Raw genomic sequence first — 72089 nt, forward strand, 5'->3', positions numbered from 1 at the left:
CTTGTAGGAAGTCTCAGCCAGACTGTGAACATTCTTCTTTCCTTCCTATAAGAAGGAAATTTGAGAAGGCTAGAATTACACTCTGTCCATTGGTAAAAACGTAAACAATGGCAACAAGAACGGAATAGAACCAAGATATAATAAAAGATATAAATTCAAGGTAAGAGGTATTTATCTCCCAACTAAGTCATCATATCAACCAATTTTTTAATATTCATTATCTTACCTGAATCCTTAGAACATGAGTTTTCTTAGGCAGAGACTAAATTTCTGTCACTGCTTTTTAATTTACTGAACATAATATCAGCACGAATGGACAGAATGATAATGTTCCTTTTGACTGTCTTAGTAAAAGGAAGGGTTATTTTTTAAAAATTTATTTCAAGTACCTATTTATAAAGATAGATTAAAAACAAAGGCTTCTTACTGTTGCCTGGCTCCTCTCCTCTACCCCCAAAATAGGGTTCAAGTGCTTATTTGAGCCAAGGACACATGTCCTATTCTGATTTTGTTTTGTTTTAGTCTTGTTGTATTTTTACCTCTACAAGAACTTAGAGCAGTGCCTGGAATGTAGTGGTTGCTCAATAAAAATCTGTTGAATGAATGAATGAATGAATGAATGAATGAATGAATGAATTTCAGAGCTGGAAAGGACACTAGAGATAATATAGTCCTCATTTCAGAATAATGTTCACAGAGACTGAGGCATATGCAGTTGGTTGCAGAGCTGTATGAGCCAGATCAAGGACCAAGTCTCAGAATTCCCCAGCGAGGCTGTTTCCACTACAACAACATACTTTTCGTACAATAAGGACCCAAGTAAATCTGCTCACAGCATTGCCTGTCAGTCATTCCTACCCTAGGCATTCATTTTCTTAGAGATCCTGGCTTCTCCAAACATAGAAGGAAAAACAGACCATGCTTTCTTCATTTAGAGCCCATAAAATAACGTTAACACATCCGAGTTACCTTCACACTTTTTGTCTTTCATATCTTTGTGAAACTTCCTTTTATTTGTAGGACGTGTCAGATGCCTTCTTTAATCATTCCTCATAGTTCTGAGGTTACTCTTAATTATCTAATTAATTCCACACATTTGGAATAGGTCTAGATCATACATCAGATAGAGAAATGAGAATAAGTTTGAAAGATGTAAGTCTTTCTTTAAATTTTATTATAAAAAAACTACACATTCATCATCAAAAAAGAAAATATTTTTTGAAAATCATCTATGATCTCATCACCCTAACATAGCAACGATAATAGAGTTGTGGTGAACTTCTTTACAGTCTTTTTTCTTAGACATATTTTCCCATGGTTATAATCAGAGTGCACTGATATCTGCAAATCCTACTTTTTCACTCAATTCTATGTAATAAGGATTTTCATGTTTCAACATAGTCTTCATAACGATGATAGTCATTGGTTGTACAATGTTCCTCCAAATGCATACATCACAGTTGACTTAACTGTTTCCCTAAAAATGGACCTGAATGCTTTTCAAATCATTTGATATAAATTAAGGAGGGATTAGTATTCTATGTTTTGACTTGTTTCCTTAGGACAAATTCCCAAAGTAGAATTACTGAGTCAAAATGAATCAACATTTTTCTGGCTTTCAAGCACATAGCACCAAATTCCTGAGTGAGGGAAAGAATTCTGAGTTAAATAAAGTGAGGGCAGCAATGGAGATTTCCTGTGATCAGTATTACCAGGCAAGCAATTGAGTCCAATAGTGTGAACAGAGAGAGTTGTTCTGAGCAAGGGTCCACCTTTCACCCTAGCCTATAGAGACTTATTAGAATGCTACACGATCAGAAAGTTATTTTTTAGAAATCTGCATTAAAAACTCTAGCTAAACTGCATTGTTGACTTTTCTTAGTCCTGTTTTTGATCTGTGACTGTTATCTAATAAGCAAGGAGGAAAAATGATGAACACATTTCCATGTCATTCCTTCTAATGAGGTTAAACTGGTAGGTTCTGAAGCTGAGACTTAAAGAGCTTTGAACATTTCTTTAACATTAAATCACACTGTCAGAAGCCACTGAAGCTTAGGAAGAGGTCCCTAATCAAATGGGGTCCTCAGGGGCCCGGGTTTACCACTCAGTGCACATAGAGGTGGGATTGAGTCTTCCTTCTCTGCAGCAAAGTGGTCATGCTGAGGTGGGACAATTGGGAAAACCTCTGAATCAGTCAGGCAAACACATCTGGATGATTCCATAGCTTCTTCATTATACACCTAATTATTGGCTAAACAGGTACTTTCTCCCCTGCATGTTTACTCCTCAAAGCACAGAAGACGTTATTATGTTCCAGAGAGCAACTGCAACTGGATGAATAATTAACTATACCTTCTCGCATTTGCACAGGGCTCACAGTTTTACAAGTGTTTTCACATGCATTACCTACACAAAAGGCTTGAGAGTTAAGTACTGTTTCTCTCCCCATTTTACAGATAAAAGAGTAAAGGCTCAGAAGTATCAAATGGTTTTTCTTCAGTCAAGAAGTTGAATCATGACTAAAATTCCTGTCTGTGATCCCAACTCCTCTGTGCGTGTTCCCTCCATGATCACAAAGCACCAATCACAGAAATATGTTAGGTGGGTGACCGTTAAAAATCCCAGAGCCATTTCAATGAAAACCTCTCACCATGCAAATTAAAGTTGATGGCAGATGCAAGTAAATGAGAAAAACTTGGGTCAGAGCTGTCACAGAACCCAAGGCAACAGAGAAAACTCAGGGACGTTCCAAACCACAGGTGCAGTTACAACTGAGCCCTGGGAAGACACTGTGCCCGGGAGAGCTGAGACTCATGGCCTGAAATACCCGTTCCTGTTTCTTTCAAACAGCCTTTCCCCATGCCCCACTCACATTCAGAAGACTGACCTCACCTCTGAGATTTCGTAAGTGCATACATTTTGTGCTGTCTTTAAATCATCAGCATATCCTTTAGAATGTTCTTAAAATTTTAAGAGATCTCTACAGATTATCTGAGCCAGCCCTCAGCCTTCCAGCAATTCTGGATTATTATCCACAAGAGGGAACTGAGGTCTGGAAGGTTGAGACTCATACATTCAATAAAGGTAGAAGACACAGGAAAAACAGTGGGCCTCCTAAAGGTGAGGTGCTTTTTCCATCACGACTGACGGAGAACCAATCTTTTCCTCTTTCCATAGTCTTTCCAGCCGATAAAATAGAAATTCCACTCTTTTGGAAAAATTGGAACTACCACCTCTTTAACATTTCTCACAGAAAGAGAAAAGAATTATCTGACTGATGAAATGACAAAAACTCTGACATCCACGGTCTGTACTTGTCTGCTAGGAGACATTGATGAGTTAAACATTGCTCTTCCTGTGGCTTCACTCTCGCCACTTCCCTGGATTCCTCTTGTGCTGGGCAGACATAATTCTCTCTACCCTCAGGTTTGAGGAGAAGCATTCAGAATTCCCCTTGGGCTGTTTGTCCATGTTATGTTCTCCAAACAGGCTTGGCCAGATATATAGCTGGTACACTGATTCCTGTCTACTTTCTGTGCCAAATTCTCAGCTGGTTTAGGATCCAGAGGGGCTGAAGGCATAAATTAATTGGCTTCCTTAGGCACTTCAACAATTTCCAAGACTTGACTTCCTTTAAAGTTTGACCTAACATACTTCATATATATATATATATATATATATATATATATATATATATATATATATATATATATATGAAGATATATATATATATGATAGAAGCTCTCTTAAACCTCCTCTTAGCAACTTGCCAGATTAACTAATGCTTTCTAATCTGGGGTTTCTCAATCTCAGCTCTACTGACATTGGGGGCTGGAGCATTTCCTGTTGTGGGGCTGTGCTGAGTGTGGCAGGGCGTTTAGCAGCATACTTGGCTTCCACCTCCTAGAGGTCAGTAGCACTCCCTGGGTTGTAAAAACCAAACATGTTTCCAGACATTGCCAAATTTCCCCTGAAAGGCAAAATTGCCCTCAGAGGGGAACCACTGATCTAATCCATCAGGAATACAGAATACCTGATAACCACGGCCTGCTGAGCCTTCCAGGTTAGAAGATTCCCCTCCAAGATACACGTCCTCTCTTGATCCCATTACTTGAGCTGTGAACTTATCAAGTGCCAGTTGTATATTTCAAAGATACTTCTATCAGTTGCCTTTGTTGTAATTATGTGGTTTACATAAATACTACATAACCCAATAAAATATGAGAGCAAAATAAGAGCATTTTTATTTCTATTCTAAGTTGAATGAATAGAAAAGACTCCATATAGCAGAAGCAAAAGACATTTCTTCCCCATCTCTCTTTTCTGGAATACACAACGAAATAATTCCCAGCCTCCACTGCAGTTAGAGGGAATCTACGTGATTGAGTTTTGGCCAAAAAATGTGGGCAAAAAAGGTGAATACCATTTCTAGGTCTAGCACTTAAAACTCCCCTTGTTCTCTCTTGTTGCACCTGCAAAGAATCCAAAGAGGTTTCTAATGGCCGAAGGCAGAGCCTGTCACACATTTTTCTGCAAATGGACAAGCCCGGTAGAAAACATTTTCAGCTTTGCATATTCTTCTTCTTTTTTTTAATCCTTTAAAAATGTAGGAAGTGTGCTTTGCTTGCAGATTGTACAAAACACCCATAGGCTGGATTTGCCCCAGGGCTAGTAGTCTGCCAGCTCCTGCCTGGGGCCTGAAGGGGCAACACTGTCTTTCATAAAGACACTTAAGCAAATCTTGTCAAGTGAGGGACAGGCAAGACAACCGTGAGTATTACAGGTGACATGAAAGACTAGAATGATGGTTCTGCATGTAGATGGTTTCAGATCTCTTTAAATTCTCATTCTACTTTAAAGAAATTTAAAGTGGAAATCATAGACTCTTTATTCCCGACACTGTGTTTAAAAAAAAATGTACAGATTTTAATTGGCAGACTGGTGAAAATCAACGTTTCTGTTTTGAATTAAAATTAAAAATTTAAACTCTGCGATGCTTGTATGATTCTCTATTTTAATAGACTTTTACTCAAGTATGAGGGCTCCTATTTTACCTCGCTTTCTGTGAAAACAGACTGAAAGGAGATGGCAAGTAAGCCTAAAAAGACATGGGACACGAGACTGACTCCTCCGTGCTGGGTCTTTGCTTGGATATCGACTCTCCTAGAAATTGATAGTAATACCATTGTGGCAACGTTCGAGATGCAGAAAGGTTAGACTCTCTTAATGCTTGCCATACAAAGGTATAGAGAAACAGCTGTTAATACAATTTATTTAATATAAATGCAAGTGAGCATAAGCTAAGGAACGTCAAAATATGACGTCGGTCGTCAGTTCACATTTGCGTGTCTACCTATTGTATACATCTTTTTAAATTGAAATAGCAGTGTGCACCACATGGAAACTCTACACGGACTAGCTTTAGTATTTACAAAGAATTAACTCCATGGCTCACAGCATCCTCTCTCTCTCCTGCACTTCCTATCAGCTCTCACAAGTTTGCAATTGTCTTCATCAGCTCTGGATTCCATAATATACCAAGGACTGGGGGGATAAAACAACAAAAGTGTATTTTCTCACAGTTCTGGAGGCTGTAAGTCCAAGATCAAGGTGCTAGCATGTTTGGTCTCTGGTGGGAGTTGTCTTCCTGTCTTACAGGTAAAGAAACTATCCAAGATGGGCTAGCAGGATTATAAGAAGGAAAAAGCAGCAAAGAATATGATAAATATATCTAAATATAAATAAACCTTGACTGTATAAAGCAATAATGATATTGTGGGGCTTAAATTATGTCAAATAAAATTCCTACAATCATGAAATCTATATCAGTAAGGAGACAAGTGGATTTGAATGTTTTTAAGGACCTTACATTTTTCTGGAGGAAGAAAGATTAAGATTAGCAGTATACCTTTATAAGTCAACAATGTATCTTGCATGTGTTATAATGACTAAGATTACTACTAAAAGAAAAGTGCTTATAACTTCCAAACAATAAGGAAACAAAATCAAACAATAAAAAAAAGAATATTTTATCAATTAAAAAGAATAGAACATATAGGTTGAGAAAATATAATGCACATAGTGATACTATATTTATATTAAATACTCAGTAATTACATCAGATCTAGAATTAATTATTCCAATTAAAGGTAAAGTTTTTCAGACTTACTTTAAAAATTTGTGCTATTTATGTTAAAATACATGCCAACTTAAATGTAAGAATACAGTAAGGTTGAAAGTAAAAGGGGAAAAAGTTAAACCATGTAAATATTAATTTAAAAAAATGTCAACTGTGTAGCCATATTACTAATAGACAAAACAGACTTTAAGATAAAAACATTACTAAAATAAGACATGTCACTTTGTAATGATAAAGGTTGAATTTTTCTAGAAAGATAAAATAATTTTCAATTAGTATATACCCAAATATATGGCCAAAAGACATATCAATCAAATTTATTTAAAATGTGCTTATTATAAATCTATTCAGCTTTCATAATATATATATATATATATGTATATATATAATCGATGTGTATATTTCACTTGGGCAAAACTTGGGGATTGTTGGGTGATTAAGTATGCCAAAGTAGAAGAGAAGATTTCGATTTGGTGTTTAATCTCCTTGCTTTAATCCATGCCTTAGCCCACTGAATCCATTTGTTTAGTTTGTGTGGCAAGTGAAACTGCAACAAAAGTTTTATATCTTACTTTATTTCTTAATCTACTCATCCATTTTCGACCATTATTCAATAGGTAAATGCAGGACCAACCTCAATGGCAGCTTCAGAGATGAAGGGAAGGTTGAAATTGGGTTGAAAGAGATAATGATAAGTTGCATTGTTTAGTGTGGTAAAAACATAAGGAAAACATTTCAATCATAAATTGAAAATCTTTTAGTAATTGAGATAATTTTCTTAAGAAATCATGTAGGTTTTCCTCAGTTATTTTTTAGAGATATTTATTGCTCTTTCCTTTAATTCTCTTTTTCCCCCCTAGGACAAGAAATAGACACACACTTGCCAATTCTTAAAATATGGAGATACCGAGTCTTGTAAAATTTGCCGTGTAATGTTATTGCTTCTATGTAGTCAAACTGTGTTGTTTTTCTAAAATAAAACTGTTAAAATATACTGTGGTTTGACTTTAGTTTATATGGTAATTTTACTTATAACCAGTCTTCTCAGTAATATGGCAAGAGATTCAAAAGATAAAACTGTTTCTATGTTTCTGTACAAATTTACATACATATGTATACATGTGTAATATTTTATGCAATTCCCCACTCCCCCAGTTAATATCATAGGTTTAACTTTCTGAAGTCTGTAGAACATTATTTCACATTAGCAACATATTATATTTTAAATAATTATAATTTTATGTTGTCATTTATACATTCTTTCACATTTATTTGCGTTCTCACCATGTCCTCACATGGTGGAGAGAGAGAACTACCTGTCTGGTGTCTCTTCTAATAAGGTCACCGATCTCATCAAGAGGGGCCCACCCTGCTGACCTCATCTAAACCTAACTATGTTGCAAAAGGCCCCATTTCCAATACCATCACATCGGGGTGACAGTGTTCACATGAATTTTGAGGAGATGCACTTCAGTCCATAGCATCAACCAACAAGGAGGTCTCCGAGGTATAATCCACTACAAGGAATTGTCAGCTCTCATAAGCACCAAGTGCTAATTAAGCACTTTTTCTCTCAACACCGTCTGTGGCTATCTAGTGAAGCAGCTTACAACCCAGTGCTGACGAATCAAAGCCAACTGAAAATCATCACAAAAAAGCATACCTTTATTTTCACTCCTGTGAATATGCCCTTTTTTTTTTGGTAAGGAGAGAAACAAGTTGACATCCGATGGCTCAATCTAGAATCATCCATCATCACTGTTGGAAAAATACTCTGGGGAGAGAAGCATCATCAACTTCATTTAATAAAGACTTGAACAGTGAGTTCTGTCATATCCAAATATTCTTTTATTTCTGCCACATTTCCTTTTAAGAAAAAAACTAAAATGGTTTTCATTGCCATCTCATTTCAAGATTTCAAGATTAGATAGAACTTCCTTCTTTCTACTACTTCACAGATCCGGGTGGTTTGTCTGTTTATATGTTTTTACATTTTATTCAAAAAAGTTTAAATCTGTAGGAGTAGTAGAATGAATTCTATAAACTCTTCATTTCAGTTTACCAAAAGGTTACTTTTTTTTTTTTTGGCTACTTTTGCTTTATTTCTGTATGTGTTTATACTTTTACACTTATTATTTGTGCCGAACCATTTGACAATAAGTTTCAGGACATGACCCTTCATTCCTAAAGACTTGAGCCTGTATTCGCTTAGAACAAAGATATTTACTTAATAAACAGAACCGAGAAAATGAAAGGAAGAAAGGGCTAGTATTCACCAAGGACAGGTGTGAAAGAGGCCAATTGTGTGTGCATGTGAATAATTTGCATAGCAATTAAATTTAGCCTGTGACTGCGGGAACTTAGTAAATGAAAGCATTGCAAACTGGGTATAAGCTTGCTCCTTTGACCTATTGTAGCCTGAGTAATTAACAAAATGTTTGGATTGTATTTGCACTACAAACTTCGACCCCGAGGAATCAGTAGGCTAACACAGGTGGGAAAAGCAGCAATATATAGATTTGGTACATTCCAAACATAATTGAAGCTTCCTTAAACAGTGTCTGAGACTCTGAGCTGAGTGCATTCTTGGGAATGATTGTTATTGACTCGCTCACAGACAACAGGATCAACAGAGTGCCTTCTCAGTGACAGGCTGTCAACCTTTTGCCAGGCGCCACATCTTCCCTCCTGGAGCCAGTCGTTCTGCCAGCCTCAGGTTTGAGGCTCAGACTAGGAAGCCAAACTTGCCATCAGGTAACTAACTTTAAACTCAAATTCAAACCCAAATGGACGCTGCAGGTCAAAATGTCCTCACTATAGCTCACTTATAGCTCCTAACCTTTAAGTATAAAAAATTGCTTCCACATGCCTTTCTTGCCGCTGCATTCATTTGTGTTTGACAAAGCTCTTTTCGAAAACTCAATTAGCACCGCTGAGCTTTACCACATCCACTTTCCCTGGCCACTGACACACCATATAGCCTAGACTGTTCTTAGCGAGGGGTGCTCCTGTCCAGAAGGGCTCACAACAGCCCTCATACAAAATTTATCCAGGGTCAGCGTCTAATTATGTCGTGCCACATTTTTTTTTCCATTGGGACTAAACCTTGATTATCAAGCTGGCAGATAGATTGGTAGTACTGTCTGTTTGAAGAACAATGTTTAAAATTTGAATTTCAAAGTCTTTTTGAAAAAATTGAAAATACAGTCAACTCACTCTTGTGGATCTCCAAGTGGATGTCGCAGACCTACACTTTTGAGTAAAAGTACCATATATCTGAACACGGAATGTGCGATGGTACAGCACACTTGCACTTTCTGTCATGGACATTGTATATATAATCTCAACTGTGGACATTTCAAAGGTATAAACTTCGGAGTGTGTGTGGGAAAAGTATAAAAATTACCATAGAACAGTTCTCAACCTCAGCGCTACTGTCACTTGGAGTCAGTTCTTTTTATATGGGGAGCTGTCCTGTGACTTGTGGGATATATAGCGACATCCCTGGCCTCTATCCACTCACTGGGTGCCAGGAGTAACACCCACACCCTAAAATGTAAAACCCAAAATACGTCTACACATTCCCAAATATCCCCTGGGGGACAAAATCATCATCCCTGTGCAGAAGCCCTGCAATAGATAGCTTTCATTTACTTTTCCCATGTGATTGGAGTAAACTAGTCTTAGCAACCGCTGGTTTGTTTTAAAGCCATGTATGTATTTGCCACCAATTATCTTCTTAACTGCCAGATCACTAAGAGTAGGTACTAGGTTTTGTTTATTCCTGCATCACTAAGAATGTCTAGCTCAGTCCCTGTATAGTACTGTATGTTTGCCATTGATGCTGATTCCCTAATATTTCTGGCTTTCCTCCTGAGAACGGTAGAATTGAACTTCCCATCTGTCACGCAGGGTGTCATGCACATTGGATCTCTGGTCCCGCTCCCCACATAAGAACGCAGGACATGGTGAGGGCAAAAAGGAACATCCACGGAGCCATAGATAGGGGAGTCACACCACTATATTCTCGCTGGCGGCTGGGTTGGAGAAACAGGAAACAGGAGCCACACGATCCGCAACCCTCACTGCGCCGCTTGCAGGCTCAGCCACCACCTTCTTGCTAGCCCCCATTTTCTGTTAGCGTAGTCACGGCAGTTATATTAGTGGCCAATAGCTCACTGGTTACAGCTGACGGCCAACTAGCCACAGCTGATGACCATCCAGTGACAGTTGATGGCCATTTACTACCTGAGCCAGCACCTTTCCACGTGAGGCCGAGAGCCTGGAAACTGCACTCCTGGCTCTGTCCCCACACCATCCTATTTGCAGTTAGGATTGGCTATAGGACTTTTTTTTTGGACAATACAATGTGAATGGAAGCCATTTATATCTCTCCAGCCAGTGTACAATTTAGCACACGCTTGCTCTCCTGATATGGTAACCAAGAACATTCAAGATGGTGATAGCTCCATCAGAGTTTCTGAGCGACTGTGATAAGCAGAGCCGCCTGCTGGCCCGGGTTAGACATTAAGCACTAGTAAAAAAATATTGGTGATTTAAGTTACCGGAATTATGGAGTTGTTTGTTATCACAACATATTTTTGTCTAACCTAACACATACATGCTAATTTTTAGTGTCATAGATATTTGGCTCAGAGCACCTATGAAGGTGAATGGGTTCCTCTTAACCTTAGCAAAGCTAGAGATCACTGATGATGAGCCTATGCCACCATATTGAGCTGAGAAGACAGTTGCATCTCAGGTTCCTGCTCAGGTTCAGCGTTGATTAATGCAAACTGGTTAATATGCCATGAAGAATAAAAGATTAATTGTAGTAATTATCTGGAAAACTGAACTGAATTTCACTTTAATATCAGAGTATAATACTACCAATAACTAATATTCACTGAGTATTCTTCCTGTGCTAGTCACTGGACTAAGTACTTTGTATAAATCTGCATAAATTATCTCCTTTATTCCTTATAAAAGCTCTCTGAGGTAAATGCTTTTATTAGCCCAATTTTTGAGCTGAGGAGTCAAGGGCAGGAAGAAGTTATCCACTTGCTCTAGACCATAGCTACAAAGTGCTACAACAGAATTTAAACTGAGGTAGTCTGATTTCAGAGCTTATGCCTCTTGACAACTATGATAATCTACCTCCAGAGTGATTCTTACTCTGACTCCCCAGAAAATCAGGTCTGTATGCACATGCAGACATAGAACAAGTTAGGGCTATGTGTTCCCTAAATAGGTGACTTTGAGAAATGTCGGGAAAGATAGCCATATATTTGCAATGATGCAGAATCAGCTAAAAGCTGGTGCTTGTCCATGGATTACGATAAACTGAGTTGATCAAACTGACTGTATTTAAGTGAATACATTTCTCAGGGATTGAACTGGGTATGCAAGAAGACCCATGTAAGATATATGTGTCTTACATTTAATGTGCTGAGTTTTATCATTTTGGTTCCAGACCCACAGAAAGCATTCTGCCACAATTATGAGGCTTAAGTCTATCATATTAATGTGCTTATCTTTAAGAACTTAAACCTAGCAAAGTACCCAATCTCCAACGATAGCCCCTGAGGACCTGTACCTGCGGGTATTCATGCCCTCGTGCTGGTCCCTCCCACATCAAATCTCACTTTCCTCACAAAATGACCCGGTGAGCCCCCACTGCGATCAAATTAACTATACAGTTAATGGATAGACTTGGGGTGACTGTTTACCTCACAATTTTCTGTTTACAAGTCTTCCCTTTAAAGTATTACACATTTGAGTTCTTTTATATTTTGATATGCTCTCAATTTTTATTAATATTAAACACTTGATGGAGAGACAAGAAGAGAAGAGGAGAGAAAAGTTCAACTGTCGGAAAGCTTTGCAAACTCATTCATGTATTCATCTGCTGTGTTACTTTCCTGTTGCTGCTGTAACAAATTACCACAAGCTGAGTGGTTTAAAACAACTCAAATTATCTTAGAGTACTGGATGTCGGAAATCCCAAGACCAAAAGTGTAGGCAGGATCTGTTGCCTCACCTTTTCTAACTCCTGGAGGCCGTCTGCATTCCTTGCCTCATGCCCCTTTACTCCATCTTCAAAGCATATCACTCACCCTCTGCTTCTGTCATCACATCTCCTTTTTCTGACTTTGATGTTTTTCTCTCCTTTTATAAGAAGAACCCTTGTGATTACATTGGGTCCACCTAGACAATCCAGGATAACCTTCCCATCTCAAAATTCCTAATTTAATTATATCTGCAGTCTCTTTTGCTTTGTAAGGCAACACATTCATAGGTTCTGGGGATTTGGACATGGACATCTTTGGGGAGCCGCTATTCTGTCTACTACATCCATTCACAATTTGATATATTCATTTATGTAATCAATATGTAAACATTAATTCAGCACCTAACATATATCAGACAGTAAGCTACGTGAAGGGAAAGAGGAAGAACTAACCAAACGTACAAAAAGCAACATGCACAGAACTTAAAAATATTACTTAGTGAAAAAAGTAAACACCAGAATGAAATCCGTAGCGCAATACCGTTATATAAATTACAAGGGCACATAATACATTAAACCGAATGTCAACTGTAATTGAAAACAAATTTAAAAAGTAACAATACATGTTATGTATTTTTTGGATCCATATCAAACCCATTATAATAGCTGTGTATGAAGTGGAAGAGGACGGGAGTAGAGATGGGACTTATGGACCAAAGGTAACATTCTGTTATGAGCACAATAAATGATTAACTCAACTTTGTGCAATGGATAGTTAAAAGGAAGATAAACAAAACAATTTTAAATAATAAACGTAATATACTGATGTAAACTGTAACGGAGGCATTAACAAAGTGGGAGAAACCACAGCACAGAAGAGCACGTAACACACAGGAATATGCTGTACAACAGTCGTTCTCAACTGGGGGTGATTTTCCTCTAAGGGACGTTTGACAATCTCTGGGGACATTTTTGCTTGTCACATCTCAGTGAGGCATGCCGTTGGCATCTAGTGGATTGAGACCAGGCATGCTAAGTATCTGATAATGCAGAGGCAGCCCCCAGCATGACACAGAGTTACCTGGCTGCAAATGGGAAATGAACAATGTTGAGATTAAGAAAATTTGTGGGAGAACAACCAGAAATAAAATTAAATATCCCTGAAATTATTGTGGTAGGTCAACAGATTTGCTTTACAAACATATGATTATTTGGGGGATTAAAGTATGATCACCTCCTTATCCTTATATTCTCTCTGTTTTGGTTAATGTACTCCTTACCTAATACCTGACGCCTGTTCTCCGTGAATTTCAGTTCCTGTGTCTACACGCTGAAGATTACTGTCCACTGATATTCCTTCCCTTTAGCATTTTTCATGTTCCATGAGCTTAAACAAATTTAAATCATGATTGAGATTAGAAAAAAATCAACAATCATTTAATTCCATTCCATTTGGATATAAACTAATTTACAAACAGGGAAGGGCACTGATGTCTCTCTCACATTTTGATGGTGGTTTTGGCTCTGCCAGTCATTCTAAGCTTGAATATGATTGAATAACTTAAGAGTCCAGTAATTCTATTTAGGGTCTCCAGTCTTATACAATAATTCAATCTTGTAGTAGAATAGTGAAGCATAGTCAACCTCATGAATATTAATAATATATGTATATAATATACGAGGTCAGACAACTAAGTTCACGAACTCATCCTAGAAACGTGCTACATACCTCATTGCTGAATATCACTACAGTCACCTTCGAAGTCCTCCCCTTGGGAAGCTATGCACCAATGCCAGCGCCTAGTCCACCCTTCAAAGCAATTTTGGAACTCTTTTCCTGGAATGGCCATCAGAGCTGTCAGCGTATTACCCTTGATGTCCTGAATGTCATCAAAATGTCTTCCTTTCAATATTTCCTTTATCTTCGGGTAAAGAAAGAAGTCATTGGGGGCCAGATCAGGTGCGTAGGGAGGGTGTTCCAATACAGTTATTTGTTTACTGGCTAAAAACTCCCTCACAGACAGTGCCATGTGAGCTGGTGCATTATCGTGATGCAAGAGCCATGAATTGTTGGCAAAAATTTCAGTTTGTCTAACTTTCTCACACAGCCTTTTCTGTACTTCGACAATTAAGTTCGTGAACTTATTGCAACAAGTTCAGAGGGATTATACATATATATATATATATATATATATATATATATATATATATATATATCAGAGGGATTATTCATTATGAATTTGTACCAACGAGACAAACAGTTAACCAAGTTGACTATTTGGAAGTGCCGAAAAGGCTGTGTGAAAAAGACAAAAATGACCTGAACTATGCTAAATTTCAAACACTCAAAGGACAAATTAATGTGTTTTAATATCTCCCAGTATGATCAAATTCAGTTATTCACAAAACGCTGTCTTCTGATTACTTCCATGTTGAATCCTCACATCACCTCAAAGGGAATAAAAATTAAAATACAACAAAGGTCAGTAATGTCTAGTCAACAAGCCTGATATTAGTATCTATTTAGAGTTTTGTATTTAAAAGAAACTAAATCATATGCAATATATAAGTTTTTAGATATTAAAACAAAAAGTTTTAAAATATGTGGTATTATATGAAAATTATATTCAAGTAATCACTTTTGTTGCTTCATTTCAGGCATTAGCCAATACAAAAGTCTTCTGCAAGAAAAAAAAATGTCATATTTTGTTGTAGCTATAGCCTAAGAAAGATAAATATATAAGGATGTGACTTGCTAAAAGCTAAGAGTCACAGGTATTCTCTCTTTACTTTCATTTTATATAGCTCTAGTCAATTTCACAGCCTCCATCAGTACTGAACAGGGAAATTGGAAAACGGCAAAATCAATTTGCAGAAGTGAAGTCCTATTTTCTTTTACACCTTCTTCATCAGAGCTGCTATTATTCTTGTGTTGTATGGTATTGTCGACAGTAACTTGGGCACAACTGATAATTGCTAAAAGCCACTGTGCAATTCTCTCATTTTCCAAATTTGCTGCTTTCGTAAGCTTTCATCTTTGCTAGAATTTAAATGTAAATACTTTTCTGATGTCAAACAACCATTATTATAGTAACCTTCTTTGCTTTTGATTCCTAGATAATCAATGTTAAAATAATAAAGCTCTAAATGTCTAATTTGATCTAAATATAGGCCCGTCAAATATTCTAGTTTGTTATTTCAATTTTCATCCTTCCTAAATTTGACTTTAAACTGTACACATATGAGAAAATTACTTCAGAGGACAATATAGTATTTTATACCTTAAGAAGAAAACTGGTTTACTTTTGCTGCTGCCTTGCTTGATCGGTAGTAAGTTTTTATTAAATTTCAAATTAGAGCTATTTGAAAACAAAGCTGTGGACTTTGCCTATTTAGCATCAGCCCTGAAACAAAATCTTCTTTGTATTCTTAAAGATAAATGAGAATGAATAGTGTGGGACTGTTGGCTCATTTTTTAAATAATCCTATTATTCTGTTTTATTTAATGCATTTCTTATAATGATGAAATCCTTATGATGTAATACCCACTGCCCAGTAGAATGGAGTCTATTTACAGTGTCATATAAATGGCAACCTTACGAGGTCAGACAATTAAGTTTGTGAACTCATCCTAGAAAAAGTGCTACATACCTCACTGCTGAATATCACTATGGTCACCTTTGAAGCACTCCCCTTGGGAAGCTATGCACCAATGCCAGTGCCTAGTCCACCCTTCAAAGCAATTTTGGAACTCTTTTTCTGGAATGGCCATCAGAGCTGTCATTGTATTACCCTTGATGTCCTGAATGTCATCAAAATGTCTTCCTTTCAATATTTCCTTTACCTTCGGGTAAAGAAAGAAGTCATTGGGGGCCAGATCACGGGAGTAGGGAGCGTGTTCCAATACAGTTATTTGTTTACTGGCTAAAAACTCCCCCACAAACAGTGCATTATCGTGATGCAAGAGCCATGAATTATTGGTGAAAATTCAAGTCATCTAACTTTTTCATGCAGCCTTTTCAGCACTTCCAAATAGTAAACTTGGTTAACGTCCAGTTGAAGCAAATTCATAATGAATAATCCCTCAGATATCAAAAAAGATTAGCAACTTCGTTGCAACAAATTTGTGAACTTAATTGTCAGATCTGTGTATAATTACAAATCTTCACTTTTTTCTATTTATATTTAGATTTGCCTTTGTCCTTTGTATTCTGCCCAACCCCTTATTCAGAAATTTTTGTGGGTCAAAGAATCACAAAACTTTCTTTTAGGTAATTAAACAATATTGCCAAGTCTGTTTGTTAATTAAGGGATAATTAAATAAAAAATAAATTGCCAAGTTTCTTAAGGCTTAGATAGGTGGCTACAACAAAAACAAAACACAAACAAGAAAACCTCTATTTTAACAGGTTTGAAAAGGTTGCTGGATAAAATACAGAACACCCAATTAAATTTGAATTTCAGATAACAAATGGAATTTTACTTTAAGTATGTCCCAAATATTGTATGTCCTGTATTTTAATTTGCTAAATCTGGCAACCCTAAGGATTGATGCCATTTTTTATTTAATACCATTGATACTGTGAGTGAAATTCCTACTATTTTCATAAGTTAGAAAGCAACAGCATTGACTCATTAAAAAAATGAAATTTGAAATACGAGTAACAAAAGTTAAATCAACTTATCATTTTCATCCACGCAGAACTGTGCAGAGAGGGTTCATAAAAAGGAGTTATAAGTGCATATGAAGGTCCATACATCCCAGCGTCCAGGAAACACCAATTCTTGTTAACTTGCGTGTAATTATAGTACTTTGAGCTCCAAATTTTTCCACAGACGTAAGCAACAGAATTGGATTGTTTTTTATCATTCTCTCTCTTTCTTAATTACAACTTAAAGTTCTAAGATCCTTCATCAAGAATTCAACTGTTTAATCTTTTCAGTGTTAGAAAAGCTGTGCGTGGACTAACTAAATTTCTACTAGAAATTCCTTCCCAATTCACCGATAGTACTTCCTTACATTTCCAAGGTCTAGAAATAGCATCTCCAATGTTAGCTCATTTGTGTCTTACATTTATTTTTAAAATATTAAGTATCTATAATGTTCCAGGCACCTTGTTAGATACCAGCAACACGAGAGAAGTAAATGAAAACATGTTAACACTAAAATTTCTGCTTTCTTTCGTAAGGCTTGCAGCCTATGAGGCATTAAGAATAGGAATTACTATTCACATGTTACAGGTAAAGGAGCTAAGTGCTCAAGAATTAAAGGGTCTTATCTAAGGTCCCGCATTTAGTAAGTAAAGAGCTAGGGATTCAGTAATCGTCCCTGGCTCCAGGCTCAAGGCACTCTCCAGTATTTCTTCAAAGGAAATCCCAGACTTGTATTTAGTATCTTAACTCCTCCATTTCACGGGAGCAAAAAGGAAAGCATCTTGAATCCCTCTATAAGGTTCACGTGCTCTTAAAGGTGGAACAGGTGTTCTCTGAGTGTTTGAGAAAAGCAAGGCACGACTGGGAGTTAAGATCCCGAGCAGCCCTTGTAACCAGACCAAGTTAATCTGTGGAAACCGAAGCACTCGGCCAAGGCGATGCTATTTCAATTGGGTGTCACAGGTGATTCATCAAAGATGGGTTGCTTTTGGGCCTCCTGATATTTTTCTTCAGGGTGGGGTGTCAGATTTCCTTCGCAGTTTTGGACAACAGCCCTCTTCTCCATTTCCAAGTTTTTTTGTTTTTTTGTTTCATAGCCTGCTTTCATACCGGAAGCTAGTCATTGGCAGGAGGTTTAAGGAATGAAGAGCAAGATTAAAAAAATAAATAAATAAATAACCCGGGGGCCTGAGGAAGGCCTAAAATGGGGAAATTTTCACTTCAAGAGCTTTCCCTACCCTAGCCTCTCAGAATGACAGCTCTCTTTCGCCAGAAGACTACCTCTCCCGACAGGCACTGCGCGCTCCACGGACACAGGCTGGCAGGCTCCCCACTCTCCACCTCCGCCAGAACCAGCCAATAGGAATACCAGACTTGGGCCTCCGCCCGACCCGGACCACGCGGGAGAGAAGGCAATAAAACTACATTTCCCGAGGTGTCTTGCGCACGTTGTGACCAATCAGCGCCAGGAATACGGAAGGCTAGGGGTGGAGCCGGATGCATAGGCCACCCCATTGGCTAAGGGAAGCTTAGAAGAGCCGGAACCCGGGAGAGAGAGAAGCGAAATGACATTTCCTCTTTAAATAGCTGGAGCCGGGGCCCCGTGGAGAAATGGCCGCGTCGGCAGGTGGGTCGTATCGTGGCTAGGAGGTGTGTTGCGGGGGAGGTGGGCCGGGGGACGGGCTCAGGCTGGGAGCTGTGAAGTGGAGATGCGGAGCCGGAAGAAAGGATGGAGAGGTGAAGAGGGATAAGGGGAGGGAGGATGGATGGCGTGGAAGGCGGTGGGCGGTCCGGCCGGACAGGGATGGGGAGGCCGGGTACCCGCCGCCGTTCCGACACTTTCGGGTTGAATGGGTACTGGCGGCCGCCATCCATTGAGCGTCCCTCGTGAGGCTCCTGCCCTCCGCTCGGCTGGGACGTTCCGGCTCTCGGCACAGTCGCCACAGACACCTCGCCTGTTCTGTCCGCACGGTCCCTCCGCGAGCACGGGGCATCGGGCTCGCCTGGCTCCGGGAGCAGCAGGCTGGTGTTTGAACTTGCAACGCAGCTCGCTTTCTCCCAGATCCTACCTCACGGCCCCATTTGGTGGTGTATGTACACATACACGTATTTTTGTACGGGGGGGGGGGGGGCAAAAAACAAGCCAAGCAAACAAAGCAGGGAAAAAAAAAAAAAAAAAGCCCGCTACGCCGTAACTGGTTCCGAACTTACTGTGGTTGTACGATTTTCTCCTCCTAGATTTAAATAAGTCTTCCCCAACACCGGATGGGATTCCATCTTCAGACACAGCCAACGATGCCATGGACCCCTTCCATGCTTGCAGTATTCTTAAGCAACTCAAAACAATGTACGACGAAGGACAGTTGACAGATATTGTAGTGGAAGTGGATCACGGGAAAACATTCTCCTGTCATAGAAACGTTCTTGCTGCAATCAGCCCTTATTTCAGGTATGATAATGGTAGAAACTTCTGTTGATAACCGCATCAAGTTCCCTTTCTCCCTCAGCATTGGCCATTTCATTACCACACTGAGGAGCTACAATGAAATGAAACCAATGAGTTTGTTTCCTAAAATAGGTCACAGGCCCTGTTTTTTAAACTCTTGTTTTTGACTTGTTGGATTCTTTTAGAATTCAGGTGGTTGTTTTTTAAGTTAGTGAATATTGTTTTGCTTCTTTGTTTCAGGTAAATGACCAGAAAATCTAGAACTGCATTGCCCAATATAGCAGCCACTAGCCACAAGCGGCCTTTTAAACTTTATTTACAATTAAAATTAAAATTTCAGTTCCTCAGGCACACTAACCACATTTAATGTGCTCAGTAGCCATATACACAGCCCAGATATAGAGCATTTCTATCACTGAAAGTTTTATCGGACAGTGCTGGTCTAGAATTTGTTACAAAATTTTATCCATGGTGCATATTTCTGTAGTGCATGTAACTCCTTTAGAGTTTAAAACGTGATAGCCTGTTCTTTTGAAAACAAATCACCTTACTAGGTTGTTTAAATACCATGGGTGTGTGTGTGTCGGGGGGTGAGGATGGGGGTAAAAGCAGTGACATAAAAATATAGTTTCTGTGTATTTCATACTTCAGACTAGTGATTTTTTTCCCCAAGATTTCCAGAAGTATTTTTAAGCTAATTTTTCATTTTCATTTATACACATCTTTGTATATCACAAAACTTTGAAAAGTAAATTTTTAAAACTTGAGTCTAAAAAATAATTTCATACTCTAAGAAAATATCAGTGATAAAGGCAGTTTCCTGCTTGAGTCTAAATTCTTTTGTTTCAAGTGCTCACTTTGCAAAGCCTTTCAATGTTCAATAATGGTGCATGAATGACAAGAAATAATTTTCTCAATCACACTCTAAGTGTGCTTTTTCCTTTTGAAGGTGCTTACCTTTATAGGGCATATAGCAGTATAGTATTCCAGGCAGTAGTTTCTGGTTCCTCTTTCTCAGAATACTGGGTTAAATATAGTCACTTCAGTCAGATACTTGTGATTTAACTGTTTAGACTTGCCTAGGGTAGGTCATTAGACTATTAAGTATTAACTATCACAAGACAGTGAGCTGGAAAGAAAAAAGAAGAAACTCATACAGTACACAGAAGGTATAAAGTTTGGCCTGGTAATGAAAACTGCTGGTGAGATTCACTTATCCAGACTGTCCATTAGATATGGGTAGGTCATTTATGCATTTAAATATATGTCATAATTAACTACTTATCAAGCTGTTGGCTAAGCTTACTTTATATATATTGCTTTATATAACTTTACAATTCTGTCTGTGCATAGTTATTGCCATTTTTCATATGAAAAAAATCCTGAGGCTCAGGGAGGTTAAGTGGCCTATCTAAATCACCTATTAGTAAGGGGCAGCGGCTGGATTTGATTCCAGTGCCAGGCTTCTTTGTCACTATATGACTTTTAAGGAACGAGAGTGGGTCCTCTTTAAAGTTGCCTTTCAGAAGTTTTTATTACATTAGATTTGAATAGTAAAAAACCAAACAAAGAAAAAAAACCACACAGGAAATATTTAGACTTCAAAGTAAAAATGTCTGTATATTACTGAAATGTTATGCTCTTATATCATTTTGGTGTCATACTTAATTAAAATTAGTTTTGAAGACCTAGACCATCACAAGACACTTTAAAAGAGAATATGGTATAATAGATTTTAATTTCCAAGAAGTTAAGGAAATGCTTAAGCATCAGATACATGAATTCAAATGAAGATATTTGGCTAGAAACGTAAGGATTGGGTTTTTATGTCTTACTAGAGGTTTTCGTACAGAAGTTTTTTGGCCCAGTGCCGCTCCCTATGTGAGATCTAGAAAGGTATAACAATAGTTTCTAAATCTTGCATCACTGGTGGAAGAATTAGAATAGCTTGGAATCTGGCATGACTGTCTCATGATGCCAGTGACTTGTCAGATTAAAATTTGTGTGATTACAAACTTTTTTCTGCTCAGATTTTTGTGTGAGGATGTGCTCCCACTTTATATAGAGTTTATGTAAAGAACCTACTAGAACAGAGGAGAACTCATCAAATGTCAGACTGCAGTGTGTGAGACCAACCTATTCAAGTCAGTAGTAGTTCCCATGATAAAGGGATATGTGGTAATATTCTCCTTTGGGAGTTAATCTCTGCCTGACGAAGGGCTTTATTTTTCCTTAAAAGGAAACTAAAGTTGATAACTGTATAGCTGAGGTTTACAGTACGTGAATTAAAAACCAGCTCATACATTGGAACATCTAGTTTTCAGTCATCAAAAACAGCCTATGTGATATTAAACTTAAAATTTACATTGTAGGAGTAAAAATAGGACTCAAAGCTGGTTAACACAGGTAGCAAGCTGGGTCCTTGTGATATTTTGTATACCTCCATTATTTCTCATATTGCATTTTTAAATTCATGTAATTGATGGGAGACTTAAATTCATGTAATTGATGGAAATCATCCCATATAAAGATATTTTCATAACATAACACTTAAAAATAAAATAGGGGTCTGGATCTGTATAATCAACTTTATCACCAATGTTAGAACAATTTCTTCAACAAACATCTAATAAGCATCCTAGCACACACAGCTCTTTTCTCAAAAAGCTTTTTCAAGAGCTTTTGCTTTGATTTTGATATTTTAAGAGCAGCCTTGGAAGAAACCTTAAAGGAGGGAAAAGAAAGGCAAGTAATGTTTGTAAATGACTAATACTTAAATAAAGAGCTAGGTTTTTGGCTACTTAATGTTTTGGCTAAGTAAGACCCATAAATGCACAGGTATTGAACAACAACAACAAAAAAGCTTGATCCCAAAGGCCAAAGTTTGGGATTTGTAATAAAAACCATTATCTCCAAAGAATCAGTTCAGTTCCTAAACTGTTTTTAGAAGTAGGCATTATATTCTGCCTAGCATAATCTTTATTCATAGAGACATAAATAGTAAAACTCGGTAACTGAGAAAATTAAGTACATTTCATTCAGCAAAGGTTTTCAAAATGTCCAAGGATAAGTGAAATGATGTTCTTTATATTCTTCATAATGATTAAAGAAGCATTGAAGAGATAGTTTTAAAAACGAGTAGGTAGAGAATAAGAACTTATGAAGAACATTTTGTTTTTCTAAGATGAAAATTTCAAAGATATATTTTGGGCATGAATTGCCTTGTAAATTTCCACTGGGACATGAAAAGTTTTATTAGACAGTCTCTGTATGCTAATATATCACATTAACACCCTATATTTTTAAAACATTATCTTTGTGGTAAATTTATGCGTTTAAGAACTTACCACCATAATTTTTATTTGTAGTGCACAAATTGTATTAACCACTCTTTCCTTCCTAGATCCATGTTCACTAGTGGCCTTACAGAAAGTACTCAAAAAGAAGTTCGAATAGTCGGTGTTGAAGCTGAATCGATGGATTTAGTGTTGAACTATGCTTACACCTCCAGAGTTGTTCTGACAGAGGCCAACGTTCAAGCCTTGTTCACGGCTGCTAGCATCTTCCAGATTCCTTCCATCCAAGACCAATGCGCTAAGTACATGATTAGTCATTTGGACCCACAGAATTCTATTGGTGTCTTCATCTTTGCTGATCATTATGGTCATCAGGAACTCGGAGATAGATCGAAAGAATACATTCGTAAAAAGTTTCTGTGTGTCACCAAAGAACAAGAGTTTCTCCAGTTGACAAAAGACCAACTGATAAGTATACTAGACAGTGATGATTTAAATGTAGACCGAGAAGAGCATGTTTATGAAAGCATCATAAGGTGGTTTGAACATGAACAGAATGAAAGAGAAGTGCACCTTCCAGAAATTTTTGCCAAATGCATACGTTTTCCTCTGATGGAAGATACCTTTATAGAGAAAATCCCACCTCAGTTTGCACAGGCTATAGCCAAAAGCTATGTAGAGAAGGGACCACCCAACACTAATGGCTGTACACAGAGACTTGGAATGACTGCATCTGAAATGATCATATGTTTCGATGCTGCCCACAAACACTCAGGAAAGAAGCAAACAGTGCCTTGTCTAGATATAGTCACAGGAAGAGTGTTTAAGTTATGCAAACCACCAAATGATCTAAGAGAAGTAGGTATTCTAATATCGCCAGATAATGACATTTACATTGCAGGAGGGTACAGGCCCAGCAGCAGTGAGGTGTCCATCGACCATAAGGCCGAAAATGATTTCTGGATGTATGATCATTCCACCAATAGGTGGCTATCTAAACCATCCTTGCTTCGAGCCAGAATAGGCTGCAAATTAGTGTATTGCTGTGGAAAGATGTATGCAATTGGAGGTCGTGTTTATGAGGGTGATGGGAGAAACTCCCTAAAATCTGTGGAGTGCTATGACAGCAGAGAAAACTGTTGGACGACTGTTTGCGCAATGCCTGTTGCAATGGAGTTCCATAATGCTGTGGAGTACAAGGAGAAGATCTATGTTTTACAGGGTAGGTGCCAGGTTCTTCATGAGGGTAGCAGGTCCAATTGTGGTCTTATACTGAAATGGATCTGTACCTGTATATTGAGGCAAACCTCTGGCTCTCTTATAAATTTTGTTGGAACAGTCTGTTCTTTAAAGGGCCTATAAAGAAAATACACTTTTGAATCAAAAAAGGCAGGTATTTTTAAGTTACTAAAATGATCTTGTCAGTTTATGTTCTTACTGTGTTTTGACATGTGGAATAAGGATTTTTGAAAGCATTCTTTAATAAGTAATAGTTTGGCGTTTTTGAAGAACTATTTCAGAGCTGGTTTTAAGACTTTAAACAAGAAAGCAAGGTTGATACATGACTTTTTTTGCTCTTCAGTAATATATAATCAAGAGATGTAACAACTAATTTTTTATGGAATTTAAGGAGTAGTTTAAAAGAAAAAAAAGAACAAAGCGTTAACTAAACTTATACTAATCAATTACAAAGAGTTTTGTATAAGCCTTATGATTGTGAAGGTTACAAAACTTAATTAAAAGAGTTTGAAATTAATCTTCAGATTTTAATTTTACTGCAGTTTATGTTGCCTTTCATAATACGTTGTTTTCATTTTTTTTCACTGAAAAACTTTGAGATGTCAAAGTTTGAGATGTCAAAACTTTTTCTTATTTTTGTAAGATAAGAGGGACTATTAATGTACTTAGCTTTTTAAAAGATTTTTGAAAACTTATTGAAGACCAGTACTCTGGCAAAGATGATACAGTAGAAGTAGAAAAAGTGTCTGGGTGAGAGTAAGTAAGACATTTGTTCCAAGGTTCTTTATGTGAGATAACTAATGTTTTCCTTTGTTTGGCTTTTTACACGTTTTAGTTGTTTGAATGTTGAATGCAGTGATGATAAATCAACATCCTTATTCCTCTTTTGTGTTTCTTAATTGCTCATATATTAATGTTTTCCTCACCTACTATTTTAATAAAACAAGAAGAAAGGGGCAACTTCTATGTAGACACACGAGTTTTTAGCTCTTATCCATTGTTTTCTCTATGTTTCTTGCTCTAGTATTTTTTTTCACTTAAAATTTTCTAGAAAAGCCTGAACCCATATGTATAAAGTTCAGTATAAAGTTAATTCTCTAGAAGTAGTACTCTCTAGTGCCTTATTTTAGTTGTACAGAAAAGCATGGGCATAATTAGGTTTGTTGGTCTTCCCAACAAATGGGATGTAAGAATGGACGTCTGATCTATCGAGTATGGTTGGATAGGTTGTACCATCCAATGTGAGGAAGCCCTCTTACATGTATTTTGGTCTTACTGGCTAATCAATTAGTTGATAGGCATAGAATTAATTATAAGGCTCCCAATCAGAAGGTACGTAAAACTTGTGTATTAATATAACACTAAAGCTATGTAGCATTGAATTCATAGAATTTCAGGGCTGGAATGAACATTGTTTAATCCAAGATTGTGTTTTATATAAGAGGAATCTGAGGTTCTGAGGGTTTTCTTTTTTCTATTTTTGGCATATAAACAACTGAAATTTATTTCTCACAGTTCTGGAGGCTGGAAAGTTCAAGATGCCAGCATGGTTGGCAGAGGGCCCCTCTTCCTGGTTCCTAGCCTTCTTGCTGTGTCCTCACATGGTAGAAGGGTGCTCTGAGGGCTTTTTTTTTTTTCAGTTTCAGGCATACGAAACTATATAATAGTTAGCCATTTACACCCCTCACAAAGTGATAACCCTCCCTCCCCCAACCTACTACTCTCTGACATCGCACACAGCCATTATAATTCCATTGACTCTATTCCCTACGCTGTCCTCCACATCCTGTGACGATATATATTTAATTATAGTTGACATTCATTGTTATTCAGCTTCAGCCTCAGGTGTACACTGCAGTGGTCAGGTATCTACACCGTTCCGGAAGTGGACTCCCTAATAAGACAAGTGTCCATCGGATACCCTACAAAATCTTTACAACGTTATTGATTATATTCTCTGAGGGCTTTTAATTTATTGAAGAGGATTTTAGATTTAAAAAACCAACTTTTGTTTTTCATGTGTCATCTTTCTATAAGAAATTTGTAGAGAGATAGTACACATTAGAAAGTTTTAACTTCTATCTTCTTTACTAAGAATCCGGTTACAAGTTAGTTAATGGCAGGTGTTATACAAGCAAAAGCTGGGAGTTTAACAAGCTCTTTTAAGAAAAATTGAAATTACAGTATCTCAAGTAAGCAGTTAAATTTGTAGATAAGAGTAGATATAGTTCAAAACAGTTTTCAAGGAGAAGCTCAATTTAGAAGTAGGTATTTCTAATCTAAACAAAGCTTTGTTATATAAATAAACTTGACATGAATAGTCAGAAACTTATGTTGTACTCTCTGTGGCTATTGGAGTATCATTTAATCTGTTCATAAAGGGTTCAGAGTTTTATATCAAGGATTTTATACAAATGTTATAATTAGTCAAACCCTTGTAAATCTTCACTAATTCTTTCAGACATTTTTATATCGACAGTCTGACTCAGCACACCATTTTATTGTCAAAATAGAATTGAAACTCATTCAAAGTCAACTCTGTGAACCATGTGTGTTTCCTATCTTATTAAAGTGATGTTTTCACCTCTTGAATATTTGTCTTCGCATTATGGCAACACTAAAGTAAACATATATGTGGCCTATGGACACAAATCTGAGCAATTTCATGCACTATCTTCTAATTAAATAATTAGCACATAAATGTATAGTGGCTTATTCATGATGAAACTATATACATGTTTTGATCTCACTGGCTAATCATTAGTAATAATGCTTTTTTAGAGCTGGCTTAAAATAAATTTTCGGAAATACACATTTGGATAGAATAAATGGCACCAAGCTCTTCACTGTTATTCTGCCATCAAGCCAGAGTAGCCCCCCTCACCCCTCTCCAATATGAACACCCCCGGTCTGCTCAACTATAATCTTACGTGTTACGTAGTGCCATGGAGTGAAGAACTTTTAAGCTATTTTATAATTAATGTACCTCTGGAGATTATAAAAGAAATATTTTAGAAAGTGAAATATTTGGAAAATTTTGGTGTTAGTCTTCAACATACAACCGAAAAGTCATGTAAATGTACTTACTCATTTTTTTTCTTTTCTTTTTTTTAGGAGAATTTTTCCTCTTCTATGAGCCTCAAAAAGACTACTGGGGTTTTTTAACCCCTATGACTGTGCCTAGAATCCAGGGCTTAGCAGCTGTATACAAAGACTCTATCTACTACATAGCTGGAACCTGTGGAAATCATCAGCGTATGTTTACTGTAGAAGCCTATGATATTGAGCTAAATAAATGGACTCGTAAGAAGGACTTTCCATGTGATGAGTCCATAAATCCGTACCTTAAACTGGTACTTTTCCAGAATAAACTCCATTTATTTGTTCGAGCTACTCAAGTGACTGTTGAAGAACATGTCTTCAGAACCAGCAGAAAAAATTCCCTTTACCAATATGATGACATCGCTGACCAGTGGATGAAAGTGTATGAGACCCCAGATCGCCTTTGGGATCTTGGCCGGCATTTTGAATGTGCTGTTGCTAAACTCTATCCTCAGTGTCTTCAGAAAGTACTTTAATGAGTAGCAGGCCTTAGTGAGCTCACTGACATCTTGTGCTTGGGGAAACCTAGTCATTCAGTAATATAAGAAGTACTGTCAGTATTTAGGAAAGCTGAGGGAGTTTGTACACGCAAGTGGGTGCTCTTAAAGATTACTGTGTAGGGAGGGATTTCTTTTCATATTTGTGATATTTTCATTTCAGTAAGCAAAAGGTAACAAAGTGCAATTGTCATCATTGTTTTCTGGTATAAAAGCAATCATTTTCATTCTAGAATTTTGTGATAAATAGTCGCTGAGATACCAGATGAATTAATAACTATGCAGTCTTATAAGAGCAGTTAGGGTATTATTGGTTAGAGACTTCCAAACTAGTTTGATGTGACTTTTTATTTTAAATACGGGTAAAAATCTGAGGCAATATCACTAGGACTTTAGCTGTGACCTCTCAAACAGAGAAGCACTAACTTAGATCCTCATTCTTAATATATATGTATATTTATGTACTGTTTTTCAGTGTACTGAGATTTAAATGTTTTAATAGAGTAGATTGAAGGAAAAACAAATCATCTCAGAAAGAACTTTAAGTCTGATTATTTTGTATTTCCCATGTAACTAAATTAAGCTAAGTTGTAAAGTAGCAGTTTTCTGTTGCTAACTTTTTCAAGTGCTAACACTGTTTCATTTTAAAACATCCTGAAAAGGGCTCAAATTCACAGGTGGCTGGTGCTAGTATAATTCATGTGTATATCTAGACAGACGTAAATTGTCTGAGCCTATGCTTACCTTTGAAATTGGTATGTTGGTTTTGTGGCCGTAGTACTATACCTGTTGAACTCTTGTGATTGCACAAGATTCTCTACTTACATGATAGCAAGATATGGCCAGTTATTGGTCTAACTGGAGTCAGTCTTAGAATAGTGAGAACATGATACTCAGTTTGCACTAACACGGGCCATTTTGTTGCCTGACCTCCTTTTCCATCCTCTACCTGTCAAGTCTGTATCGGTACAACGAAAGGTAACTTATTTCTCTTCTGCACAGAGCATAATGTGAAGTTTTACACCTACTTTTAAGATTCTGTTTTTCAGAAACATAAAACTCCTGCAGTGGTTGAATTTAATGGCTTTTAAGTTACATACGACGATTAAAACCTCATTTTTATTTTTATTTTTGCACTTAACAGTGATGAATAATTTTACATTGAAAATCTTGTTCTAGCTGAAGGTGACTGAGAAAGAAAAGAGTAAGTAAGTAGAACCATAGCATTCTAGGTACTAAATCATGTTTCAGATTTAACTGATGGATTTCTAACAATCAGTTAAGAATATTCACATAAAGGACAAACCAACTTTTATAATACCTAAGGTAGATATGTGGTAACTTATTTTTTACCATACTTAGAATAATTAATAAAGGATATAAGTGTAGCCCAGAGCCTGTTCTCAACTAGAATATTTTGATTTTCTTAAGCAAACTGGCATGGTTTGTATTAGAAATTCTTGTACAAATTGTAATGTGATACTGTGAAACAAATTTAAAACATTGCGTCTTCGCATCACATACCTCATTTTTCAGAAACTTTCCAAACTGCTTGTCTTAGACCTCTACAAGTAGGGAATATTTTCTGAAGAAGAATTCAAAGTAGACAGAATTTATAGAATTAATGTTTTAAAATCTAGTCTTGGGAAGCTAGATATGTTTTTTTCTTATTGGCCTTGAGAGTGTGTCTATAATCTCTTTATAAACTTTGTCCAACTAAAACCAGTTTTTCTTTATCTTCTCTTTTCTTTATTTTCATGCTGTTTGGGAGCTATTTCTGTGTGTTTTTTGAAGCATCTTTACAGTGTTGCATTGTAGAGGGGAGGGGAAAACAAAAATAACTAATGTTTGCAAGAGATATTCATGTAATTTATTTTTGAAAGTTTTGTTGAATATCTAAGATTTCCTGCCGCTTTTTGACAATCTTCTGTATTTATTTAGGAAAAAAAATGTGTTACTTGAAAACATGACATAGAGCATTGAATTAGTAATTTACATGTGCCGTATGATATAGAGGAGTACAACATACTGTGGTTAATTCTACAGTAGATTTATTCTGTTGATCTGCACAACAGTTGGTCCTTTTGCTATAACAATTTATGTTGAGGGTGTGATTTAAGTATAGTGTGTCAAAGCCAAGGTTTAGGATTTTCTATGGGAGTAGAATATATATTGAATTTTGTATGAAGAACTATTTGTTTAAATTATATAGCTGGGATATTTTGCCACTTTTAAAATGATTTCAGAAGAAGTCCTAGAAAATTAAGATTAGTAATATGTGTGGGTATATGTTTAATATTTAAGGTACATTTGCATAATATGTTGAGAAAATATAAGTAAAAGGCACAATGGGTACCACAGAACTAAAATAAAGGTCTAAAATATGCCAGTTCCACTTTAACTTTTTTATTGCATTTGAAGAATGTATGTAGCACTTTCCTATATATTTTTTACATGTTGAAAACTGGACTTGGTATAACTATATTATAGGAAAGTTTGAGTTGTATTCTTTATTTTCCATCTTTATTTTCTGTTATCCTACAAAGTTGATGCTGAAGCGTTAAGCTGATCTCACTGGTGCATGAGAAAAAGTAGATGTGATCTGCACAGAATCAGATTCCCAATGTGAAGCAGTTTAAAATGTCATTTAATGTTCAGTACTCAGGTATGTAGTACGTACTGTAGTCCTTTGGGGGCACATGTGTAGATATTTTTAAACAATTTGCCATAATTGCACAATTTTTTGCATTTTTATCTGATGGCATTGTTTCTTATAATAAAACCTTTTCTGATTGAAAATTCCATTGTTGTAAACTGACCTCTGACTAGTGAGTTTTGTGGAATTAATATTTAGTGAAAATCATGAAATACCTTATGTCATGGTGAAATGGAATGAGATTTTAATATGTCAAATATTTGGCGTCAGGTACCAAATGAACTAGTTAATATCACCTTATATAATGCTCTTTAAATTCTAAAGCAAACTCACTTACATCGTAACTACTTTGTTCCATTTATTCTGGCCTACACTCTTTATTCCACCCCTCTCTCTCACATTTCATATCTAATCCATCAGAAAACCCTATTGCCTCTTACTTCAAAACATGTGTAGACTCTGACCAGTTACTGCTTGCACCCCATCACCCCAGTCTAAACTAACCTACCTTGTCTGCCTGAGTGCATTGCCTCGTCTCCCTGTTATCACCTATCCTATTCACGCAGTAGCCATAGTGATCCTGTTAAAACAAGTCGGATTATGTCCCTTCTGCTCAAACCCTTCAAAGGCTTCCCCGATCTGCCTTTATATGAGAGCCACACTCCTTTTTTATGTGATCTCCGCCTCCCAACCCCACCTGTGGGCCTCACTGCCATTCCCCCAGCTCACTATGCCAGCCACACTGCTGTTCCTCAAACATGCGAGGTCTCTTCAACATCAGGGCTTTGGCCTCCACCAAGTCTTTAGCCAAGAAAGCCCCGACAGCTCACTTTATTCAAGTCTTTGTTAAACACCCAGAGAAGCCTTCCCTGACCACCTTACGTAAAACAGAACATCTTCCTTCCAACTCAACCCCCACCCCTACCCATGCTTTTTTCTTGCTTTATTTTTCATATACCTTCCATCATTGAGATGTACGCTCCGTGAAGGCTAGGGATTTGTTTTATTCATTACGTACCTCAGGTCAATGTCTAGGACATACTAGGCCCTCACTAAACGTCTGTAAAAAGAAATGGATTTTCAATTGTCTTAAAGCACCCTGGGAAGTGGTAGGATCGGTACTATCATCTCTATTTTATCAGATAGGAAACACAAAGACCAAGGGAATTGCCAAACATCTAACTAATGAGGTGCTCACCTGGGATGAGAACAAAGAGTTCCAGTTTTACCTCAGCCTAGTTCCTACATGCCACACGAGTGCCAAACAAAACTGATAGAAAAGGTAGACACTCTATCTTGTGTTTAGTGATTGCCTTTCTGAGACCTACCTTTTCCCCAACACTATTATTTAAAATATCTACTGTAGTTTGTAACTGTGATTGATTCTCAATGAGGGAATAGATGAGGAAAGAAAATACTTTGTCCACCCACTTGCACCCCACCATCATTGTGCTAATGTACCACTGGCCTGAGTTCTGTTCCTCACATAAGTTGAAGAAAAAGAAAAGGCTTGAGAAATACTGATTTAGACTATCGTCATGCACCATATAATGACATTTCGGTCAACAATAGATTGCATGTACAGTGGTGGTCCCATAAGATTATAATGGAGCTAAAAAAATCCCTGTTTCCTGGTGATGTCATAGCCATCATAACGTCACAGCATAACACATTACATGATTGTGGTGATGTTGGTGTAAACTAACCTGTGGTGCCAGTCATATAAAAGTATAGCACATACAATTATGTATCATACTTGGTAGTGATTAACGATTATGTTACTGGTTTATGTATTTGCTATACTATGTGTTATTATTTTATAGTGTACTCTTTCTAGTTATAAAACAAGTGTGCTGTAAAACAGTGTGCCAATACACTGGCAGCAGCCTCATTCATCTCAGTTTTCCCATGTCTCTTGACTATATAATTTTGTTCCTGACAATCTCATGTTGTTCTGTACAGTAACATGCTGTACAGGCTTGAAGCTGAGGAGACACAGGCTACACAATAGAGCCTGGGTGTGTAGCAGGCTGTACCATCTACGTTTGTGTCAGTGCCTTCCATGATGTTCCCACAACAACACATTTCTCAGAAAGTATCCCTTTTACTAAGCGGTGTGTGACGGTGCTGTTATTTTGAGTTTGAGTGAACGGACAATGACTTGCCATTTTAAAATCTTGGTTGTATGCCTGTGTTTTTTATTGAAAAATTATTTGCAAATACAAAAATTAAAAAGTGGTCTACGATCTCTAACTCTTCAGAGGAAAGCTGTAATGCTAGTTATTTGAAGTGAAATTTGGAATTTTTTGTAATGGATTTGAGTGGGAAAAATATTTTCCCTTCATTTTATGCTTCTAGAGTTTCTACTACAGTTTCTTTACTTGGAAATTTGATGGACAGAATTTAAATGATTTTCAGTAAACATGAAGAGGTAGCATTAACTCCTACCAGTTCCAGTAAGTATCAAGTTGATGTTTCCTTAATTCTCATTCCCCACACATCATTTTGACTATGTGTGTGTGTGGGGGGGGGGGTAGGGGGAGGGTAGGAAATCAGAGAACCTAAAAAGTTGGGCATCTGGCTCATGATTTTCTTTCCTCTTTGGTAACCTGCTTTAGCCCAGTGTACTTGTGTAAATGTAAGGAGGCAGCAAAATTTTAATCTATGAAATTGTAAAGCATTTTATGACTGAGCAGGCACAGTCTATTATGATTTACTTCCACTTTTCAATGATATATTTTAAAACTTTAAAATGATACAACTAGGTATCACTCTATAGTATAAACTCACTTGCTCAAGAACCCTGCTATTACATTTTGGGTCTCACTGAGATGCCAAACCATTGATTCCCCACTACTTTTCCCACTATCCATCAGTTCCTACTAGGGACCTTTTTGGACTTACCCAACTTAAATTCCATGATCCATTCAAAATAATGTAATTTTACATTTCCTCATTTCCGTTGCCTCTTTACTATTGCCATACTTGCCAGACAAATCCCTAACCCTGAATAATCCCAGCTGTGCACGTTCTCTGTGCCTGGGGCTGAGTACTGGAATATCACTGGAAAAATCCCACTGTCGTACTAACTCACTTTAAAAGTGATGTACGTCTCATGGATGTTCAACATAGTGTAGCAATTTCCACCTTTTCTCAAACTGATACATCTTTTACCCCTTCTGATTATTAGCTCTCTGCCTCTCTTCATGATCTATTGAGAAGATAGAAGCCATTATATAGGTTCCCGCATCTCTACATCATCTACCCTAATCTTCTCTGCTCTTCCTGTGCAAAGGAGGAAGTGTGCTTTTTCCACCCAAGGTTTCTTTGTGTTCTAGTTTCTTTATGATTTCCTGTGCTAAATCGTCCAACATTCCCTCTTGCTTGGATCATTCTATCAGGACAATAAAATGCACTTTTCTCCCACTTAGCAAAACAACAACAACAAAACAACAATAACAACAAAATGTCCTTTGTTCCAGCACCTCCCTCCAGTTAGTGTCCCTTTTCTTGGCTTCCATGAATTCCAAACTTTTCTAATGGGTTGTTTCTATAAGTTGATTTTATTTTCTCACTTTCTACCCACTCTATTCCATACATTTTCCTCATAAGCTAAACTGCTTTTATCAAGGTATCCAATAACATATATGCTGTAAATACACTTCACTTTCCTGTCCTCTTACTTGACTTCACAGAAGTATTTAGCATAGTTGACCACTGTCTCTTTTCTGAAGCCCTTTACTTATTGGGCTTCTGGAATGTCACATTCTGATGATTCTCCTTTTACTGGCTTCTCCTTTACCTCCTTTACTGCTTCTTCTCACCCTGGGCCTGCTTTTTTCCCCCCTCTCTTCTTGTGTCTTCTCATCTGACCTCATCTATTCCTATGGCATTAAATGTCATTTGCATACTTATGACTTCCAAATTTATATTTTTCAAACTATACCTCTACTCTTGGCTCCAGACTCATATCCAAACTGTTGTTTTGTTGGCAGAGACATTTCAGATTTAACCTTGAATTCTCCTTTTCCTGAATGCTCTACCTTCAAAAGGCAAATTGTATTTGTCCAATCCTCTCCATTTCCACTACCTCCATCTACAGTAGTCCCTCCTTATAGTTTTCGCTTTCTCTGTTTTCAGTTATCTGCACTCAACTGTAGTTCAAAAATATTAAACGGAAAATTCCAGAAGTAGGAGACCCAAGATGGAGGAATAGATAAATAAACACTGTGCCTGCTTCCTTCCATGAACACATTAAAATTACAACTAAATTATAGAACAATCAATCTGGAGAACCATCTGAAATCTGGATGAACAGAAATTTTATGACTTAGGATATAAAGAAGAAGCCACATCGGGACTGGTAGGAGGGGAGGAGATGCAAAACATGTTGGTACCAAACCTCTGTGTGGCAGATGAAAATTGGGAGGCACACCTCCACCATGGAGGTTTCCCCCTGAGGAGTGAAGGACCCCATCCCCACTCCTGTCTTCCCAGCCCACAGTATTGGTGTTGGGAAGAGGAGCCCCCACAACGTCTGGCTGTGAAAAACAGTGGGAATTCGACCATCCGGATGGGATGGAAGGCTGTGGGAAACCAGAGCATACTCTTAAAGGGCCGGCACATAGACTCTATCACTCGCAGGCACTCACCTTAGGCTCTGGAGGAGACACGGTGACTTAGAGGGCATCTGAGGCACACAGGACACGTCAGAGGCATAAGGGAGCAGACTGAGGTGTGAGACTTCAAGGTCAGAGTGGGAGAACAGTCCCATTTTCCCAGTAAAGGGTCCTTCTCCCATGCAGCCAGCAGGCGGCCGCCATCTTTAATGTATTGAGACCTCACCTGATGCTTTCAGCCAAATCTGAATCTGATTGGTCTGGTGAGCTCCAGGGTTGGTCCTGCTGATTCACTAGGACCCTGCCCTTCCCCAAAGTCGGAGGCTCTTTCTCCACGAGCAGCCAGACCTTAGTGCATTGCACTCTTTCTTGGAAGACTATCAGACACCACGGGCCCCAGGCAGGTGATGACTACCCTGGGTGCGGTCTGAGACTTTTAGTGAGTAGCTCCAGGCTCAGCACTGGCACCAAATCAGAGTCTACATTAACTTGGTGACTATAGTGCTTCCCAATGTAGTGACTCCCTGAGACCCTGTCTCACCCAACTTGCATACCGCCTGAGGTTTTATCAGTGGCTGAACCTTCAGGGAGCTGGCAGGTGGCAGCAGGACTCACGGTTCCGTGGCTCTTTGTAGAACTACCCCAGGCCCATTACTGGTGGCAGCCATCCTCGGTTCACAGTGTGGCCTCTCCCACGTACCTCCAGGTTTAGCACAGGCAGCGAGAAACTGCAGATCATTTTGTATCTCTTATCAGGTAATTGCCAGCTGGTCACAGGCAGTGGGTGACTTGGGCCTGTGCCAGAAATCCTCCCAAGAGGTCCCAGAACCAATATACCTAGAGGCTGGCTTCAGAGCACTGCCCAATTAGCCCCATAAGCAGCACATCCAAAGGGCAATCTCAACAGACACCAAAGCCTACTGGAGTGAATCCCACTCAGTTGGGTAAGCCCCCCACATAGCAGTCTATAAGCTATGGATGTGGCCAAACCCCTCAGCCAATCACCTAAGGGTCAATCCCACCCAGTTATGTGCCAATGACAATAACAATCAAGGCTCAACTTTAACAGGAGGGCACCCACAACCCACACAAGGGACACTCCTGGAGCACCCAGAACTGGTGACCAGGGAGACAGTGCCAGGGCTCCACAGGGCACCTACTACATAAGGCCACCCGACCAAGACTGGGAGACATAGCATATCTCCCTGATACATAGAAACAAATGCAGAGAGGCAGTCAAAATGAGTAAATAAAGAAATATGTCCCAAATAAAAGAACAGGAGAAAACTCCAGAAAAAGAACTAAATGAAATGGAGGCAAGCAACCTACCAGACACAGAGTTCAAAACAATGTTTATAAGGATGCTCAAGGAACTTAGTGAGGACTTCAAAAAAGAGACAGCAAGCATGAAAAGGACATAGAAACCATAAAAACGAAACAGAAGTGAAGAACAGTAACTGAAAAAAGGAATGTACTCGATGGAATCACCAGCTGAATAGTTGAAACAGAGGATCAAATCAGCAATTTGGAAGACAATGTAACAGAAAACACCCAGTCAGAACAGCAAAAAGAAAAAAGAATCCCCCAAAATGAGGATAGTTTAAGAGACCTCTGGGACAACATCAAGCGTAACAACATTTGTATCATAGGGATGCCAGAAAAAGAAGAGAGAAAGCAAGGGATTGAGAACCTATTTTCACAAATAATGACTGAAAACTTTCCTAACTTGGTGAAGGAAATAGACATACAGTCCAGGAAGCACAGAGAGTCCCAAACAAGATGTCCCAAAATAGGCCCACACCAAGACACATTACAATTAGAAAGGCAAAGTTTATAGGACAAGAGAAAATCCTAAATTCAGCAAGAGAAAGGCAGCTAGTAACTTATAAGGGAGCTCCCATAAGATTGTCAGCTGATTTCTCAACAGAAACTTTGCAGGCCTGAATCGATTAGCACAAAATATTCAATGTCATGAAAAGCAAGGATCTACAACCAAGGGTCCTCTACCCAGCAATGCTATCATTTAAAATGGAAGAACAGATAAAGAGCTTCCCAGACAAGAAAAAGCTAAAAAAGTTCATCACCACCAAACCAGTATTATTAGGTTGGTGCAAAAGTAATTGTGGTTTTTACAATTATTTTTAACCTTTTAAACTGCAATTACATTTACACCAACCTAAGGAAAAGAATGTTACAGGGACTTCTTTAAGATGGGGGAGGGGGGAGATCAAAATTATGAATGATAAAACGGCAATAGCTACATATCTATCAACAATTACTTTCAATGTAAATGTATTAAGTGCTCCACTCAAAATACATAGGAAGGATGACTGGATAAGAAAAAAAAAATTCTTACATATGCTGCCTACAAGAGAATCACTTCAGATTGAAAGACATACACACAGATGGAAAGTAAAGAGATGGGAAAAGATATTTTATGAAAATGAAAAGAAACAAACAAAAGGCTGGGGTAGACATACTTATACCAGACAAAATAGACTTTAAAACAAAGGTTATAACAAGAGACAAAGGAGGACTCAGTAATCCCACTTCTGGGTATTTATCTGTAGAAACCCAAAATGCTACTTGGAGGGGATATGTACATCCATATGTTCATTGCAGCATTGTTTACAATGGCCAAGATGTGGAGGCAGCCTGGGTGTTAGTCGATGGAAGACTGGATACAGAGGAGATGGTACCTACATACAATGGGATATTGCTCGGCCATGAAAGGAAATGGGTCCTTGCCATCTGTGGCAGCATGGATGGACCTGGAGAGTACTGTACTGAGTGGAGTATGTCAGACAGAGAAAGACAGATGCAATGTGATTTCACTTATCTCTGTAATGTAAAGAACAAAATAAACAAACAAATCAGAAACAAACTCATAGATACAGAGAACATTTTGATGGTTGCCAGATGGAAAGGGGGTTGGGAGTATGGATGAAAAAAGGGAAAGGTATTAAGAAGTACAAATTGGTTGTTACACAATAGTCATGGGGATATAGGGTATAGCATAAGGAATATAGTCAATAATATTGTAATAACTATGTATTGTGTCAGATGGCTACTAGATTTGTGGGGGTGATAGATGGGAGGGGTTGGGGGCAGGGTGAAAAAGGTGAAGGGATCAGGAAGTACAAATTAGTAGTTACAAAACAGTCATGTGGATACAAAGTAAAGCACAGGGAATAGAGTCAATAATATAGTAATAACTATGCATGGTGCCAGGTGGGTACTAGACTAGATCAGGGGACCATTTATTTCTTAAATTATATAAATGTCTAACCACTCTACTGTACTCCTGTAATATAAAATAATACTGGATGTCAACTGTAATTGAAAAACTTAAAAAGGGAGGGAAAGGTGAAAAGGAATAAGAAATTCAAATTTCCAGGTATAAAACAAATAAGTCATGGGGATGTAATGTACAGCATAGGGAATATAGTCAATAATATTGTGATAGCATGGTACGGTGTCAGATGGTTGCTGGGCGTGGTGATCACTTTTTTATAATGTATGTGAATGTTGAACAACTATGGTCTACCCCTGAAACTCATATAATATTGTATGTAGGTATATTTTTAATAAAAAATCTTAAAAACAACAAAAAAAGAAAATTCCAGAAATAAATAATTCATAAGTTTTAAATTGTGTGCTATTCTGAATAGTGTAATGAATCTCTCGCCATCCTACTCCAATCCCACTTGGAACAAGAATCATTCCTTTGTCCAGCGTCTCCCTGCTGTATACGCTACCAGTCTTCAAAGATCCTATGTTATAAATTTTGTTCATGGTGTTTCCTGTATGTGGAAACTTCTTTCCTTCACCTCTGTTCGTTGTGTGACCATTTCATTTTCATCTTTCAGGTTTGAAAGAGATCGTCTCTGACAATCCTAGTTTAAAGTACATGCTGGATCTCATCATCTAGTGTTTCCTCCCCACCACCATTTTTTGCTGTCTCCCCACTAAGCAGTAGGTTCCCTGAAAGCAGGGCCTACGCGTATTGGCTATCCAATATGTCCCCTGTACCTGGAAAAGTGCCTAGCATATGTTTTATTTTAATTAACTTTTTTATTTCAAAATAATTGTAATTTACAGAACAGTTGCAAAGATAGTACAGAGAATACCTATATACTTGTCTCCCACACCCGGTTTTTCCCCTTGTTAACATCTTATATTAATAAGCCAATATTGGTTCATTATTAACTAAATTCTATACTTTATTACGAAAGCTTTTGGGGATTCATCTGCAAAGATTTGTCTTTTCTCTCTCATTTTATTTATTCAAATTATGTACTTAGTGTGGACCCATTTTATACTTTGGGTTATTTTATAAGCCATTACTACTTTATTTTGTAGCTGAAATTGTTTCAGCTTTGTCACTGTGAGCTCTTTCAGTCGGTTCCTGTGACCTTTTGACATACTCCCACCAATGTGAATGTTTTTACGTTTGTTTTTTTTGAGCTGTTACTAATTTCTAGCCCTACAAGATGCTGCAGGCTCAACGTGTGTATTTCTTTCCCCAGCCATTTCTCTGAAGATCTGTAGTTCTTTCTGTTGGAGATATGGGCACTAGGTGTGCTCATTGCTGCTTGTTGTCATGGTTTCTAGACCCTCTCAGCTAACTGAAGAAGGAAGTTATGTGTGTATCCTCTAACTCCTTTATATACCCATATCTAAACAAATTTCTATATGTAACTATATCAATATGTGACTAAATTTTAGTTCATATTGATGTTTCCTACTCTAATCCATTGCTACCTGTAATGCTCTAGCCTCTCCTTGCTCATTTGTAACCTCCCAGTCCAACAGTGAGAAACCTCCCACCATCCATCTATTTACTTAGGTGTTCGCTTCTAGTATAAATATATAGCGGTCAGAATTGTTAACCCATCCTCCCATGGGAACAGCTTTATCAACGAGTGCAGTGCTATGTACAGTTCTTTGCTTTTCCTTTTACAGGCTCCCCTCATTTCCAGTGTTACCTAGATGAGCACTTTTAGCTCTTCCCTTTCAGTGAGGTTGTTTCATACATTTTAAATAATTTATATGATGATATACTTTTTCTTTTTTAGCCTGCAATATGGTGGGTTACACTGATTGACTTTCAAATGTTAAACCAGCCTTGCATACCTAGCAAAAACCCATCTGGTTATGATGTATAATTTTTTTATATATTGTTGGATTTCATTTGCTAATATTTTGTTTGAGGATTTTTATATCTAGCTAATGAGAAATATTGGTCAATAGTTTTCCTAATGTCTTTATCTGGGTTTGGTACTAGGGTAATGTTGGTTTCATAAAAAAAAAAAAAAAAAAAAAAGTTAGGAAATTTCCCCTCTGATTGTATTTACCAAACAGCATCATGGAAAACTGGCATAATTTCTACCTTTAAGCGTATGGTAGAATTTACAGGTAAAACCATGTGGACCTGATGCTTTATATTTTGAAGGTTATTCATTATTAATTCAATTTCTTTAATAGATATTGGGTTACAAAGGTTATATATTTCTCCTTGAGTGAATTTTGTTTGTGTCTTTCAAGACATTGGTCCATTTCATCTACATTATCAAATTTGTGGGCATAGAATTGTTCATAGTGTTCCTTTATTATTCTTCTTATGTCCATGGAATCAGTAGTTATTTATCTTCTTTCATTTTTCATGTTGGTAACTTGTGTCTTTTCTCTTATTTTCTTGGCTAACCCAGCTAGAAGATTATCAATTTTATTGGTCTTTTCAAAGAAACAGATATGAGTTTTAATAAGTTTTCTATATTATTTTGTTTTCAGTGCCATTGATTTCTGTTCTAATTTTTATTATTTCTCTTCTTCTGCTTGCTTTAAGCCTTAAATGTTCTTCTTTCTTTAATTATTTAAGGTGGAAGCTGAGGTTACTGATTTTAGAAAAAAAAAGTTAGGAAATTTCCCCTCTGATTGTATTTACTGAACAGCGTCATGGAAAACTGATGCTGTTTTGACCGAGGACCACGGAGCCGGGCAAGCACGGGATCCCGGGCGGAGCGGAGAGCGCAGAGACCGGGGGTAGGCTCTTTCCCTGCTCCCACGGCTGATTTCTCCCGCCGGGAAGGCGGCGCGCCCTGCGGCGGTCGGGGGGCGCAGTCTCCATACCTGGGCCCCTCCCCCCCGCCCTGCTCTCCCAATCCTACCCCGCCCTTCCAGAGACTGGGACTGGAAGCCGCGGTGCAGCCCCGCTGTGCCAGGCGCGCGGGGGAGCGGAGAGCGCAGAGCGCAGAGACCGGGAGGCGGGCTCTTTTCCTGCGTCCCGCTGCTGATTTCTCCAGCCGGGAAGGCGGCGCGCCCTGCGGCGGACGGGGGCGCAGTCTCCATACCTAGGCCCCTCCCCCGCCCCGCTCTTCCAATCTTACCCCGCCCTTCCAGAGACTTAAACCGGCCCCTGAACCGAGAAGTGGTATCTAAGGCTCACGCTTTGGGAAGCCTGACGGGCAGCCCTGACCCAGGCAGACTGGGCAGTGTGCGTGATTTTGGCTGCGCTAGGAGAGAAGAGACGCCTCCACCCCCAGCCACCACCTTTTCTGGCCTGCAGGAAGAGGGCGACGCACGGCTGGCCTGGGAGAGTGAAGACCCCTCCATCTCCAGCCCCCACCCTTCCTGGCTTGCCTAGGGTGGGGTGGGTGCAGCTGCCGAGACACACCCGGAGATCAGCAGTGAGGCAGGCGCAGCTCTGGGCTTTCAGCAGATCAGAAATCTCCTGCCCGCACTCACACACACACACTGAAGAGGTGCCTTAAGACTCAAGAGTTTTGGTCACGTATCTGGTGGTGCCACTCTCAGTGTGCATTTGTGCAGGCAAGGGCAGAAACTGCGCTGATATTGTAAAAACTATCATCCAGACCCCTCAGGCCCACGCTTTTAAGTCTGCAGTCCCAAAGTCTCTCTGGGCACCAGGTAATAAGCAGGGGGCTCCTTGGTACAGCAGAGAACAACCTGGACATTGCTTGGTGGGCTTAGGCCGAGACTGTCGCTGCTTTTTGTATTGCTTTGTTTTGTCTTGTTTTGCTTTGTCTTTATATCTTTGATATCTTTGCCTCTGTCGAGTGGGGTTATCAGGTGGTTTTGCATGTGAACGTATTTGATATTTTTCTTTGTTGTTGTTGTTGTTGTTGTGCTTGGTGATTTGCTTTGTTCTGAAACTGCCCTGCCGGGGCCCAGCTTGTGAGGCACGGTCAGCAGATCAGAAATCTCCCGCCCGCACCCATACACACACACTGAAGGAGTGCCCTAGGACTCACGAGCTCTGGACAAAGGACTGGTGGTGCTCCTCTCGGTGTGCATACGTGCGGACAAGGGCAGAAGCTGCACTGACTTTGTGGAGACTATCATCCAGACCCCTCAGGCCCACGCTTTTAAGTCTGCAGTCCCAAAGTCTCTCTGAGCACCAGGTGACCGGCTCTGCCTGCGCAATAAGCAGGGGGCTCTTTGGTACAGCAGAGGACAACCTGGTCATTGCTTGGTGGGCTCAGGCCGAGACGGTCGCTGCTTTTTGTTTTGCTTTGTTTTGCTTTGCTTGGTTTTGTTTTGCTTTGTCTTGTATCTTTGATATCTTTGCCTGTGTCGAGCGGGGGTTATCGGCTGTTTTTTTTTTTTTTTTTTTTTCCTCTTTGCTGTTGTCGTTGCTGCTGTGCTTGGTGATTTGCCTTGTTCTGGGACTTCCCTGCCGGGGCCCAGCTTGGGTGGCACGGGACTCGGCATATCTGGGGGCCAACTCCAGACCAAATCGGAGTGCAGCCGGGTTTGACCTGCAGGTCACACACCTAGAGGGGGTTCTCGGCAGGCCCTGGAGCCCATAGAGGCCAAATCACATTGGGGTGGTCAACCCTCACGCAGCAGAGTGCCCTGCGGGGGGCAGAGCCAAGTCTCACGGCAGGTCAGCCCAGGAGTTGACCCCACCTGCTCATTAGCGGGAAGCAATTAAAGATCTTCTTGAACGGGACAGTGTACACAACACAAGACTCACCTTTGGAGCACACGCAGAGGAGGACGACGTGGTGCGAGTCAAATATAAAGGACACATACTACATAAGATAACCTAGCAAGAACTAAGAACTCTAGGGGATCTACCTAATATATCAAAATAAACACAGTCAGCCAGAATGGGGAAACAAAGATACACGTCCCAAATAAAAGAACAGAAGAAGCTTCCACAACTGGAACCAAATGAAGCAGACGTAACCAACCTCTCAGAGACAGAGTTCAGAACACTGGTGATAAGAATGTTTAAGGAGCTTAGAGAAGACATAAAGAAGGAGGTAGAAATCATAACAAACGAGCTTAGAGAAAACATAAAGAAGGATGTAGAAATCATAACGAAAAACCAGTTGGAACTAAAGAACACAATTACCGAAATTAAGAACTCACTTGAAGGAATTACCAGCAGGCTAGATGAAGCAGAGGATCGAATCAGCGACTTAGAAGACAAGGTAGCAGAGATCACCCAAACGGAACAACAAAAAGAAAAAAGAATAAAAAACAATGAAGATGGCCTAAGAGACCTCTGGGATAACATCAAGCGCAACAACATGCGCATCATAGGAATACCAGAAGGTGAAGAGAGCAAGCAAGGGATTGAGAACATATTTGAAGTAATAATGTCTGAAAACTTCCCCAACCTGATGAAGGAAACCAACATACAAGTCCAGGAAGTGCAGAGAATTCCAACCAGGATTAACCCAAACAGGTCCACACCAAGACACATTATAGTTAAAATGGCAAAGCTTAAAGACAAAGAGAGAATCCTAAAAGCAGCAAGAGAAAGACGGAGGGTTACATACAAGGGAACTCCCATAAGACTATCAAATGATTTTTCTACAGAAACATTGAAGGCCAGGAGGGAGTGGCAGGAGATACTTAAAGTGATGGAAAACAAAGGCCTACAACCTAGATTGCTTTATCCAGCAAGGCTATCATTTAAAGTTGATGGAGAGATAAAGAGCTTTCCAGAAAAAAATAAGCTAAAGGAATTTATTACCACCAAGCCAGCATTGCAAGAAATACTAAAAGGTCTTCTGTAAATAGAAGAAAGATCAAAACAACCTAACTACAAATTTAAAAATGGCAATATCTATGTACCTATCAATAATCACTTTAAATGTAAACGGATTAAATGCTCCAATCAAAAGACATAGGGTGGCTGACTGGATAAGACAGCAAGACCCTTGTATATGCTGTATACAAGAGACTCACCTCAGAACAAAAGACACACACAGGCTGAAAGTGAAGGGTTGGAGTAAGATATTTCATGCAAATGGAAACGAGAAAAAAGCTGGAGTTGCAATACTTATTTCTGACAAAATAGACTTTAAAATGAAGAACATACTAAAAGATAAAGATGGGCACTATATAATAATAAAGGGATTGATCCGACAAGAGGACATAACCCTAGTAAACATCTATGCACCCAACATAGGAGCACCTAAATATATAAAACAGGTACTGATTGACATAAAGGCAGAGATCAACAGTAACACTATTATAGTCGGGGACTTCAACACACCTCTGACCACAAGGGACAGGTCTTCCAGACAGAAAATCAATATGGAAACAACAGCCTTAAATGATACATTGGACCACTTGGATTTAATCGATATTTTCAGAACATTTCACCCCAATGCTGCAAAATACACCTTCTTCTCAAGCGCACATGGAACATTTTCCAAGATAGATCATATGTTAGGCCACAAAACAAGTCTTGATAAATTTAAGAAAATTGAAATCATACCAATTGTCTTCTCTGATCACAATGCTATGAAATTAGAAATGAACTACAGGAAAAAAACGGGAAGACACACCAATTCATGGAGGCTGAATAACTTATTACTAAATAATGAATGGGTCAAGCAGGAGATCAAGGAAGAAATCAAAAGATATTTCGAGATAAATGAAAATGAAAACACGACGACCCAAAATCTATGGGATGCCGCGAAAGCAGTCCTAAGAGGGAAATTCATAGCTTTGCAGGCCTACCTAAAGAAACAAGAAACATCACTAATCAACAGTTTATCTTCACATTTAAGGGATCTGGAAAAAGAACAGCAAAATAAGCCCAAAGGGAACACAAGGAAGGAGATAATAAAGATCAGAGCAGAAATAAATGAAATAGAAACCAGAAAAACAATACAAAAGATCAATGAATCCAAGAGTTGGTTCTTAGAGAAGATAAACAAAATCGACAAACCATTAGCCAGACTCATTAAAAAAAAGAGAGAGAGGACCCAAATTAATAAAATCAGAAACGAAAGAGGAGAAGTGACAACGGACACTGCAGAAATACAAAGAGTTTCAAGAAGTTACTATGAGCAACTATATGCCAACAAATTTGACAATTTGGAAGAAATGGACAGTTTTCTAGAGGCGTACAACCTTCCAAGGCTAACTCAAGAAGAAACAGAAAACCTGAATAGACTGATTACCACCACGGAAATTGAATCAGTAATCAACAGTCTCCCAACAAACAAAAGCCCTGGACCAGATGGCTTTACAGGTGAATTTTACAAAGCGTTCAAAAAAGAATTATCACCAATTCTCCTCAAGCTCTTCCAAAAAATCCAGAAGGAGGGAAGATTCCCAAACACTTTTTACGAAGCCACTATCACCCTGATCCCAAAATTAGACAAAGACACCACAAAAAAAGAAAACTACAGGCCGATATCTTTAATGAACATAGATGCAAAAATCTTCAACAAAATATTAGCAAACAGAATTCAGCAATACATTAAAAAGATCATTCACCACGATCAAGTGGGATTCATCCCTGGTATGCAGGGGTGGTTCAACATCTGCAAATCTATTAATGTGATACACCACATTAACAAAATGAAAAATAAAAATCACATGATCATATCAATAGATGCAGAAAAAGCATTTGATAAAATCCAACAGCCATTTATGATAAAAACCCTTAAGAAAGTGGGAATAGAGGGATCTTATCTCAACATAATAAAGGCCATATATGACAAACCCACAGCTAACATCATACTCAATGGGGAAAAGCTAAAACCATTCCCCCTAAGATCAGGAACAAGGCAAGGATGCCCATTATCTCCGCTTCTATTCAACATAGTTCTGGAAGTTCTTGCCACAGCAATCAGACAAGAAAAAGAAATAAAAGGCATCCAGATTGGTAAGGAGGAAGTAAAGTTATCATTGTATGCAGATGATATGATACTATATATAGAGAACCCTAAAGACTCCACCAAGAAGCTATTAGAGCTGATAGATGAATTTAGTAAAGTGGCAGGATACAAAATTAATATTCAGAAATCAGTTGCATTTGTATATACCAATAATAAAACATCAGAAGGAGAAATTAAAAAAACAATCCCATTTACAATCGCTCCAAAGACTATAAAATACCTGGGAATAAATTTAACCAAAGAAGTAAAAGATCTATACTCAGAAAATTATAAGACACTGATGAAAGGAATGAAGGAAGATATAAATAGATGGAAACACATATCATGTTCATGGATAGGAAGAATTAATATAGTTAAAATGTCCATACTGCCTAAGGCAATATACATATTCAATGCAATTCCTATCAAACTGCCAACGTCGTTTTTCACAGAAATAGAACATATAATCCTAAAATTTATATGGGACCATAAAAGACCCCGAATAGCAAAGGCAATCTTGAGAAATAAGAACAAAGTGGGAGGTATAACAATACCTGACTTCAAATTATACGACAAGGCTACAGTAATCAAAACAGCATGGTACTGGCATAAAAACAGACACATAGATCAATGGAACAGAATAGAGAGTCCAGAAATAAATCCACGCCTATATGGCCATTTAATCTACGACAATGGAAGCAAGCCTGTACGATGGAGTAATGACAGTCTATTCAATAAATGGTGCTGGGAAACCTGGACAGACACATGCAAAAAAATGAAGTTGGACCACCTCCTTACACCATATACAAAAATAAATTCAAAATGGCTTAAAGACTTAAATGTAAGGTCTGAAACCATAAAATACCTAGAAGAAAATATAGGAAGAAACTTCTCAGACATTACCCGGAGTAAGATTTTTACTGATATACACCCTCGCGCGAGGGAACTAAGAGAAAGAATAAACATGTGGGATTATATCAAACTAAAAAGTTTTTTCACAGCAAAGGAAACCATCAATAAAACAAGAAGGGATCCTACTGAATGGGAAAAGATATTTGCCAGTGATATATCTGATAAGGGATTAATATCACAAATCTATGGAAAACTTACTCAACCCAACTCCAAAAAAACAAACGATCCAATTAAAAAATGGGCAGAGGACTTGAAGAGACATTTTTCTGAAAAGGACATACAGATGGCAAACAGACATATGAAGAAATGCTCAACCTCGCTAACCATCAGAGAAATGCAAATAAAAACCACAATGAGATACCACCTCACCCCAGTCAGAATGGCTATCATCAATAAATCAACAAACAACAAGTGCTGGCGCGGATGTGGAGAAAAGGGAACGCTTGTGCACTGTTGGTGGGATTGCAGACTGGTGCAGCCGCTATGGAAAACAGTATGGAGGTATCTCAAAATTCTGAAAATGGAACTACCTTATGATCCAGTAATTCCACTCCTAGGTATCTATCCGGAGAAATCCAGAACTTCAATTCAAAAATCTCTATGCACTCCTATGTTTATTGCAGCACTATACACAATAGCTAAGACATGGAAACAACCAAAATGCCCATCGGTAGATGACTGGATTAAGAAACTGTGGTACATTTATACAATGGAGTATTATGCAGCCATAAGGAAGAAAGAAATCTTACCATTTGCAACAACATGGATGGATCTAGAGAACATTATGTTAAGTGAAATAAGGCAGACAGAGAAAGATAAGTTCCATATGATCTCACTTATTTGCGGATTCTAAAGAAAAGAATAAGTGAATGAACTAATCAGAAACTGGGAGACAATGAGGAAAAACTGAGGGTTGCTAGATGGGCGGGGGGAGTGGGGGGTGGGGGGGAGGGTGAGGGGATTGGAGGGCAGTCGGTGACCACAGGATGGCCACGGGGTTTGAAAATTAATCTGGGGAACGTAATTTGGTGGTTACCAGAGCGTAAGGGGGTTGGGGGGTGGGGGATGAGGGTGAGGGGGATCAAATGTACGGTGATGGAAGGGGAGCTGACTCTGGGTGGTGAACACACAGTGTGATTTATGGATGATGTGATACAGAATTGCACAACTGAAATCTATGTAATTCTACTACCAATTGTCACCCCTATAAATTAAAAAATAAATAATAAAAAAAAAAAAAAAGAAAACTGATGCTGTTTTTTCTGATATTTGCATTTAATGCTATAAAATTTCCTCTAAGCATTGCTTTTGTAGTATCCAACAAATTTTTATATGATGTATTTTCACTTTTTTAAATACAAAATATTTTTATCATGTCTTCATGGAGAATTGACACTTCATAACTAAGTAAGGCCCCTCTTTATACCCGATAATCTTCCTTGTTCTGAAGTCTTCATGTCTGAAATTAATAGAGCCACTTGTTTGGTTTTTTTTAACTAGTCCTAACTTGGTATATCTTTCTCCATCCATTTTCTTTTAACTATCTGAATTTTTGTATACTTAAAATGAATTTCTTGTAGACAATTTACGCTTTGGATTTGTTTTAATATCTATTGTGAGAAACTCTGCCTTTTAATCAGTATATTTAGACTTAATGTGATTTTTGATATAGTTGGAATAATATCTACTATATTTGTCACTGTTTTCTATTTGTTGTCTTTATTCTTTTTTCTTTTCTATTTTCCTGTCTTTTCTGATTTTAATTGAGCATTGTACATGATTCTATTTTATTTACTATCTTAGCATGTTAATTATATGTCTTTAAATTTTTTCCAGTTATTGCTGTAGATTTACAATGTACCTTTTTTTAAAAAAGAAAACTAAGTTCACCTTTAAATAACACTGTACTGCTTCATATGTAGTGCAGTTATCTTACAACAGAGTTCCCAATTCTTCCTTTCTATATCTTATGACATTGCCATTCATTTCACTTATGTTATAACCACTCGATATATTTTTACTATTTTTCCTTTAAATAGTTGTCCTTTTAGATCAATTAATATAAGAGCAATAAAATATTTTATTTTACCTTCATCTACTCCTTCTCTGACACTGTTCATTTCTTTATGTAGATCTAAGTTTCTGACTTATATCATTTTACTAGTTTCTGAAGACTTTCTTTTAGCATTGCTTGCAAGGCAGCTCTGTAGGTGATGAATTCCTTCAGATTATGTCAGTCTGAGAAAGTCTTTATTTCTCTTTCCTTTTTAAGAGTAAGTTTATTGAACCTAGAATTTTACGTTGGTGGGGTTTTCATTTCAACCTTTTAAATATTTCATTCTACTCTCATTGTTTGCATAGCTTCCAAAGAGAAGTATGATGTAATACTTATTCTTGCTTCTCTATAAGTAAGGTGTATTTTTTATCTGGCTTTTTCATGATTTTCTCTTTCTCTTTGGTTTTCTTCAGTTTGAATATGATGCCTGTTTTTTATTATTTATTGTACTTGGTATTCTCTGAGCTTCCTAGATCTGTAGTTTGGTATCTATCATTAATTTTGAAAACTTCTCAGCCATTGTTACTTAAAATATTTCTTCTCCTCCTTTCTCTTTTTTTCTCCTTCTGGTGTTCCAATTATGCATATGTTATACATTTTATAATTTCCCACAGTTCTTTCATATTTTGTTGCATTGCTTTCATTCTTTCTTCTCTATTCATGCCAGTTTGCAAAGTTTCTACTGATATATATTTAAATTCATGGATTCTTTCCTCAGCCATGCCCAGACTACTATGAGTCCATTAAAAGACATTTTCATTATTTTACAGTGTTTTTTACTTCTAGTATTACTTTGATTCTTTCTTAGAGTTTCCATCTCTCTGATTAATTACCCATCTGTTCTTGCTTGTTGTCTGCCCTTTCCATTAGAGCCCTTACGTTTTAATCAGAAATATTATAAATTCTCATTCAGACAATTCCAAACTACCTGACATATCTGAGTCTTGTTCTAATGCTTGATTTTTCTCTTCAGACTGTGTTTTTCTTGCCCTTTAGAATGTTATAGTTTTTGTTGAAAACCAGCCATGCTGTATCAGGGAATGAGAACTGAGGAAAATAGACCTTTAATGTGAGGATTTATGTTGCTAGGAGTTTGTGCTGTGTTTAATGATTACTGTACTTGTGGATACCAGAGGCATCAAATTCCTGTAGCACCCTTATTTTGTCTCCTCTCCTTCCTTTGGGCTTCTCTAAGTACTTCTCAGAAACAGTCTGTATCTTGTAGCTTTTTCAGCTATAATAACCTTGTATGCAGCCCTGCTGGTGTGGTGGTAAGGGTAAGGGAGAGCATTGTAAAGTTTTCTGATTACATCTCAGTGATTTAGGGGGGCTGTGTCTGGGAACTGTGACTGTCACAGACATATCTCCAGTGGTACAGCTTTTTACTTGCCTTCGTGCCATCTTCCCTTCTCTGCCAAAGCATTCCTAACCTATATCTTTGAAGCCCTGCCCCCTGTTGACTGTGTTTATTCTTTTTCCTCTTAGGTGAGGTAGGAAGGCTAGCTCTCCTTCCAGCATTTATCGAGCTCTGTCAAAGTGTATTTTCCTGGAGAGTAGACCTTTGTTATGCAAAAGCCTCTGGGTATATTTCATAATTATTATCCATCCCTTCCTGCCAGAGGCACTAGGGGATCTTTCTCAGATCTTCCCCAGGAGAACCTGGTGGTGTCCCTATAGGTAAACCCACAAAAGTGTGTGAGCCCCACTAATACTGTGGTTCCCAGGAGTCTCATAGTCTCATGTTTAGCCTCCAGCAATTCATCAAAAGTATCATTTAATTGTTCTTATTAGCTATGGCTCTTGGGACTTCTGCTCCATGTAAGCAAATCTTTGACTGGAAGTGTACTCCAGATTTCAGAGTAATGGCCCTGCAAACTAATTTCTTTGATGGGTCCAAGAAAAGTCATTGATTCTCAGTTTGAGCAAATTTTTCTTGTTGTAAGGTATGAAATGACAAATTCCAAGCTTTTTACATTTAGGTGCTGAATCTGGAAGTCTATAATAAGCTTCTAATACACACACACACACACACACACACACACACACACACACACACACGGGGTCAGAAAAAGTGCTACATACCTCATTGCTGAATATCACTATGGTCACCTTGGAAGTACTCCCCTTGGGAAGCTATGTACTGATGCCAGTGCCTAGTCCACCCTTCCAAGCAATTTTGGAACTCTTTCTGGAATGATCATCAGAGCTATTGTCGTGTTACCCTTGATGTCCTGAATGTCATCAAAATGTCTTCCTTTCAATATTTCCTTTATCTTTAGGTAAAGAAATAAGTCATTGGGGGCCAGATCAGGTGAGTAGGGAGGGTGTTCCAATACAATTATTTGTTTACTGGCTAAAAACTCCCTCACAGACAGTGCCATGTGAGCTGGTACATTGTCGTTATGCAAAAGCCATGAATTGTTGGCGAAAAGTTTAGGTCATCTAACTTTTTCACACAGCCTTTTCAGCACTTCCAAATGGTAAACTTGGTTAACTGTTTGTCCAGTTGGTACAAATTCATAATGAATAATCCCTCTGATATCAAAAAAGGTTAGCAACATTTTTGCAACAGGTTCAAAAACTTAATTGTCAGAACTTATATACATATGTTTATTAAGTGAATGAGTTATTCTTTACTTCATAAGTAAATATTTTATGTCCTTTTTTATATGTATGATATGTATGATATATTTCACAATAAAATAATTTAAAAAGTTAGTCTCACTTTATTTTTTATTTTTTATTTTATTTTATTTTTATTTTTTTATTATTTTTTAAATTTATTGGGGTGACAATTGTTAGTAAAATTACATAGATTTCAGGTGTGCAATTCTGTATCACATCATCTATAAATTACATTGTGTGTTCACCACCCAGAGTCAGTTCTCCTTCCATCACCATATATTTGATCCCCCTTACCCTCATCTCCCACCCCCCAACCCCCTTACCCTCTGGTAACCACTAAATTACGTTCCCCAGATTAATTTTCAAACCCCGTGGCCATCCTGTGGTCACCGACTGCCCTCCAATCCCCTCCCCCTCCCCCCCACCCCCACTCCCCCCACCCATCTAGCAACCCTCAGTTTTTCCTCTTTGTCTCCAAAACTGTTTCTGATTAGTTCATTCACTTATTCTTTTCTTTAGATTCCACAAATAAGTGAGATCATATGGTACTTATCTTTAAAACATGTTCAAACCTTATATTTAGGCATCTTTTGTTTTTAATTTATATGGTCATGGAATTATTTAACATATAATTCACTGGTTGTTGATTCTCAAGTACCTACTAATCCAGCTTTCCAGGACCAAATTAGAATTATATGACATATTTTAATTAAAATCAATCATTTTGAGGTATATTTTTATCTTATTATGAAAATTAAATTGAACATTAATTTTAAATTATCCTTATCGTGTATATACAGCATTTTTTCTATTGGTTAGTTTGTTAGAAAGAAATGGGATTTAATACTTTCCTTCCTTTCTTTCCTCTTCTACAAATATATGTATGAGTTGGTGAAAAAAAGAAGACATAATTATTAACAAATAGAAAATGTGTCATATATTTTCTAAGTACTTAATATTGGTTTTATGAACAGGAATTACAGTGTTTTTGGTGACTATGAGCAGATTACATAAATTCTCAGAGTTTCAGTATTGTCATATATAAAATAGGGCTAATAATATAATCCACCTTAGAGAGTTTTTGTGAGGATCAAATAAGCATGAAAAACTCTTATTATTGTGCCTGGCACATAATGAACACTCACTCTATAAATGTTCATTGTTGTTATTGTCACTGATAACTATACTGCTGTCTTAGATATACTTAAAACATAGCCTTAGTAGAATAGTATTTCCTTAATAGCTGATATAAGGTATATGCTAAAGAGAAGGGTAACCATTTGGACTCTCATTAATGAGATTGTGCCCGTAATCCAAGCATGAAAACAATTTTCACAGTTTTGCAGTCACACAGTTCTCACTTTCATTTCTACATTGTGCATTTCTAGATGATTGAAATTAAACAAATAGTACTTAAAGAAATTTATATAAGGCTTGTAACCTCTGTCTGCAAAACAAAAATAAGGGATTTTTTTTTGCTTGTTTTTAAGAACTGAAAAAGGTGTGCCCTTAGAGTTTATGTTACCCTCTGTTCTCATTTAGAGATAAGGATCTAACAGAGTTCAAGTCACACAGTTTAATTTTTGAAACACGTGATTACAAAGATCCTTTAAGAATGAAAAGACCAGGTCAAAACACCTTATACCAACACTTCAATTAGGATGTCTCATACCTACCCATTAAGCAGGCAGCCAAAGTTAAGTTTTGAAGATCAAGTGCCAAGAGCAACATCCTCATCACAGTGGAGCATTTCCTTGTAATCAGTGAGCATCTGAGATGGCAGGAAGTCCGCAGTGCTCTCTGACAAGAGTGAAGTCCACGTTAGTGATGGCACTCGGGAGTCTGGCATATATAAAGCCAGTTTTAGTTGAATTTGAGTGAATGGATACATGAGCTCAAACATACCGTGTAAAACGAGAAGAGAAAGTAGCTAAAAACAAAATCTTAGTTGAAGGGTGAGATGTAAAGCAACTTGAGCAGTTATCAGGGAAGCAGGGGAGCCATGAAGAAGTAGGAGGGCAGGAGAGCATTTCAAGAATGAGATTCATAACGAATAGGTGACATGAAGACTAAAAAGAGGCTCCTGGATCTGAGAGTTTAAAGATAGGAAACGATGCAGCAGTTTCAGCAGAGTGCTAGATAAAGAAATCACAATGCTGTGAATTAAGGTGCAGGTTGAAGGTGAGTGGATGGGGGTGCAGGTGATTGGTCCAGGAAGTCTGGAGGAAGGAAACTCCAAGACGTGTAGGTGCTGAAGACATGGAGTTAAAAAAACATCAGAGCACTCAAGACCTTTTCAATAAAAATAGGAAATGAGAAATATCCATGCAAAAAGTCACAACCTATTCCATTTCTAGACTATTCCCACTTGAGAGTTCTGCAGTACCGCCATACCCCCTGCCCACCCCCCTCCCCAAAGTAATGAAAGCCACGAAAATATGAACACACAAAAACCTACAGGCAGTGTCTGGACTGATGAAAAATAAATCCCTAGAAATAGGAGCAGAGTGAAAAAAAACCCAAAAAACAAACAATACTGACCCAGAGAGAAATAGACCCTTTTTGTGGTCTCTCACATTTTTGCAAAACAGTGCAAATGTTAACAGTTTCTGCAACTTGCTACTTTGCCCCACAGGACGGATGAAATTCATGAAATTCAGTTGAAAGCCAAATCTGGTTCCCGCTCCTGACCCAAAGCATCTGGTTTGTGATAAGGACTGGAATATCCTGTGTTTTCTAAAGTATTTGGTGGGTGTGGTGGTGGCAGGAGTCACAGGCAGAAGAATGGACAAATGAGCTGATTAACCAGAGCATACATGAAGGTGGGGAGGACCCGGGTACTTTCACGTGGTATTGGGGTAGCTGGAGAGGCCAGGGAGATGGTGCCCATCACCTAGGCCTGGTCCCCACTTATTCACAGATTCATGGATTTCATTCATGGTCTCTGGATTTCAACCCCAAGGTGTACACTATGTGCCTGGGGCATTTACCCTGAGACAACTGCAGTCTACAGTTCATAAAACCACAGTAGGACTATAGCTGAGAGAAGGAGAATGAGGGAGGTAACTATGGTATGTGGTTATACACTGTTATAGTTATACATAAATGTGATATATAGCCAAATATATGCGTCGATATATGTGTGTATGTCTTGAAGGTTTCTAAGAGTTGGTTATAATTTTCTCTTAAACCTACATTTTACTATTCCAAAAATAAAATACTATCCACACTTTACTGGGTACTGAGTTGTACAAATTTGATTTGACATTCAGCATGAAAAAAATCTCATTTATCGTACTTGTACATATGACAATAACCTCCCACGTGAAAACTATTTTAATGTTTATGAGCCACTGGCTAACATTCTTACATGACACTCGACTTTTCAAAATGCTTTTGTGTATGTTTTGCTTTTGGATCCTACTCCTGGTCCTACAGCTACTTGTCCCTGCCTCCATTTTTACTGTCGAGGAAACAAAGAAAGGGAATTGTTAAATTTATGGGATCTAAATGTAGCTGTAAACGAAAGTGGACATATTAAGTTCTTCCCAGTCCTGAGTGAGTGGGGACCCAGGAGGACGGTCTGAACGTTTATTCAAAAACAGAACATGTTGGTGCTAGGACTACAGACAGCTGGAAAGGAAGCCAGTGTGGGATGTAAAGAGAGTGAGCTCACTTTTGGAAGAGCCAAGTTTCAAGTGACAGTGGGATAACTAGGTATGCATTGCTGTGCAGAGAAGCAGCCAGGATGGGCGTGGAGGCAGGAAACTGGATGAAGGTGATAGGTCAGGCGTAGATGTGGATTTGGCAATCCTCCAGATGCTGATCAGAGCTCCAAGCCGGGAGGCATGTGTGCTCACGGAGGGAGTGTGCAGAGAAGGGCGCCGGTCAAAGCCAAGCCTTGGAGGGCCCACGTGAGGCGCAGGAAAGGGAAGAGGGCCTTTCTAAAGAGCCAAGGACAAAGAGGTCCTGAGAGAACCAGGAACATAGTACTGAGAAAGGAAAGAGGCCGCGATGTCAAGTGAAAACTGGTGTTCAGAACGACGGTGCTCCTGAGAACTCAGTAAAACCTTTTAGGTTTTACATTCTGATTAAAAATTGTTTATGCATTTAGAGTAACTGGATAATTAAATGAATTGGAACAGCTCATTCCCTAACCAATATGGCTCAAAAGAACTCACTCTTTTTTTAAATAAATGTTACCTAATTGTCTTATATCTGTGCACCTTCACTCAGTACACGGTCCTCCTCTGTCGCCGCTTGGATTTTAAGCTCCGGAGAGCAGGGGCCGAGTGCATTGCACATTTAATCTCAAGTGTATGCTGAGCACACAGTGGGCTGCCTGGCAGACGGGAGTCCGTTAACTGTGTGAACGAAGGAATGAATGTCCCTCTTCTCCTTACCACGGGTTTATTTTTCCTCTCTGGGACTTTCTGACTCCACATTTTCCCATTGTTTGGAAAGATATATTTTCAGGCTTAGCAGTGATTGGCAAACATGTTTATATGGGGCTTTGGCATGTAACATGCAAAAAAGTTGTGAAATCAATTTGCTGCAGATAAAGATGGACAGATGGAAATATCTGGTGCTTTTCTACACATGTGCAGTACACATAATGAGATCATTGCTTATCGTGCTACACTTGAACTCTGTTTTACCAGATTTTAGGAAGAGGATCGTGTTAGGATAGAAATATTCCCTCCTGACTGGAAAGAGAATGGGGGGTGGAACATTTATCTGTCTTGAGCTTTTATATACTTTTTCCTAAACACTTACCAAATCTCTTTGGAGAATTTAGATTTCTGTTTCATTCAAACAATGGTATAGTTGCACCAATTCTATCTGTTTTACCATGTTCTATGTGGTGAAGGAGAGTAAAGAAAAAATAAAGTTAACAGAGATGGAGAAAGGGAAGGAAACTAATGTTTTTTAAATCAATGTGGGGAGCCCATCTTGGAAACTAAAGGATCTGCGTGCAGCATTAAGCAGGTTGCAAAACTAATATTGACTTAAATATATGGGGCATATTAATTTTATTACTTTGTATATATCCAATCATGCCATCCGTCTGGGTCTCCACTGACTGGGGAGTGGGAGGAAATTAATAAAATATCCCCTTTCATTTAAAGCTAAATTTGATCCAATAAGTTCAACAATTCCCTTTCAGGAACTCTTAATTTCTTGGATAACAATGCAGTTTTATCTCTGCTTGACCAGGCTGTCCTACAAAATGAGTATCTCATATCTCAGATTGGTGTAGGGACCCAGAGTTCTTAACAAGGTGAAGGAATAAGGTCTGCTCTTGATGCTGCTGCCACATCTCTAACACGTGCTCTCTTCTCTTTGAGAGGGAAATAATGACACAGTCTTCTTGACCACTCAGCTCTTTTCCTTTTGGTGTACCTCCCACCATTATCTCTCTCCTCCTGGAGACCTGTCTTACAGAAACCTCTATATTCAGGGTGAATAAGCCTGGCCCTTTGAGAAAGTGAACAGTGTGTGAATGGAGGACTTGCCCTTAAGAGAGAAACCGGCTTGCAAGGTTATTTTCTTGCTGCATAATTCTATTTCACATGCCATAAGCTAAGTATTGCTCTGTTCCTTTTCTCTGCAATCTTTCTCTAAAAATTCTAATGATCTGTAGGAGATAATTAAGTCGTAGAGTTCAGGAAAAAATTCTTGAATGGAAAAAGAAAAAAATATGACCTCAGTTTAAATACACATCCTTAAGTTTTTCCTAAATGCCCATCAGATGATCTCCCTCTCTCCTGAGTGTATCTCTTTTCCTAGAGACCTCAACCGTGCATCCCAGAGTTTTCCACACTTCTACCCCAAAGTGCACTACATAGTGTCATTTTAGAATTCTTTTCTTACTCTACTATGTTGGATTTGCTATTTCTTCTTTCTTGACCTGTGCCTAATTTTACATAAGCACATTCTTTAGGAGTTTTCTAAGAAAGAACACTTGGAGGTAAATTTTATTAAATTCTTGTTTCTTTGCAGATGTCCTCATTTTACCTTGACATTTGATTGATAATTTCACTGAGTACAGAATTCTGAGTTGAAAATAATTTCCCCCGACATTTTGAAGTCATTCCTAGAGTCATTGATAAGTCATAGGTCAGATGTCCCTATGGTCTCTATCCCATTTTCTTTATTCTTGTGTATTTATGGCACATATACTGGGGATGCCAAAAAATGTATACACATTTTAAGAGATGTTATCTATGCTCAAGCAATAGTTCACCGTAATCAGAAGTGTCTGGATGCTGATGGTAACCACTTTGAGCACCTCTTGTAATTGCAGAAGTCAAACATGACTTGTATTCATCTTTTGTTATGGGTATATGTCAAGTATTACAATTTTAATAGTTTTTTCCTTTCTTAATATGTGTATGCATTTTTTGGCACCCTCTGTATATAGTATGTGTGTATGTATAGATGACATTTTTTTAACAATCATTTTAGTGGAGGCTGAGGATGGTGAGGAGAAATGTATGCATGGTTTATATACCATTTTCATCAGAAAGCTGAGTTTCTCTTCTTTTTTTCTATTAGCTTGGTGCAAAAGTGATTGCGGTTTTGCAATTGTTTTTAACCTTTTAAACCACAATTCCTTTTGCACCAACCTAATATATTGTTTTTTGTTATATCAGAGTATCTTCAAGTGATGTCCGTGGGCAGTGTACTTCCGGAGTCCTCAGGAAGCAGAGCTGTTTTTGTTATCTTTACCCTTGCGTGTGAAAATTCATCATCCTTTACTCTTAGAACTTCGTAGGCATTTCTTCATTATTGTCTAACACTTAGTGTCATGGATAAGAAGACTGATGCCAATTCAATTCTAATTTCTTTGTAAATAACCAGTTTTTGCTTCATTCTAATACATGTAGAATTTTCACTTTATTTCGGAAGTTAGAAACATCAGGAAAGGCTACCGTGAGACTGGTGGCTGTGGGAAAGATGCTAGGCTCTTATTTCGTCCACATGAATCAGAAGTAGCATTGGGACTGGAGAAAATGTGCTGTCACCCTGCCTTCACAGGCACTCTGAGTTCTAGTCATACTGAACGGCTTGCTTTTCTGTGAACCCACCAGCCTCTTTCATGCTTTCATACCTGAGCCTTGGTGCACCTTCCTTCCTCTCCTCTACCTGGGTACTTTGCTCATCATTGAAGGAAAACCTCAAGTGTCACTGTATGTAGGAAGCTGTCCCACCCCATCCCCAGTCTGAGCTAAGTGCCGCCCTACTGTGCTCCCGCAGACCATCCAGGATGCTGCCACTTCCCACTCGTCAGTTATGTGTTCACTCTGTGACCTCTTTGAGGACAATGAGGAGATCTTTTTGTGGGCAGTGACAATGACCTATTCATATCGCTCCTCCAAACCCCTGGGGCAGTACTTGGTCACACAATTGGGTGTTTAAAAATATTCATGAAAGGGAATTAGAATTTTAAAATGCATTACTACTGTTCAGAGCACTGCAATCCGTACAAATGTGATGTCATTTACAAATTACACACTGAGTTCCTTCATTCAATTGATCCCAGAAATATATAAGAAATACTATCTAAGATTCATTGAACACTATGTGCCACTAAGACCTTAAAGCAATAATTCATCTAAGCCTTACAGTAACCAGTGGGCTACGTACTTTTATTATTCTCTTTGCAGATAAGGAAACAGAGCTTTAGGAAGATGAAGATTCTTTTTAAAGATCACACAGTGGGTCAGTGAAGCCGGAAGGTCTGAACCCTGACCGTCTATCTCCACCTTGTACCACACTGCGTTTCCTATGTCGCCAGGTCATTTGATAATACAGTTTAATTCAGTTTAGTTCTATTATTAGTATCTTTTGAACGATGTGCTTCTAGTCATGTGCTAGGCACTCAGACACCCAGTGATTCCTGCCTGAGGGAATCAATAATCTTGAGAGGAAGATGATAGTATAAATAACGAAAATACTGTGTGGTAAGTGAAAAACAGATGTACATAGTCTAGGCGTAATAGGAGCTTACCTATTGCCAAAAGGAGTTATCTCTTGCTATGTAACAAATTACCCCCAACCTTAGCAGCTTAGAACAATAAATATTCATTATCTCACAGTTTCTGTGGGTCAGGAATCTGGGTGTGACTTATTTGGGTGTCTCTCTTTCAAGCTGTCTCCCAGAGCTACAATCAAGGTGTTGTTGGCCAGGGCTGTAGTCTCATCTCAAAGCTTAGTTGGAGGGCCACGTGGTTGTAGTTGGAATTCTCCGCTGTGTTTGAGCTCCAGAAATTGTATATCTGTACTCTTAGCTTTCACCCTACACAAACTTAAATTAGTGTTCAGCCAAAGACTCCAAGAGACTCCTGTGCAGATTTCTGCAGTCCCCATCCTTGCAGACTTAATGTGTATATTGTTAATCCTTAGAATCTTCTGATTTCTCAGTTCCTTCATTTTTCCAGATCTACCGTGTTTCCCTGAAAATAAGACCTTACCAGAAAATAAGCCCTAGCATGATTTTTCAGGATGACACCCCCTGAACATAAGCCCTAATGTGTCTTTTGGAGCAAAAATTAATATAAGACCTTGTGGGGACAGAGCCCCAAAAAGCAGTTTCCAGGCTCTCGGCCTCACATAGAAAGGTGCTGGCTCAGGTAGTAAATGGCCATCGACTGTGATCAAATGGCCATCAGCTGTGGCTAGTTGGCCGTCAGCTGTAACCAGTGAGCCATTGGGCACTAATATAACTGCCGTGGCTAGGCTAGCAGAAAAAAAGGGGAAGCTAGCGAGAAGATGGTGGCTGAGTCTGCAAGCGGCACAGTGAGGGTTGGGAATTGTGTGGCTCCTGTTTCCTGTGTCTCCAACCCAGTCGCCAGTGAGAGTATAGTGGTGTGACTCCCCTACCTATGGTTCCGTGGGTGTTCCTTTTTGGCCTCACCATATCCTGCGTTCCTATGTGGGGAGCGGGACCAGAGACCCCGCCGGACGCCCCACACGACAGACCTGGTCTTATTTTCGGGGAAACACGGTAGCAGTCACTTACTCTAATTTACTCAGCTTCTGTTGGTTAAAACAGATCCTTCCATCCTTGCTTCTTATCTGATCTCTTGTACTTCCTTCAAGACCCTGTAATAAATTCAATCATGGTCCTCCAACATGTCTATGTTCTAATCCCCAGAACCTGTGAATATGGCAACTTATATGGTAAAAGGGGCTTTGTACATGTGATTAAGTTAAGGATTTTGAAATGGGGAGATTGTCCAGGATTATCCAGGTGGGCTCAATGTAATAAGAGATTCAAAATGAGCAAGAGAAGATTGAAGCAGAGATCAGAGAGGACAGACATTGCAACTCTGCTAGTTTTGAGGATGGAGGAAGGGGCCACAAGCCAAGGAATGTGGGCATTCTCCTGAAGCTGGACATGGCAAGGAAACAGATTCTTACCAAGGGTCTACAGAAGGAATATATGCCAATTGATATCTTAATTTTAGCCCATCAAAACTGATTTCAGACTTCTGATCTCCAGAATTGGACAATAATAAATACATGTTGTTTTAAGCCAGAAAGTTTGTAGTAATTTTTTTTTTTTTTTTAATAGCAGCAAGAGGAAACTAACACGTACCCATTAGAATCTCTTTCACTTGCCCTTTCAGTCTCTTTTCCTTGGTTCCTTTCTTCACCTGTAAATGTTCTTGAACTTCACTGGAGTCTGAGTATTCTTTAGGATAGTCCTTTTCACCATCGTCCTGTTACTGCTTCTATGTCCTTCTTACCCACTCACCATGTTATTCTTTGTATTGAGTTCCTTTCCCAAAACTCACTGAAATTTTTCTTTGGAATTTCCTTTATAAAATTGTAACACCCAGGCCTATCCTTTGACTTCCTTCTCAGTGTTTCTTCAATATTTGATAAAGTGGGTGGCAGAACCTACAATCTCTCTGCCTTTTAAAAATTGATTTTACATTTTAGAACACTTAAATTTACAGAAAAATTGAGAATATAGTACAAAAGTTTCTGATATACCCCTTTAATCAGTTTCTCCTACTATTAATATAAATATGGTATGTTTGTTATAATTTATGAATGATTATTATTAACTAAATGCTATATTTTATACAGATTTCCTCAGTTTTTACCTAATATCATTTTCTCTTCCAGGATCCCATCCAGGACACAACATTATATTTTGTGTTGTGTCTCCTTAAGCTCATCTTGGCTGTGATAGTCTCTCAGACTTTCCTTGGTTTTGATGACCTTGACAGTTTTGAGGAGTTCTGGTCAAGTATTTTGTAGAATGTCCCTCAGTTTGAGTTTGCCTGATGTTTTCCTCATAATTAGACTGGGATTACAAGTTTTAGGGAAGAAGACCACAGAGGTAAACCCTTACATCATCTTAAGGGTACGTACTGTCAACATGATTTACGACTGTTGATGTTGAGTTTCCTCACCTGGCTGAGGTAGTGTTTGCCAAGTTTCTCATCTCTAAAGTTCCTTTTCTCCCCTCTTTCCATATTCTACTCTTTGGAAGCAAGGAGTCACTATGCACAGCCCACACTACAGAGTAGGGAGTTATACTTCTCTACATTCTCTTTTAAATCTCCTGCCTTAAATTTTCTTACAGAGCCTGATCTTGTTTCATTTTTTCTTATCACTTTGATTTTCTAAATATAGGCCTACACAAATGTTCTGTGTTGGTGGTGTCTACATTTCCCCCCTTAGTCCAACTCTTCCACTCCAGTAGCTTCTCTATCTTCTCCTTCCCACAAGAGGCTCCCAAAGGTTTAACTTTAGATCTAGCCCCTCTTCTGAGCTCCAAACATGGATATCTCTGCAATATCAACCTGTGAAACATATCAGTTCAACCTTCCCCAAACTGCACTGTTCATTTTCTCTCCTTCTTCATTTCCACTAACAGCTTTTCTAATTGCTGTGTTGTCCAGTCATGGAAACTCAGAGTGATATCAAATCTTTCTTGCTTGTACCTTATTCAGTAATGTATCTTCTCTGAAATCCTCCATATAAAATCTCTCTCTCACTAATCTCTTCTTTTGTATCCCCATGGTCATCCAGAGTCAGTGCCCATTTTCTCTTATCTAGGTAGTTTCAGCTGGCATTTGATCATGTACCTCTTTCCTCACAGTCTATTCTATGCCCACTGTCGCATGTTTTATTCAATATAGCTGAGGTCATAGTATTCTGATATAAACATGTCTAATGACTCCCTATTAGCGAATACCTTCTTCCTTCCCTTTATCCCTCCCTCCTCCCCTTATACACCCACCCCACCACTACCACCACCACCAACAATTATTGAATGGCAGGCATTTTACTCAATACGAGTGTGATAGAGACAAAAATTGTTAAAATATGGCTCCTGTCAACCAAGGTTGACAGGACACATTCTTCACTGTGACATGCAAGGCACCAAATATTTTAGTTCTTACTTCCAAATATATCTTCTGCTCACTGTTATCAAAATATGTCTATATAAATACTGCCTTAAGCATATTATTTAATCTTTCTAGAATGCCCTGCTTTCTGAGACAACCCCTTTACAAACACACAGATGAGCGTACACACACACACACACACACACACACACACAATGGTATTGTCTGTATTGTCTTCAAATTCATGAAGCATTCTGCTGTCTTTAACACATGTTTTTGGTTGCTTTGTTTTCTTTTGTGCTAAAGTATAGTCCTTTGTGTACATGTCTTTTATCCTTTACCAGACTGGTAGTTCCTCCAAGCAAGTGCTCATTTCAGTTATCTCTTATCTTCTCTAGTGATTGCATAAAGTGGACACTCAGCAAATCATTTTGATGGGTTGTCTTGCTTTGCACTCTAATAGAGAAGTCCTTGGAGAGAGAAACAGTGCCTAGACCATTACTGTAAACATTGCCCTGTGTCCCATCAACATGATTAAGAATGGACTGTAGTTTGTACCCAATTTGATACACGTCAAACAATTATTTACCTCACATAAAAAGGGTTAGAAACACTTTTCTTTCATCACTAAAAAATATTAGTGTTAAGAAACAAAGTAAAACACATAGCCCAGGGTATCTGTACCTACATAAGTAGTAGCTTTTACTTAGCAACTTTTAAAATCCTTTGCCAATCAAGATATGTTAAGCACCTTTCTACTATTTAGTTGTGTAAAATGACCATGGTTTTAGAGTTGAACTTCTAAGTAACTTTTCTGTGTACTTTCCAGAAACTGTTTCAAACATAATTTTCAATTTTGAATAATAACATTTAAAATCAACCCCAAGGTAAAAGTTGTAGGACGACATAAAAAATGAAGTCACTTTTCATGTGTTTCCCATTGGCAAATCGCTGTTTCTTTTGCCACCAGGCTTCATCTAATGATGTGACCTTTCCTGTGCTAATAGACAGCAAACAAAAAGCTGCCAGACTGTGATAAAATATAGGTTTTCAATATAAAATGAATTAAGCAGAGAAGATTTATAAAGGTCAAAATCATGGAAAGACTTAAGTTGAAAGAGTGATCTGTGTTTTGATACATGTTGTACCAGGTTTTCTCCAAGGTTATTTTTAAAAATCTTAATAACTGTACTAGGAAATGTATCTTTTTTTAAAGTAACACTAGAGTAGTGTTGACTAATGTTTGTTTGGGCTCAAATGTTAGTTTATTCAATAATTCTTTATTGTGCACCTACTATGGGCCAAGCAAAGGGCACACTAGTGAAGAACTCAATAATGATCCCTGACCTTTTGCAATTTATGGTTTAATAGGAGATACAGGTAAGCAAATGTTCAACTATTCTATACAGCAGGGTCACTGTATAGAAAGTGGAAATACTATTGGAAGCTGTACTTACCTCACTCAGACTTCTAAGTGAAGCCATAAAGATGGAGTTCGCCAGGCATAAAGGAGTGGGAAGTGTGTTGCACTCATAAAGGGTGCAAAAGCACAGAGGAGAAAGAACAGTGTGAATTGTGAAACTGAGAGTTCATTGTGGTGGGAGCTCAAGTTTGAGGGTGTAAAATATTATAAACTGGTGATTCTCAACCCGGGGAGATTTGGGCACCCAGGGGACATTGGTCAATGTCTGGAGATATTTCTGCTTGCCACAGCTGAGTTCGGGGGGGGGGGGGGGGGGGGGCACTGTCATCTAGAAGATAGAGGCCATGGATGCTGCTAAACATTCTACACAGGACAGCCTCCACAACAAAGACTGGACTGTCCTAGGCTAAGAAACTTTGTTACAGATAAACCTGTAGACTTAAATGGGTGTTGGATCACAAATGTACTTAAGGAATTTGGGATTTATTTTGGGAGTTGTAGGGCACCATGGGAGGATGTAAGCACATGTTGTTTGTCACTCCGACAGCCCCTCTATTATTATAGCTGAACTTAGGTATTTATTTATATTGATAGGAAAATTGTGCTTACTATGAATCTCACCTACTCATCTCACAGAGGTTGAAAAAGCATCATTCAAAAAGTTTGCTAAGAAACTTAAAAGCAAAAAGAAAGGATGACTTAATTCATTGATCTTCACCAGTTACTACACTACATATATATATACACACGTATATATTTAAAAATATATATATATATACACATTATATATATAATATATAACATATATATTATATATATAATGTACACACACACACACACACACACATATATATGTTTATTTTATTAGACTCTCTCCTGACACACAGACTCAAGCATGAGCATTCAGTCTCATGAATATGAAACACTAGAGATCAATAAAAGATACACTGGTCCATGGTGCAGTTTCAACTGGAAATGAAAAAGCTAGTACATCCAGAGCAGAGAGGTGTCACTTAAAGTTCCAGACCAGGGTTTCTTAATTTTTTATTTTTAATTCCAGTCCCTTTTGGTCATCTGATAACATTTAAGACTTGTCTTTTTAGAAATACACACTTATTCCCCCAAATATAGGATCTAACTTCAGGGTTTCCCATACCCTATAGAGGTACAGTGACTTCTTTCATGATGCGGATGTTCTCCAAAATATCTAAAGGCCAGATAGATAGCCACAAAAATTTGTGAAAGGAAATCTAGCATAATTTAGAATCATCCAGAGAAAGCGTTGTGTTTTTTCATCAGCGAGGAACTCTTTCCAAAAATGTTCACCAAGATACCATTTGTGTCGTTTTGCAAAATATAAGTAATATTGCATCACAGCCAAAAAATTCAGTGGAAATGAGCAATTTTGTTATGATCCATAATGAAGACAATATGTTGCTCTGGTTACAATAACCTCTGTGATGAACAATTCTGTTAACCACGTGCTTTCTGCTGATTCTCGTCCATTTAATCATTACTTTTCCTAAAAATAGTGATTGATAATAGTCTCAGTGTTTTATAAATGGGAAGAAAGGGTGAATTGATCTGTGCCTGAGTTTATCACTGTTCCAAGTACCAAAATTTTAGTTCCCTTTATTCTCTTTTGCCATAGATGTCTCTACTTACCTTAGTCAGGACAGAACAGCCCCAGAACACACACACTGTTGTAAACTCACACACACACACACACACACACACACACACACACACACACACACACAGCCCTTGTCACTTTTTGGAGGAGATACACATGTTTATTTAAAGGTTTCTAGCTTTACTGATGTAATAACCATTAGCTCAATCCATTTTCTACTTGTTTGTCATTATACTCATCAATTTTCACACATCTTAGTTCTGTACAGAGAATCAGAGTGTCTGCTTTGTCTCTAATTTTTGCTGTGATTTCTAGTAATTTGTTCACTTGAATGAAATTCCATTATAAGGGTCAGAATGTCCCCTGCTGCTCTTTAGATTGGGATTTTGTGGACCCCACAAATCTTAGGCAGAAGTTAACATCTAGTCAGAATCAAGGTATCCACTGGGACTGTAGTTCTCATTTCGGACTCAGGGTCTTCTTACAAGCCCATTGGTTGTTTGCAGAACTCACTTTCTTCTCATGCTTTTCATGTGCCTGTTTCCATCTTTAAGCCAGTGATGGCAGCTGGAGTCCTTCTCATGTTTCCAATCTCTCCCTTCTTTCTGCCACATTTCTCTGACTCCAGCTGGCTAAAATCCTCTGCTTTGAAAGGCTCATATGATTAGTTCGGGTCCACCTGCGTAACACAGGATATTTTCTCTATCTTAAGGTTTGTAACCTTAATTATTGTTATAAAGTCACTTTGCCATGTAATATAACATGTTCCAAGGATTAGGGTATGGACATCTTTGCGGGCCATTATGCTGCCAGAGAGATCTACAGATAAAGTGTCATGGACAGTGAGAGAGAGAGAGAGAGAGAGAGAGAGAGAGATTGATTGATTCTAATTAGAACTATCATGGAAGATCAAAATCACAATGAGATATCACCTCACACCTGTTACCATGGCAATAATCAAAAAGACAAGAGATAACAAGGGTTGATAAGGATGTGGAGTAAAGGGAACCCTTGTGCACTGTTGGTGGGTATATAAACTGATACAGTCACTATGGAAAATATTACGGAGGTTCCTCAAAAAATTAGATGTGGAACTACCATATGATAGAGCAATTTCACTTCTGGGTATATATCCAAAGGAAATGAAATTAGGATATTGAAGAAATAACTGTACCATTATTTTATTGCAGCATTATTCATACTAGCCAAGATACGGAAACAACCTAAAGGTCTGTCAACAGGTGAATGGATAATAAAGATATAGTATGTATACACAATGAAATATTATCCAGCCATGAAAAAGAAGGAAATCCTGCCATTTGTGACAATATGGATGTACCTTGAGGGCATTATGCTAAATGAAATAAATCTGAAAATGATAAATGCTGTATATCACTTACATGTGTAATTTGAAAAAGCCAAACTCATAGAAACAAAGGACAGTGGTTACCGGGTCTCGGGAGTTGAGGAGATGTTTATCAAAGGGTACAAACTTTCAGTTATAAGATGAATAATTTGGGGGAATCTAATGTACAACATGGTGATTATAGGTAACAATATTGTATTATATACTTGAAAGTTGCTAAGAGCGGTGGTGGAAGTGTCAGCCAATGCTGCAGTGGTAATCACCTTGCAGTAGATAAGTGTGTCCAATGAACACTGTACACCTTAAACTTACATAGTGTTATGTCTCAACTAAAAATGAATAAATAAGATATAAATATTTCAAAAACTAAATGATAAAAAAAAACAACCTATCATGTAAGAACTATCTAATTAGGATTGTTAAAGGTGAGACCATTTTTAGCTTGGCCCTGAGGTTTGGATAGAATTTTGGTCGGTGGAGACGAAGTTGATCATTTTAGATGAAGGTAATAAAGTGTTTAGAGATCTGAAGATGAGGAAGTATGAGGGTTTGGACAGCAGTTTTGTCCAAGGATGAAAAAATAAGTTGGAGTCAGGGACCAGAGGTCCTTAAGTTAGGGTCAACAGTTTACTTTTACTAAGAATATACCCTATACTTTGAAGACATTAAATAAAAATAGGTATTAAAATTAAATAAAAACATTCCTTAATGGCTGCAAGTGAATGAGAGGGTCAATTTTGCAATGGTTGGATAAATTTATCAACAGGAGATATAGTGCTACTGGTATGATGGGGGTTGGGGAAAGGTCTGAGAATTTATGAAGCCAAATAAAGAAATGGTACCTCTTAACAATTCCTATATACGAACTTCCCATTAAAGTTTTGATATTCTTTATGAAGTAAAGCCTCAGAATTTACAGATATTCATCCTCAAGCATCATTGTAAATACCTGTTTCCACCACAAATGTGAATGACCTGGAAGTGATCCCCTTCCTTCCTTCATTCATAAAAATAATCTAGTGTAACATGACTTGAAAAATCTAGAGTGAAAAAAGTTCAGAATATATAATAGAAGAAAGATCCCATTTGCAGTAGCAACTGAAAAGGTAAAAGGGAATAAACTTAACAAGAAACATGCAAGACTTACATGAAGAAACCTTTAAAACACTGTCAAAGAATACAACAAAGACTTGAACTAATGAACATTATTATATTCTAGACAAGAGGATTCAATATCATAAAGACATCAGTTCTTTCTATTTTAATTTAAAACTTAATGTTATGAGACCAATAAAAATACCAACAGTTTTCTTTGTTTTTCTTTTTTTACTGGACGAACTGACTATAAAATTCCTATGGCAAAATAAACAAGAATACCCCCAAAATAAAATCTCTAAAAAACAAAACCAGAGAGGTAACACTAGCCATTCCAGGTAGTAAATCATAACCTAACGTTTTAATAATTTTAACACTATGGTAGCAGTCCAAGACTAGACATAGAAACAAATGAAATATGATAGAAAGTACAGAAATAGACCCAAACACATGTCATATAGTAAAGAAGCCATCTTAGATCAGTGGAAAAATATGAATTAGTCAATAAACAGTACTGGGACAGCTGGATGGCTATCTAGAAAAAAATTGTATCTACAGGATAAATCCCAAGTGGATCAAAAATATAAATGTAAAAAGTGAAATCATAAGAGCACTAGAAGAATCCATGAGAAAATTCCTTTATGATCTTTCTTGGAAGATCAGAAATCATAAAAGAAAAAGCATATTTAATTACTTTAAAATGCCTTCATAGTAAATGCAACATAAGCTAAGTCAAAATACACTAATTAATTGATAAATACTATATTTGCAGCAATATTTGAAGTAGCGAAAATATTGGAACCATTTTAAATTTCATCTGTAGGGACCAGTTAATAAATCATGCTTGATCCATACAATAGAATACTATGCTGCTATAAAAAAGGAAAAGGGGGTTCTCTATGTATTGATACAAAAAGAACTCCAAGATACATTATGAAATGAAAAAATGCAAAGTGAAAAACACTGTTTTAGTATGCTACCTTAGGTAGAAAAAAGAAATTGTGTGTGTATATATATATATATATATATACACACACACACATATATATATATATATATATATATATCCAAAAATATATACACATTTTAATAAAGGAAAAAACTATATTAAAATTGTAATACTCAATATATACCAACAACAAAAGATGAATACAAGTCACATTTGACTTCTGCAATTACAAGAGGTGCTCAAAGTGGTTACCGTCAGTGTAATTTTAATACAGTTATTTCCTTTATTAAAATGTGTATACATTTTTTGGCCCTCTGTGTGTGTGTGTGTGTGTGTGTGTGTGTGTGTGTGTGTGTGTGTGTGTTTAAATTTGCCTGTATATGGATAAAGAAACTAGTTCTTATCTAGAAGCTGGGAAATTGGGAGAAGTGTGTCACAGTTGAGAGTAAGATTTTTCTCTCAATTCTTTTTTATATTACTTAATTTTGTATTTCTGATTTAAAAATTTGAATAAAACATCTTTAGTGATACTTTTCTTTTCCTAGGCAACCTTATTCATTCTACCAATTCCTGTTTCATTAAGTTATCATAGGGGACATGTACCAACTGCAGAGTTTCTTCAAGGCATCAGAATTCTATGACATCAATTCAAAAAGTCGACCTCGTATGCAGTGCTCTGTGGCGCTAAAATGCAAAACTGCGTGAGCATTGCTCAATTTGACCAGGGTGAAGTCCTTCTGGGTTTTGGCCTTCCACAGCTTCATAGCCACTGCCAAATAGTTGGTCACACTCTGTAGCTCTCTGAATTCATCCACCGGGCTATAAAATACAACGCCAGGGATCTGGGTAGCCAGGTGGTGGGGTCTGGGGCCAGGAACTGTGCAAGTCAATTCAGGATTAGGATATAAAGTCAGCAAATATGAGGGCCGCAAGAGACAAATGCTGGCCAGTATCCCCACTCTAGGTTTCTTTCTCTGCATCCCTCGCCTCAGTGGGGGCCCTGCCCTCTTGCCTGTCTAGAGCCCTGTGAATTTCAACATGGTATAGTGTCAAAGGAGAGAGGGAGGACATTAGACAGAAAAGGAGAAAATTGCCATTTTCAGCTTTATGTACACGAATGGTATTTTCAGTTAATAAGATGTTTTGCAGAAACTGCCTAATAGTTTCTTTAAAATCGTTTTTATATTATGTTTATGTGTGTCTTTCTTTAAAGAGTTAAATTCTAGGAAAAGGGGCCTGGATCCTTTAAAATAGGGCAAGCTGTGACTCTGAAGATCATTTCTGTGCATACAGAGGGCAGATGGCAGAAGGGAACAGGCAAGCTTAGAATAAATGAAATTCCATTCCAATTAAGAAAGGATCCTTGGAAGCACCTCAAGCAAGCTAGAATTACTGTCATGCCTGTTGATGTTTTAATCTCTACTTTTCTATTGGGTGAGAGGCATATAAAGGAGCCGAGAAATAAAGCAAGTAACTTGAGAAACCAAATGAAGTTTTTTTCTTTATAAATTTTAAGTAGAAAGAAGCTGGCTGAAGTTGAGATGAGAGCACGACATACGTGGTATGAGAAGAACAAAGGCTACGGTGGTTTAGATAACTGACCACAGTGGATAAGATTTTAATTCTTTAAAGAAGCCCTAGAAAAACTGGAAAACAAAACCAAAAACCCAAAACAAAACATATTGAAAGGGACTCACTCAAGCTTTGAAGGGCAATTCAAGGTTAAATGAAACAATGAGCAATAGAGCTGAAGATGAGTTAGAAAAATATCCAGTTTTAACTGGCATCTTCCCCTTTTCTCTAAATTTTGGATCTGGTTTAAAAATAATATTTCGATGGGCGGGGGGGTGGGGGTAAGGGGAAGGTGAGGGGATTAGATAACAATCAGTAACCACAGGATGGCCACGGGGTTTGAAAATTAATCTGGGGAACATAATTTAGTGGTTACCAGAGGGTAAAGGGGTTGGGGGGTGGGAGATGAGGGTAAGGGGGATCAAATATGTGGTGATGGAAGGAGAACTGACTCTGGATGGTGAACACATAATGTAATTTATAGATGATGTGATACAGAATTGCACACCTGAAATCTATGTAATTTTACTAACAATTGTCACCCCAATAAATTTAATAAAAAAAAATAAGTCATGGGGATGTAATGTACAGCATAGGGAGTATAGTGAATAATATTGTGATGGCGTGGTACAGTGTCAGATGGTTGCTGGACTTACCATGGTGATCACTTCCTTAGGTATATAAATGTTGAATAACTATGGTGTGCCCCTGAAACTAATATAATATTGTATGTTAGTTATATTTTAAATAAAAATCTTTCAAAAAAAATACTTCTCTGTGTTTCTGCTTTCTTGTTTAATTGAGAATTCAACTTCAGATAGAGCCTGAGCAGAAAATTTGGCTAAATCCTGTAACTGACTTAACTATACCTGTGGGAAGCTACTCAGACCTTGAAGCTGTAATTTTGATCTCACTCTGAATAGCTGACAGTTTACTCAAACAGTGGGCAGAGGGTCCGGAGAAATGTAGAGGCACCAAAGTGGTAGCATGAACATGGAAACCTACAAAATAACCTTGGTAAATACAGCCTGTAAGCCACACCCTGCCACACACCTTTTTTTTGTTGTTTTTGTATGTGTTCATAAAGGACAGCCCTGACATCTGCTGTTCGGGCAGATGCAGTTTTCAAACGAGAATTAGATCTTACGTCGTCAGAGCCTAAATAGTAAGAAAAGCAAACGAAACTTAAGGATGATCATTGAAGTATATTTAATGCTTATTTGTGCTACTCAAAAGCCAGTAATTTTGATCTTTGTATTATTTTAATAGAGTAGTT

The 72089-nt window shown here is 38.0% G+C and overlaps 1 protein-coding gene across 2 annotated transcripts; it reads left to right on the top strand.

The window, feature by feature from the left end:
• The first annotated feature begins 18347 nt into the window (after positions 1 to 18347).
• On the top strand, positions 18348 to 30181 carry KBTBD8 (kelch repeat and BTB domain containing 8). Of its 2 annotated transcripts, none has more exons than XM_033131454.1 (4): positions 18348 to 18429; positions 19041 to 19251; positions 22652 to 23766; positions 26898 to 30181. In XM_033131454.1, exons 1-4 carry the CDS (start codon positions 18414 to 18416, stop codon positions 27359 to 27361), a joined length of 1806 nt encoding a protein of 601 aa, XP_032987345.1. In that variant the 5' UTR covers positions 18348 to 18413; the 3' UTR covers positions 27362 to 30181. The 2 variants fall into 2 exon arrangements, with proteins under 2 accessions (XP_032987345.1, XP_032987346.1); XM_033131455.1 differs by lacking the exon at positions 18348 to 18429 and adding an exon at positions 18757 to 18892.
• Positions 30182 to 72089: the final 41908 nt, after the last annotated feature.

The sequence above is a fragment of the Rhinolophus ferrumequinum genome, chromosome 17, assembly GCF_004115265.2.
Source record: "Rhinolophus ferrumequinum isolate MPI-CBG mRhiFer1 chromosome 17, mRhiFer1_v1.p, whole genome shotgun sequence".
Lineage (NCBI taxonomy): Eukaryota > Metazoa > Chordata > Mammalia > Chiroptera > Rhinolophidae > Rhinolophus > Rhinolophus ferrumequinum.

Excerpts from the sequence above, each read along its gene's own strand:
- KBTBD8 (XM_033131454.1), top strand. Across the intron at positions 19,252-22,651 it reads GCAATCAGCCCTTATTTCAG|ATCCATGTTCACTAGTGGCC; the intron begins GTATGATAATGG and ends TTTCCTTCCTAG. Across the intron at positions 23,767-26,897 it reads GAAGATCTATGTTTTACAGG|GAGAATTTTTCCTCTTCTAT; the intron begins GTAGGTGCCAGG and ends TCTTTTTTTTAG.